This window comes from Gastrolobium bilobum, unplaced genomic scaffold, assembly GCF_033153095.1.
Source record: "Gastrolobium bilobum isolate Gb01-03AN ecotype WA unplaced genomic scaffold, APGP_CSIRO_Gbil_v1 utg12063, whole genome shotgun sequence".
NCBI lineage: Eukaryota > Viridiplantae > Streptophyta > Magnoliopsida > Fabales > Fabaceae > Gastrolobium > Gastrolobium bilobum.
The window spans coordinates 530,288-602,376 of record NW_026899021.1 but is presented as its reverse complement, the minus strand read 5'-3'; the positions used below and the strand labels follow the sequence as shown (position 1 = coordinate 602,376).

General features: G+C 33.6%; 3 protein-coding genes across 4 annotated transcripts; 2 read left to right on the top strand and 1 right to left on the bottom strand.

Annotated features, from left to right (window-relative positions):
- Positions 1–1,171: 1,171 nt before the first annotated feature.
- On the top strand, positions 1,172–5,947 carry LOC133286262 (CRS2-associated factor 1, mitochondrial). Of its 2 annotated transcripts, none has more exons than XM_061483656.1 (5): positions 1,172–1,737; positions 2,393–2,520; positions 2,680–2,905; positions 2,982–3,109; positions 5,014–5,947. In XM_061483656.1, exons 1-5 carry the CDS (start codon positions 1,182–1,184, stop codon positions 5,188–5,190), a joined length of 1,215 nt encoding a protein of 404 aa, XP_061339640.1. In that variant the 5' UTR covers positions 1,172–1,181; the 3' UTR covers positions 5,191–5,947. The 2 variants fall into 2 exon arrangements, with proteins under 2 accessions (XP_061339640.1, XP_061339639.1); XM_061483655.1 differs by having other exon boundaries at positions 2,393–2,521; positions 2,660–2,905.
- A 22,180-nt stretch (positions 5,948–28,127) lies between these two features.
- LOC133286253 (MADS-box protein SOC1-like) lies at positions 28,128–62,575 on the top strand. The gene is made up of 8 exons (XM_061483645.1): positions 28,128–28,396; positions 28,758–28,958; positions 55,978–56,059; positions 60,909–60,970; positions 61,085–61,184; positions 61,269–61,310; positions 61,861–61,902; positions 62,217–62,575. The coding sequence occupies exons 2-8, from the start codon at positions 28,777–28,779 to the stop codon at positions 62,334–62,336; spliced, it is 630 nt and encodes a 209-aa protein (XP_061339629.1). The 5' UTR covers positions 28,128–28,396; positions 28,758–28,776; the 3' UTR covers positions 62,337–62,575.
- A 1,332-nt stretch (positions 62,576–63,907) lies between these two features.
- On the bottom strand, positions 63,908–68,482 carry LOC133286274 (probable fructokinase-7). The gene is made up of 7 exons (XM_061483667.1): positions 68,479–68,482; positions 67,083–67,294; positions 65,829–66,041; positions 65,350–65,547; positions 64,986–65,126; positions 64,638–64,754; positions 63,908–64,045 (listed from the first exon to the last, which is right to left on the bottom strand). The coding sequence occupies exons 1-7, from the start codon at positions 68,480–68,482 to the stop codon at positions 63,908–63,910; spliced, it is 1,023 nt and encodes a 340-aa protein (XP_061339651.1).
- Between the last annotated feature and the right edge of the window lie 3,607 nt (positions 68,483–72,089).

Below are 72,089 nucleotides of genomic sequence, written 5' to 3'. Positions count from 1 at the left end.
TATCTCAACATGAAACACATGTTGAGATTAAAATGTGGTCCCTTCGGGGATATCCGATAAAATTGGAATGAAATTAAAATGTGTAATACCCGTACATAAATCAAGTGATTAAAGGTTGTTCTAGTTCAATTAGTAATCTCGAGTTCAGGTTCTTCGGAATGCAATTGTGTTAAAAACTTATTAGGAATGTTATCAAAAAAAAAAAAAAAAACTTATTAGGAAGAGCTCTGTCACCTTATTTCCTATATAGTTTTACCGTGCTCAAATCAGACTAATTGAATAATTAATAAATCGATGAATAATATAAAAATAAAAAAATTATGTGTTATTGTCCTTCAATATTGTCTTATTATGCATTAGTAATACGAGGGAATTGAAAGAGAATTCTCCTATAGACATATTTATGTACTTAATCATCAAGCCCATTTGGCTACGTAATATTTGTATGTAGTTCAAAACATTTGTTGTAAAAATCCAGTAATTCAAGTAAAATCCATAAAACCCTAATTTAACTACCTATTTGATCAGAATGAAAGATTTAGCCATCTTACAATAAAATTCAGTGATTCAAGTAAAATCTTTCACCAATATCTCTGCATCCTTTAGGAATCAGATTAATTTTAATCGAAAAATTGAGGCTGTTCTCACATGCATACTATTACTTATTCACATATTCCAAACTTGCATTTTAAAAATCTCTCAATTATTTGACTCGAAATTTATTTACCCAGGTGATTCACAACTTAATGGTTATTAAATCAAATGTTTTGACCTGAGTAAATATTAATTTTTTGACAAGTAATTATACTTATTACTTATTTTTCTTATTACCTGTTACGACCAAATCTTAATCGTTGATTTCTGTCAATTTAACAGTTGTAATTTATGGAATCATACTTAATAATTAATTATTCATTTACAATAAATTATAATTGTTAAATTAATGGAAATCAACAATTAAGATTTGATAATAACAGATAGTAAGAAAAATAGGTAATAAATATAATTTTTCTCAAAAAATTTATAATTTCTTAATTTTTCATCTGTCCCTTATTTTTTTTATTAGAACTCGCATTGATCTCACAATTATAATTAAAAGTTAAATTATATTTTTTTTTTTCAGTATTTGAGGAAAAAAAGTTTGATGGCACTGCCCAAACATTATGCAACCTTAAACCCTAATGTACCTCTTCTTCCGTATCACCCGCCAAAATTCACCCACCGCCACGCTCCTCACGCGCCACCTATCCTCCTCCACCGCCACCGCCGCCTCCAAACTGCACGACCGTTACACTTTCAAACCACCATCTTCCCTCTCCACCGAACCCCAAAACCCCAATGACACACCCACCAAACCCAACAAAAAAAAATCGAAGCCCAAGTACCGGCCACCTTCCTCGCTGGACCGGACCGGCCGGAAACCGGTCCGTTCCGAGTTGCCGTTCGATTTCCGGTTCAGCTACACGGAGAGCAGCCAGACGGTGAGGCCGATCGGGCTGAGAGAACCCAAGTACTCGCCGTTTGGACCGGGGCGGCTGGACCGGCCATGGACCGGGGTTTGTGCTCCGGCGGTGGACCCGAAGGTGAAGTGTTTGGAGGGAGAGGAAGACCCGAAGTTGGAGGAGAAGAGGAAGAAGAAGAAGGTGTGGATTCAAGGGGAACCTCTTACTAATGCTGAGAGAAAAGCACTGGTTTTGCAGTGTGAGAGGCGCAAATCTAAGAGGCAAATCAATTTGGGTATCAACATTCATAAAGCTTGTTCCTTTTTTCAATTGGGTGTTCTTAGTTTCTGTTTGAGATTAAGGGTTCTTAGAAACATTTGTTGGGATGAGGCTTGTAGGAAAAAATTTATGAGAATAGAAAATTTTATTTTTAAATTTTTTTTACCCCCAAAATTTATGAATGCTAGTGTTAATATGTTGATTATTTTTTGTGGAAATGGTTAGAGACTATTAGATACATGCTGCTAGCTTGTATCCTATAATTTTTCATTTTATTTTTTTTCATTTTCATTTTGGTTTTATTGAGAAATGAAAAGACTATTGATTCAGAGAGCAATTTGCTTTGCAATTATTGGGGAAATGTATTAGAAGAGTACTTTGAGGAGGCGAATGACTCCATTTTCTAACTTATATTTTAAACATGATTGAAATGTTGTTTTCCTTGTACTTCTGGCAGATAAATATTTGAATAAAAATTCTTGTTCCAGTTTTTGTGAGTTTGATCTTGCCCTCCCTCTTACAGTTGAATTTCAGCTTTCTCAAGTGTTCACAATAATTTTATTGTAGAAAAAGGCTCTCAACAAATCAACCAACACTTTGCCTTTTAACTTGCTTCTTTGATCTCTATAGTCTTATCTGCTAATGAGGGACTCTGTTTGTTTTGGTTGCAGGGAGGGATGGTTTAACTCACAATATGCTGAATGAAATTCATAATCATTGGAAATTTTCTGAAGCGGTTAGGATCAAATGCATGGGTGTTCCTACTGTTGACATGAAAAATGTTTCCACCCAACTTGAGGTTTATGCCTTTCACTTCTTTTCATCTAACTATCTTGCCTTCTGAAATGAAGCTTTCTATTATGATGTTGGTTGAACCGGAGGTTGGATTATGTGTCATTCTAATGTCTAAACTTATTGGAAAATACAAGCATAAGCAATTCTCATGTTCTTGTTGCAGGACAAAACATTTGGAAAGGTCATTTTTAGACACGGGGGTACACTTGTATTATTCAGAGGCAGGAATTATAATCCAAAAAACAGGCCTATAATTCCTGTCATGTTGTGGAAACCCCATGAACCTGTATATCCCAGACTGATTAAGACAACAATTGATGGCTTAAGTATTGAGGAAACAAAAGAATTGAGGAAGAGAGGACTAGCTGTTCCTGCTTTAACAAAACTTGGTATGCTCATGATATTTTCTAATTTCAGTTGCCAGTATGTTTTTGCAAACGTTATTGACTCTGAAGTGAATTGCAGCAAAAAATGGCTACTATGCTTATTTGGTACCCATGGTCAGAGATGCTTTTCTCTCCTGTGAATTGGTTCGGATAGACTGCCAGGGTCTTGAGAGGAGTGATTACAAGAAAATCGGCTGCAAACTTAGGGTAAAGACAAGACTCTTTCTCTTTTCTAATTAAGTTGTTGTAATGCTATCTATGTAATATGATCATATTATCATGTGTTGCATAACTAAAATGCATAATGCCTTTTTCAGCTTGGACAATTAAGTACCTTCATAGAAATTTAATTTTAAAATTGAGTTTGTTTAGGTATTGTAAAGTAGAATCACTTTTCAAATGTGATTTGGGGGACTCTTTTTTTTTAAAAAAAAAATTTACTGGATCCCACTTGTTAAAATTGAATTTCTAATCAATTTGACAACCTATTAATTTTTGAGATTTTATTTTGAATAACTACTCAAAGAAGTTGGATTATTGTTAGAATAATTTCTTGAGGACCAGTTGGGATTATAGACCCTCCTGAATACAAAAAAACCGGCTAAGTACTTTATCTGTGTGATGTGAGTTGATATATCTTCAGGCTTGGCTAGAATATTTTTTATTTGACTGGAAATGTGTGCAAAATGGTGCTTTCGATTGGTTATGCTGCTGCTGCTTCTTCTTTTTATTGGTCCTTGACATTTCATCAATATAGCATATTGTTCTGCATTATATGGTTATCATCTTACTCTGTATGGATAGTTAGAGGTAGCCTGACCACCATCATCACATTTTCTTGTAATTATGAGGGAGAATCGGGTGGAAGATTTAAGTTAAAAAATTTCCTTTGGATTGTGAGTTATATATTTTCAGTTTATTATATTTTAGAGTACTGAATGATCTGGTTATTATAATAAGGGTAAATTACACTTTACCCTCCTGTGGTGTGGTTTACTCTATTATATCATCGCCACATTGTGATATTTTCCATCTATTTTTTTACGGAATATACATATTAAAATTGCCAAAAGTATTAAAAAAATTCTCTCTAAAACTTAATTCACATTCATTTTCTTCATCACCCGAACAAAATGGGAAACTACCGTAGCAAAAACAAAAATTAGCACCAGTCAAGCACTTTGTGCTCTTGCTGTTCCATGCAAGATAGATCTCGTTGACATGACTGAGATCTCTATCTGCTTCGGAAAAAAACATAACAGAATCAATGATTCACCATGAAATGTTGAAGTCTGTGCCCCTTGATGATAGCATCAACATGCTGTTTCCAGAGAAGGAAGTTCTTCTCATCCAAATGCACCGAAATTGTACTGGCATAGATTCGAGGAGTTGTGGCTGGAGGCAGCATCCAAATTGAGAGGAATTTCAGAACTCTGAAAGGGATTTTGGGGGGAAGCTTGGATAATTAAGCTTTGGATACCATGTTAGAATTCAATAAGCAAAGAGAAAGTTAGGAAAAGTTTACGGTAGAAGAATTGAGGGAGGGAAAGAGAGAGAGAGAAAGAGATCCTGGAATTGATTCTGTAACTGTATTCTGAAGAGATCTGAATCTGTTACAATATATAGAGTGTAACTTTAACTGGCTATACTTATACTGATAAATGTCAGTTTAGAGATCTAACCGAAAACACAGGCTGAGCTGAGACACATGCTCTACCTAAGAGTCTGATACAAACCAACTACTCCAATTGTGGCTATGTTACAACAGTAAAAAACCATTTCAATTTAAAAGATTAAGCTGTTGGGTGAGGCATGTCTCTAACAGTAACAAAGCAAATCACAGGAGGATAAGGTGTCAAATTTTATAACACAGGAACACAAAGTGTTTTTGTGTCAAACCAAGGGGGGTGAATTGTAATATTTGCCCTTATAATAATGCAACTATATGGTAAATAATAATAATGGTAATGGTAATCGAGTAACATTAGCACTCTGTTCTACCTTTCAAACCTTCTTGCAGTTAAGACATGATTTTTTGTTTTTCATGTTGTGTTCACCTGGGATTGGTGCTTTAAGTTGCTCCTTTTCAACTATCTCATGTATTGATGCAGGACCTGGTCCCTTGTATTCTGGTGACATTTGACAAAGAACAGATTGTAGTTTGGAGGGGGAAGGATTATAAGCCCTCGAAGGATGGATACTTTGTTAAAGACCGAGAAACATTTGATGATGGTGGTGACTTTTATGCAGGCGAAGAGGAACAAGCTGAGCTTTATGACAGCAGCTAATGAAACTAATACTGCAGTCAGCTTACTTTGTGCAAATTGCTGCCATGAATCTGAAGTTCCTTTAAGATTGGAATGTTGTGTTCTGTGTAAATGGAATCGAAGAGAGAGGAACATTTGAGATAATGTACTGCCTAGGTTGATGCTGCAATTTGGATATAAGAAGATATCTCCAAACTGTTCTTTTCCCATGACTCATTTTGGACTTAAGAGTTGTTAGAACTTAGAAGCAATCTGAAAGATGTGGAATGAGTATTTAATTATATACTGGTTATTCACAGTGCAGAGCTGAAGATATTTTATGGTGGGATTTCAATTCTGTATGATCTGCAAATGGTGCACACAGATTTTCTATTTGGAATCAGATTGAAATTGTTTATCAAGAGTTTTCGTCCATTGTCTTGTCACAAATTCACAATAGCCAATTCAGAATCAATTTATGTTTCACTGGCATAGCTAAGCTTGGAAGAGTTTTGAGTGAAAGGTTAGATGGGCTTTGGTTTTTCATAAAGGGACAAATCTCAATGCACAAGGTTTCCCGATTGTATGTAACTTTACCCTTATGATTTTTTTGTCAAGAAATTATTTCTGAAACTCGAACCCAGAGACTTACCTAGACTACACTCAAATACATGACAATTTTTTGCACTTTGTTATTTCATACTGGGAAAATCCTAGGCTGGATTTGAATGGTTTGCAGATCAGAGTCTCATAGTACCAGGGTAAACTTGCTCTTAAGTTCAGTACTCAAGTTTGATACGAGTTGTTAAATTTCTGTATAATGTACAAATTATTCTTAGATTATATACAGTGCATGTTTGGATTGGTTTAGTTTTTAAGCAAAAAATTGCTTATTTTTTGAAAAGCTTTCTTAACAAGATTTTTATTTTGTTATTTTAAACACAAAATAAACTTATTTAAACACCAATATAGAATGATACTCATGATATTAAATCATGGTTTTCTTTTCTATTAATCCAATTGTTTTTTCAAGTAATCAGTTCGGTGCTTTACTATCAAAATAGATGTTAAAATGTGAGTGAGTGATTGTTATGCATTGTGGTTTTTATTTTTTATTTTTGGCTAATTACAGTACTATTAGAAAGAAACATTTTTGTTCGAGAATTACTTTTTTTTTATTTGTACTTTAAGTAACTTTTATATTTTGGACGAACTCTTCAAAAAAAAAATAATGTTGTTTATTTATTAATATAATTTCTTATTACTTTCACAATAAGGATAACCAAACTTTAAAAAATAAATAATGTGATACTCAATGGAATAGAAAAAAAAGAAACTCAACATTATTAATAATATTTACTATTGTATTTAGAAGGGGATACAATAGAAGTAATATGTATGTATAAAGGAAAGTTCCATTGATGATTAGTTGAAGATATTTATATTTAAAAAAAAAACCTATTTCAACTACCTGGTTGGAGGACCTTTTGGAGTTTATTTTTTTTTGAAATATTTCAATCGGTTCATTGCTTTGCAATTAATCCGATTCGGGGCGGGTCCAGGATTAAGGCTTTAAACCCTTCCTAAAAGTGGTACTAGAGAGATTCGAACACATATTCTCACCCCACCTGCTTAGCTTCCATGCGCCAACTGAGCTATCACCATTTGATTTTTTGGAGTTTATTTTGTCTCTTCTTTCAGCTAGTATTTTATAAATTTAGTTTTTATATAAAAAATATTTACCACCACATATTAAAGTTGGTAAGATTAAATTTTTTGGGATTGTAACTTTATTAACATCATAAAAAATGGGTGCTAATTCGGGTTATTTGAGCCCATTTGTTTTATTTTCACCGCCGTGGCCTGCACCTGGGGAATCTTGGTCATGGAGAATTGGAGATGACAACTGTTAAAGGTACTTTCATTTTTTTCCTCAATATATGCAAGCTTTTTCAATTTATTCCTTCCATTCTTATCAGTTGAACCATCTCTTAATAATAATAATAAGAAGAAGAAAAATAATTTTTTTATGTGGTAAGAAAAGAGTTATCTCATATAATAAAAATAAAAATTACAAGTAAGACTCACAGAGTAAGAGGAGAGAAAAAAAAGAGCGGATCCACCCCTCTTTTGTACATATAGAAAATTTGTTTTTTCATATAAAATGAGATAAATATAACCCTAATAATAATAGGGAGAAATATTTCTAAAACCAAAAATATTAAACCCGTAATAATAATAATAATAATAATAACATTTGGATTAAATCATCGAGGCTCTATAAGATAATATAATATAGGGATATATTTTTCTTATGTTGTAGGAAAAGAATTACCTCATGTTGTAGAAATAAAAGTATAAGTGGGACCCACATGTAAGAGGAGAGAGAAAAAAAAAGTGGTGGGACCCAACTCTTTTTGTGTGTGTAGGAGAGATGTTTATATCATGTAAAATGAGATAAACATAACCCTATAATATAAGTGAATTAAAACGGTACTATTATTAGCCTAACTGAAGAGGTCATTTAGATGAATTTTTTTTTTCTTCTTCAGAAGCTTTTTTTTTTAAGGAAAAAATAATAATTCTTCAAAAAATTTGTTTAAATGTTTGCTTTTAAAACAAGCAGAAGTCATAAAAAAAGTCATAAATTTGCTTTTTTGGAAGCTAAAAATTTTAGCTTTTAAAAAAAAAATAAGTCAAAAGTCAAATATTTTATAAAAATTTAAATAACTTTAACTTTTGTTTAAAATAAGAAAGACATAAAAATGAGTTTTTTTGGGAAGCAATCCAAACGAGCTTTCAAAAAATGTTTTTTAAGCCTTGCTTATTTTAGAAGTACTATTTATGAAAAAAAAAATAGTGATTTATTTATAGTGATTTAATCATGTGACAATTGTAATAAAAATAAGACTAAATAGGCTCTCATGTGAGAAAATATTAAAATTCTCCTGTCATATACCCATTCACATGATGGCAGCATCTTTTAATAATAAAAAAACCCTGATGTGAGGGCAAAAGGAGATGAATTTCTCCAACAATAAGAGAAAATCATCTCCCTAATAGTAATAATAACAAGGTATTAGCGTGAATGCAAGATAAAATAAAATCATGAAATTTTTTTAATAAAAATCATTATAAGTTATTTTACTTAAAATATATGTTTATTCAAAGGAATTAGTGTTTGTACTTTTAAATGATATAAATTTATTTTATTTTAGTTAAATTTACTGTGTTTTATGATGAGGAAAACAGTTACATAATATAAATTATAATGAAAGAAAGTGGAAGATTTTTTTAAAAATTTAAATATTAAATACAAAATATTATTAACTAAAATGACTGTTTTTTAAAAATACAAATATTTTTCTCATTTTAAATATTAGTACTTGTTGAACCTCACGTCATAATTTGATTCATGAAATAACTCCAGGTCAGGTTTGTTTGTTGACTTGTTTTTTTATATATACAAGTAGGAATTAAATACATAACCTAATTCAACCTATCTAAATCCCTCATCATTATGAGCGAATATTTAGTGAACCCGATTCACGTGAACCGGATAAAGAGACAGAAGTAAAGAGAGGAAAGAGATAGGAAGAAGAGAGAGAGATGAACCATCCAATTAATTTTTCATCATTACATCACTTAACAAAAATTTAAAATGCTTCAGCCCACTAAAAAATTGGGTGGTCCCTCTCAAAAAATGAATTTTTTTTTTCTTCCTTTCTTATTCATATTTTTTTTTTCCTTTTTCTCTCTCCATTTGTGAAATTTTTTGTGCTCCCGGAGCGACCAAATTTCTCTCCCTTCTAACTTAGTTCTTCCAAAACATTATACAAATGGCTACAGTACAACTTAACCACCAACTCTAATATGATATATTCCAACTTCCAAGCATGAATGTGTCTAATCCAAATGAATGATTCAAAGTTAAGTAAATCCAAAAACATATATTAAAATGAAAATGGTTGCGAGGATAATGTTTGAGTGCTTTCTGTCTTTATCAATCCTTCTAACAAGACGACAACTATAGTCAATATCATGAATAGTATTAATCACATAAATTTTGATTATTCGGCTAGTCCAATTAAGCTGGATAAAATTATAAGGATGATAAAATTTTCTTTATAAAATTTTTAACACAGTTGTGTACTAGAATTATAAAATTATATATATTTTCCATCAAATAGAATAGAATATTTTATAAATTAAATATTTAAATTTTTTAAAAAGCAAAATTACATTCATTAATATTAAATTTGACAAAAGCAACAGTTACAAAATTTAAAATGAAAATACATATCTTGTTGTGCTAAACATAAGTACATACATAAATGAGATTGACTGAGAAAGAAACAGTGTTGGATCCTTTTGATAACTTGTGATGTCAGACATATAAATTTTTAGTAAGGTAGAATTTTGTACACCAGTATAAATGATGTCTTGTTTTCCTTTTTCAAAAGCTCAAGTAGATAGGTATGTGTTAAATATCGGTTCTATATTATTATTATTTTATACCAATTTTAATTATTTCTTTGAAGTGAAAGGTTTCTCTGAGTATTTTCATAAACTTTACATCTTTGAGTCGATTATAGGACTAATCTCGAGTGCAGGCGAGTCAAAGATTAAGGTTTTATACCCCTCCCTAATATGGCATTGAACCGAGGTCTTTTTCTACCCACTCAGTTTTCTTGCACCAACTAAGCTGCCATTATTGAGTATCAGTTCTATATATATTTCTAACATGGTTCTTAGTTAAATTTTTTTTATTTGAAGTATAAATAATATAAATATTTATTTTATTTTATATTACACTTTATTGTTTTAGAAGAAGAAAGATAATTGTTAGGATATTCAAATGAGATTGAGTCTTATATTGATTGGTAATAGACTAAATGAAGTTTATATAAGTAAGAGAATCTACGAAGACATACCTTAAAGTTTTGAGTTAAGATATGCTCTCGGATTCAGTTGTTACATTTGATATAACTTTACCCATTTGTGATGATTTTTCATCATGGGCTCCTCCTGACTTGCCTAACAGTGATATTAGAGCTGGATTCAATATTACGATTGGTTGTTAGCAAGAGAATGGTAATGTTGTTAGTTAAAAAATGATTGTTAGTCTGTTAGTGGTTCAAGTAGGTAGTTGAGGAGACAGAATAGAAGATAACAATATATATGGATGTATAAATATAAGAAGTTGCACGTAACTAAGTCATTCAGAATAATAAACTCAAGTTTTCTTCATTTTCTTTCTCTCGATAGGTGTCTGCCTAGCATTGGTGTTCTGAATAAGTTAACTACATACAACTTCTTCTAATTATACATCCATACCTGTTGTTATCTTCTATTCTCTCTCCTCGACTAGCTACTTGAACTACTAACAAACTAACAACCCTTTTCTAACTAAGAGCATTACCCTTCTCTTTCTAATAGCCAATCGTAACATTCAGTTTGGGCTAGTCTGTTAATTGGCTAGAATTTGATAATGGTCCAACTGCCATAAACTCCTCTGACCCACTCATAATAATAAGACCTTGCTATTTTTGGTTGACAGATATGGTATTATCCTAAATAAAAATTAGAGTAAAGTATTTTTTAGTCCTCAATAAATATCGCAAAGCTCAATTTAATTTTTTTAAAAAAAAAGTCGACTCGTGATCCCTCTAAAATTTAAAATAAACTCTTGTTAGTCCCTTTGAGAGACTATTGTGGTCTTCTTTGAATTTCAGAAAAACTATAATTTCGACTAAATGAATTTGTTTTAAATTTCAAAAAAATCATAAGTCAATTTTTTTTAAAGTATTAAAATGGACTCCATTATTGAAGATAGAAAAGATATTTACTTTAAAAATTATCATATCTGGTTGACCAAGACGTTTTTATAAGTTGACTATGTTACCTTTCGCATCAATTTGTAAAGGAGGTGTTATTGGAATTTAGCAAACTAACGGCGTGGACGATTTTCGTGCCAATCGTACATTAATAGCAACGTGTCAGTTTTACGCGAATGACAATAGTTAACGGTGGCCAGCATAAGCTGGGAAATGATGTTGTAATAATTTAATAAACGAATGGTATGCATTTTAGACATTTCAATTGCAATCCCACCAACTTAAACGAAATTCAATTGTTGAAATATTTGATAAAAATTATTCTTAGGAATCAGTTTTTAGATTTTAATACACTTTCTTTCTTTCTTTCTTTCATTCTTTGTTTTTCTAAATGACGAGCCTAATAACATGGGAATGACAACTTCTTCATTTGAGGGTTTCAAGGAATAAAATTATTCAAAGAACCCAATGTTGTATAACAGTTTAATTTTAAGGGTTTTATAAGAGTTATGTTGTAGGAAAAGTGACTCTGTAATGTTATAGAGATTCGTTTTGCGTGCCGTAATTTTTTGTTTTTTTTTTTTTGTTTCAAAAAGTGTAGACTCCACAAAATATTGTGTGTGTAAAAGATTTTGTTATGTCATGTTAAATGATAAATGCAAACTCTTAATATTAATTCACTATTAAGATTACAATATGGAAACACTGATGTTGAAATCCAATAAGCCGGGCATTACATTACATCATCCCACTGATCCCAGTATTTTCTTAATAATAATTTTAGAAAAACAAAAATTAAACACCGATTTCAGTAATCCCCTATATAATAATTATCTTTATTAAGATATGAGTCATATGAGCTTAACAGGTACCAATGTTGGTTCTCGTAGGGTCTCACAAGTTGACCAAGTAAATCTATCCTCATCATTCTACGCATAGGGACTTTTTCTTGAGATACACTTTATTTCTTTTTCGAAATTAGTCACTTTCTGATCTAAACCATTGGACTATTTTTCTTTGTTTGGCAGGTTCTAACTTTGGAAGCTTCGTCAAATAAGTTTTGAGAGAGAAAAAAAATCTTCATTGAACAAAACTAATATCGATTTAGTTCATAAGTTGGGCATTAGTGACAAACATTGAATGATTACGTTACCCACGATAAGAGCAACAAATTTAAACTTTTGAGTACTAAAACTAAACTTATATTTTTTAGAATTACAATTATTTTATATTAATGTAAGTTATACTCTTAATATTGATCGTTGATTTCATTTGTATTTAATTATTATTATTTATTAATTATGTGAGTTATTTGATATAAGTGGATTAATATCTAAGAATGAATATAAGACTTCTTATCAATCCAACACCAATTAGGCTGAGCCTAATCACACACGGCTGAAGATAGAGGATGTTGATGAAGGAAATAATAGAAAAATGTGTTGAAGCCAAGATGCTGGGTGTTTGTCGAGATGGTGTGTTAAGTTGCAAGATGGTTGGGTGGCGCTTTTGCTTTTCTGGGCTGTTTGAGAGTGACTGAGGGATACCTACAAATAGGGTTGGCAAAAACGAGCCAACACGTCGGGTTGGCTCGTAACCTGCCAAAAATGAGCCGAGTTGGGTTGGCAAAAATGAGCTGCCAACCCGGCTCGTTTCAACCCGTGAAAAAATGAGCCAACCCGCGGGTCAAACGAGTCAGCTCGCAGGTTGAGTTTTTTTTATATAAAAAATACAAAATATAATATACAAAAATAGACAAAACTCACACATGTTGTCGTCATTTTTCTTCCTTCTCTAAACCTAAGTCCCTAATCTTCTCACATCCTGCAGTTTTTATATTGTTAGACTGTGCTGACTCTGTTTGGTTCAAATATCTTACCCACTTGGTAGCAAGTGGTTTTGATTGTTTCTGGATGTTGATGCAAATTTGTTGTGAAGAAAATTCGAAACTAAAATATTTTGCTTTTATTTCTCATTTTGTAACCCTTTGTTTAAGCTAATGGAAGCCACATAGCTGGTGTATTAATACTACAGGGTCATTTAAATATGCTTAAAACGAGTCAACTCGCGAGCAATTTTCGAGCCAACCTGCGAGCCAAATTTTAAGCCAACTCGCGAGCTATTTTTTCAAGTCAACCCACGAGCCATATTTTTGAGCCAACCCGCGAGCCAACCCTAACCCGACTCGTTTTTTTGGGTTGAATGCGGGTTGGGTCGGGTCGAGTCGGGTTGACCCATTTTGCCAACCCTACCTACAAAAGCACTATAACGCTCAAGTCAGTTTAATATCCAAAGAGGTTCAAGTATTCAAAGAGAGATATTATATATGGGCCAATGGCCTCTATATTTATAGTGCTTGAACGTCGTGTTTATCATTGTCCTTCATGAGGCGGTGTTCTTGTTCATTGGTGGAGAGGGGTGACCTCCCTCATACTATTCATTAGTGGGTAAGCCTGTGTTCATAGTAGATTATGTAGATATGTGGCAAGCAGTAGTTGTCATCCTTTCACTGATTCCTGGTAGTGGCCAACTTGCCTGATTTGTTAACCTCGACAATGATGGTTCCTTTCAGGTTAAGTTTTTATAGGTCGGGTGGCCAAGTACTTTTGCGATATTCATGCCTCTTCGGTGAGATGGTCTTCCTTTTAGACTATGTCATAGGGGTCTTTTAGGCCTTTAATAATTGGGCCTCTATCTTGCATGTAGTAAGTTCAGATCAACTTCCATTCCATCCGAAAGGATTGTGGTTGATGTTGGATCCGCGTGTGAGTAATCAACTATAAAAGAGATTATCACATATGATAAATCTTTTGATACAAGAATGCAATGGCTTGTAACCACACAAAGGGTGGTATGTGTGCAGTTAGGGCTGGCAATATGGGCCAGCCCGCCCCGGCCCGCCCCGGCCCGCCACTAGCCCGCCCCGGCCCGTTTTGACAAAATGGGTTGAATTGAGTAACCCGGCCCGTTTTATGAGTGGGCTGGCGGGCTACGGGCCAGCCCGCCTAAAATAAAAAAATAAAATAAAAAAATTAAATTCTGCATAAAATCACATAAAAAAATCTGCATAAAAGCATACAAAAATCTGCATAAAATCCTAATATGCTTATAAAACCAAGAATATCAGTGTTTAATAATCTGCATATAAATATGCATCTTTCAATCCAAAAATAATAATAAAAAAATAAAATCATATCAGGATAAAATAGAGTAATAAAACAAGTAACAAAGTGTTGTATGAGCAGTCCACAACAATTCAAAAAAGCCACTTACATGCAGAGAAATCTAAGATACAGAGCTACATAACAATTGGGTAACCTAAAAAAAAAAAAAAAAAAAGGACTTGGCGGGCTAGCCCGCCCCGTGGCGGGCTGACCCATATGGGCTGGCGGGTTTGGCGGGGCGGGTTTGGCGGGCTGGTGGGTTGAAAAACTCAACCCAGCCCGCCCCATTTGACAGGCGGGGCAGGCCAGCCCGACGGGCTCAACCCATTTTGCCGGCCCTATGTGCAGTATGAGTATGAAGTGTTAGCGTTTCATAAGTGTGTACATAAAGAATGCACATATGTATTTATAGAGAGGATTATCTCAATGTTTGACTTGGGTGAAGGTCTTCCTTTATTGAGATTGGGCACCTGAAGAATGAGAATCAATCCAAAATTCTTTTAAATATCTTGATCCATATATCTTAGTTGGATCTGAACCAAATAAGAATCGGATCCAAAATAATTTCTTACTTTTACACAAGTACAAAAATAATTTATCCTTTTTCAAAGATCAAATATTAATTACAAAAACTTTTCAAAGGGCTTGAAAGATTTAAAAATTTCGAAAGTAGGGTTTTGAGTCCTCCATTAAAATCGTAAGAAGCATCATAATTCTTCTCATGTGTGTCAGTCAATGCAAAACTTTATTTCATGCAACTAAATTTGAAGCCAAATTTACCTATGCAAAAATTATGTGGAATTGATATTGTTCCTTTATTTATACTTATCATATATTTATTAATTTGAATTTAAATAAAACTTTGAAAATTAACAAAGATAACTAGTCACCAATAAATATTGGACAAGTCATTATCAACATCAATATTTGTTGAAAAATAAGTACAAGATTAATCAGGATCACAAAATATTCGATGTTCCTTTTATCAAATATAATAAAAAGTAATATTTTTATATTATTCTTATCTTTATATTTATTTCTACTATATCCCATATTTTTCTATTTTTAGCCAAGGAACACATAAAATTCTCTCCCCATTCATATTATTTATGAATTTAACTTTGATGCATTATTAATAAAATGTAAAAAATATGCCGTATGCACAATTTATGGGAAATGACGTCTGCACAGAAAGAGATCAAACAACTCCAAGTGTTCCTTTTTCAGCCGTTGGATCTGAATCTGTTCATTGGATACACGAGAGGGAGCATCGCACGCCTGTAGTCCCCTCCGCGCCAAACAGTTCATTCTTTTCGAAGCAAGTGTACTGTAATAATTAATAAATGCGGGCTGCTTCTCCATAAACCATTTTTAAATGCTAAAGTGTATTTCATTTTTAATCAGTGCTTGGGTTGGGACTTGGGACTAGAGCTCTCTCAAAGTGGACGGCCTATCTCTTCTGTCATTGACCCGTCAAAAAATGAGTTAATCTGTTCTGTCTCGTTTTTAAAAGTGGACTGAAAAATTCAGTCCGTCCCGCCTTGTTTGGCGGGTTGGCCGGCCAGCTCGAGCTTATTTTACACTGACCCGCCTCGGCCCTCTTATGTCAGCCATCAACCCGCCAAAAAATGAACCTGTCCCGCCCTGCCTCGCCCCGCTTTTGAGATGGGTTGAAAAACTCAGTCCACCCCGCTTCATTTGGCGAGTTGGGCGGGCCAACCGAGCCTATTTGACCGACTCTACTTAGGACCCATTCTTCATCAAAAGGAACGAATATTCCATTATGCTTCCAGCATGTTCACAACATTTTCTAATACAAAATAAATAAATTATTTTATCAATCTTTGTCTATTATTTTTTATACTGTTAAAATGAGAATTTCAACTAATTTTTATAATTTATTTATTCTCTTAAAATCTAACAGTGTTAAAAAATGATAAGCAAAGATAGATAAAAAAATAGATAGATAAAATAATATATTCCTTAAAAAAGAGCAAATGTATTTTACTTATATATGATTAATTTTTCTGGCCATACTTTATATATTTTTAAATTGTACAAAAGCAGAACTTTCGATTGAGATTTTATGCCCACTTCTTTAAAAAAATATTTAAATTATACAGATAAAATTTAAATATTATTGTAGTATATATTTCCTTCACTTAAATTAAAAACACTTAACTCATTTAATTACATTTACTTCATCCATTTCTTTATTTTTAATGTCATGTGAGTCCATGAAAAATAATAGTGTAATATTATTGAAAACTTATTCCTAATTACATTATTCTCTCATTTTTTTTAAAAAAAAAATTATATTCTCTCTGCATGATTATATTTTACACTTCAAATCACTTTAATGTGTAAATTAGGGGCAAATTTTTTATGACTCTCAACATCGTTGGTAGCTATTTTTGAACCCCCAATATCGACTTTTGACTTTTGAATCCCTAGTGTGGACTTCGGAATCTAAAAGATAAAATGAATAATTTGGATGAATTTTTAGAATCGATAATAGATATCTTCAAAACTTTATTTCGTCATCTAAAATGAATAAGTATATAACGAGTATCGGATACCAGAGTTTACAACAAGTATTAAAAATTAACTACCATATCAGTGAAAGTTGCGAACAGATAAGAAATACATTTGGGGTCGTTTATAATTGTTCATGATTCATGAATGTAAAGAGAAATTTTTATATTCAAATAAAATAAAGTGCAACACATTTTAATTTCATTAGGAAGGAAAATGTAACTTTTTAAAATAAAAAAGTAGACAATATAATTTGAATAATCCTTTACAAATATAATTATAATTTTTTTTAATAAATGTATCCCTCAGGTGGACTTAATGTATGTAAATGTCTTTCTTAAATGTTTTAAGGTTTAAACCAAATAATAATGATGGATAAATGTAGCTACACTTGTGCCTAATATTCCTTTTAGTTTGTAATCTCCATAAAATAAAACAAATTACTACTAGCATAATTAATAAGGAGACTTTAATTATTATTGACAACGATTGAATAATATGTGCATGTGTTTCAGTAAATAGAATTTAACGCCTACTGCGCCAAAATTAAAAAAGGACAACTCATTATAATGCAAGACTATGCGAGACAATACAGCATACACACTCGACTGAAATGGGTGGTCTTCACGCTCCAATAATGCAATTATTAAATATATTTTTTTTCTGGGAATTGCTTAACACTTTTTTTTTTCCTTTTTTAGGTTCTTTGGATTTTTATTTCTGGGAGTTTTTTTTTTTTTTTTTTTTATAACCTGGAGGTATCCTTGTTCAACCTCTTTAGAACAGCGGGTGCATTGAGTTTAGTGGTGCATTGAGTTTAGTGATCAGAGAAAGAATGAGACTGATCCTTCATTCAAGAAGAGAGACACATCTTCTTACCCCTAAAGATTTTCCAAGAATTTGTTTGAGGTAAGATTTGAACCCCTAAATCAAGCAAACCCTTAGAAACTTAGTTGCCGACTAAGCTACCTTTAGGGTTTCTTTCTGGGAGTTTTACTAATGAAAGATTGTTACAGACTCGGTTAGTTTTTTGGTGTTTGACAAATATCTTTTTATAAAAAAATATATACTATTTGACCACCTCAAAAAAATTGCCCAAATCCGCCGCTACGGCTAATAAAATTCGTTTAAGGAGGTATTTGGTATCCAGATTCTTTTTATTTTCCTTGAAAAGCTGCGTGTGGAGAATTTGAAGTCGACGTTTGGTAGCAAAAAGGAAACAATTTTCCATCTAACACTTTTGTCCGTAATTCAAAGTTAACGTGTAAAAGATGATGCAGACTTTCTGCAAATTTCTCCATCGATAAGTTGGTATAATATTTTAATCGGGAAGTGAAAAAAAGTACCAAAATATTATAGACAAAAGTAACCACGCTTTTAGATGTACTATATGTAAACAAAAGGTAAAGTAGGGGTTATTTTGATAAAATAACATCACATTTCTACTAATATTTAACAATCAATCAAACACACACTTAATAATATTAACCATAAATTTCCGGGTAAATTTGGTCATACCAAACACATTTTACTAACATTCCAGTAAAAATATATTTCCTACTACATTTCGGTAATAATTATTTTTAGGATAAATAAAAAAATTTCTTCTACCAAACGTCCCCTAAGGGAAAAATATGTGTCATTTTAACAGATGTAAAGTTATGTCATTTTAAGTAAGAGAAAGAGATAGATCATGGAAGAGAAAGTGGACAAAAAAAAAAATAAAGGTGTGAGTCTCACCTCTTTGTGAGAGTAAAATGACACAAATTATGACATAAATTACATCATTTAAAAGGATAAGCAATTTTTCTTTTGTTTAATTTATAGATAGATATTAAAACCTGAAGTTAGTTTTAACTTTTAAATGATATCACAACACTGGATGATATGAAATTGCTAAAGGAATTTCTACTTAACGTTTCTTTGTTTGTTTTTTCTTAAAATAATTGTAAGTTCACTATTGCAAACATAATCTATCAGATAACAGTACAAATAATTATTCAATTTTTATTTTATCTTATATTGACCCATAAATTTATTGTTTTAATAATTAATTTCATAGACATTTGAATGGATGATAATTATTGAAGAATTTGTTTAAACATGGGTGGGGGGCGTAAAAAAGTGACTGGATTTTGAAATACATACAAAATATTGAATTATTATTAGGGAAAAAGAAGTATTATTTTAAAGGACATAAGCTTGTGTTCTTTTAGGTGATTTACACAACGTATGATTGGTCATATTTTGTGAAAATCTGAATAGTTATTTTTTTCTTTCTCCCCAGTCACATCGCTGATGTGTAAAGTAAAAAAATAATTTTTCAGATTTACATAAAGTATGACCGGTCATACTTTCCACAAGTCACTAAAAAGATATAACTTGTGTCCTTTTAAATGACACACACTAAACCGTTATTATTATTATAGGTTTAATGTTTCTGAGTTTGCAAGTGAGTGAGTCGAGTAATTTTTTTTTCTCTCTTTACAATTGGACTCACTCCCTTTTATATAAGTATGATAGAAAAAAAATTACAATAAAAATAGAAAAATTAAACTCCTATTATTATTTGAATACGACTACAAGTTATTTTCACATGCTTTAAACATGACGTTAGTTTCTCTTCACTTGTTAGGTTGACCCTCTTATCATTCATTTTCTATTTTAGTTTCAATGGTTTTCTGACCCCTTTCAGGGTTGAAAAAGTTATGCTGGCAAATAAATCTTGTTAGACTAAAATAGATTTGAAATCATTGGTATTTTGTAAAGTAAACGAAATTGTACCTCTCTCGAGAATTATTAATCCAAAATCGAATTAGTTGGACGATTAAAATTGCGGATATTAATTGATATCTAAATTAAAAATAAATAAATTGTACCTCAGTAACATATCTTTAGAAATATACGTTTTGTCGTATTTATGATCGGATGCAATCAATCTAAGTTTCAACGGTTGCGTTTGAGTGCTTATTGACTCTCTTTATATATATATATATATATATATATATATATATATATATATATATATATTGACATCAAACCTAACAATGATTTATATATATTTTTTGGTTTTGCTGACAGTACGTCCCTGTTAAAGAATTAAAAATTAAAAAATTTAAATAAAAATTAAGTATATATATATATATATATTTATATTAAGATTTAAAAAAATATTTAGTAACTTGTTGTCTTTGATTTTTTATCAAATATTTTAAAATACTTGCTAGCAAGTAGCAAGTTATTTTAATTTATTTGTTTGAAGTTGGTTTGTTTCAAGTTTTGAGGGTTAGAGATATGCTATCAAGCAATTTTCAGTTAATATTGAGAAAAATTAATTTCTTGATCCTTTTCTCTGTCTTTCTTCTTCCTCTCTCCTACTTCTTCTCTTTGGGTGGCCCACATGAGCTGGTCCATTGTATATTTGCTTGATTTTGAGGCTCTTGGACAACTCTAGAAATTAGTTATAATACCCAATGGGTGCAGCTCAGTTGGTTCTTTGGCGCTGAGTTAGTGGGGTTGGACATGTGTTCGATTCCCGCTGAATGCATTCTTGGGGAGGGGGCTGAACCTTTAGCCATCACTGACCCCCGCACTCCGGATTAGTCTCATAGCCAGCTCAAAGAGTCGAAGCTTGTGGGGATACCAGAGGGAGCAAACTCGCCTCAAAGAGGTAATTAGGGTTGGGTAACTCCAAAAAAAAAAAAAATAGTTATAATAATAAGAGTTCAAATGTTATATACCTAGGACTTGCTTGTTTCCACTACTTTGAGCAATGAAAAATAAAATAAAAAAATCAGACTTCGATTATTTTTCTAACGAAGTCATGTTTAGCAATTATTATTAAAAATGATAATTTTATTTTAAACCTTTTTTATAGAGGTTTTAATTAAAAAAGTAAACAAAAAATAAATGGATTTATATAGGTACAAAATATTACACATACAATATGTTTTAATGATAATAAAGAAACAATAACAAAAAAAAATAATCAAGAGCGAAAAAATATCAATCGTGCGTAAAGATTGAAGATATATGATTAGGGGTGGCAAATAAATTTAAATATGATTCGAACACAACACGGATTTTTTTGTGTTCATGTTAATCCACATTCGAATTTGTATCATATTCGTGTTGATCAAAAAATGACTGAAAAAATCGTGCCATGTTCATGTTTTTCGTGTTCGTGTTGACCTGTTTAAATTAAATAGTTATATAATTTCACATTTACCCCACTTTTATTTGTTAATTTGAGATTATTTAAGTAATTTTTATTCAAAAAGTAAAATCAACTGTTATTCGTGTCATCAAACTTTGTAGTGAACGGGTGTATTCGTGTCGAATGTTATCACATGAATACCTATTCGTGTTCGTATTAAGGGTATTCATGTTTGTGTTGACCTAAAGACAAATCATCAACCCAAATTGCTACCCTTATTAATATGATAAAGCATATAAGAATAATAATTACATATCAAATTGGCAAGAACATGGATAAACTTTGAAAAAAATTAGCCATAAATCAAGAGCAATTGACCAAGAGTAACAAGGAGGAATTCAAATATCAAAAACAATATCAAAAACAAGAAATCATGGACAACATTAAGAATGTTTAGGAATATAGCTTCCATACTCAAGATGAGGAGGATTTAGTATAACAAATTTTTCGCAAATGTTACCTTCTTGTTTTAAAATTACTATTTCATGCAAACTTTGAAATATGACATGTTCACCAATATATTCAAGTAATTAATACTAGCACATACAATATACCAAATAATAACTAAAGTGCTAGAAATAAAAAGTTAAGAGTTAAGAAGAATGCAAACTTAATTTATCCTAGTTTAGTCACCCCCACTTGTGACCTATGTCCAGACTGCAACCTCTCGAGATTTTCTCCACTATAGGTCAAGTTTCACAGGTCCTTGACAAACTTTTACAACCTCAAAGCTTCCAGTTGCTTGAAAACCTTGTAATCCATTAAGTTTCATAGGTGCTTAGCAACCTTACAACCTCTAAGCTTCATATGTGCTTATGAACCTTTATACTTTTGGGGCCTTACTACCGTCAATCAGAAAAATCAATGAAAGAAGTGTTTGAATAAGGATTTACCCTATCAAAGTGTGGATAATACAAATTAAAGCTCTATGAGTATATGATCTTTCATAAAGAAATGAGCTTAAAGACTTTAAATGATCAAAACGAGTTATGCAATTGTAGGAGCAATAAAATCTTTAAAAGAAGGTTCAAAAAATGACTCAATTGTGTCCAAGATTGTTTAGAGCCATTTGGGGTGAATATTTATAAGTATCCAACAAAGTATAGCCTTTAATAGTCGTTGGAACACTTTCTTAAAAATTCATATCCAGATATATTATCCCCTTATATCCGAATATATGACAAGGTCGTATTCGGATATACACTCATGATATATGATTTCATATATTCAGATATATCATGACAACAGACCTATCTTACTTTAAAAATGTATTCCTTGACCCTTGGAAACATATATGTAAGTTCAAAATATGTTAAACAATTTTCCATCTATTTTTTGAAAGATTTATCAAAGGATTTCAAACCCTTTGAAAATATGTCATTTGAAAAACACTTTGAGCTCATGTAATGCAATTTACCCTTTTATTAAATCTGAATCTCAAAACTATAATCAAATAGGGACAAGAACTTAGCTTTATGCATTGATATTTGGGTCTTGAATCTTCTTTTGAACTTGATGCTCGACTTGTTGAATTTGACAATGCTTTGATACTTTATTGGACTTGATATATACACTCTTTTATCATGGCTTATGACATTAAGCTTATCTTTAATATTGTCTATGGTTTGTTGTATATGATTTTATTTTTGCTCTTCTTATTTTTTCTTATTGCTCTTGATCCATTACTGACTCTCTTCATATAGCTCATCCATGTTTTTGCCACTTTAATAGCTCATCCATGTTCTTGCCACTTTAATAGCTCAATACTCTTTTTATGTGGCTATGTTATGTATCTTCAATCTCCACACATGCTTGATGTTTTTTGCTCTTGAAAAATTCTCTTGTCTTTTTATTGTTGTCTCTTTGTTATCATCAAAACATTTCTTGTATCTACAAAAAAGAAGAAGATAAATGTCATAAATTATGGTAAAAAAGGATTAAATTCAATATATTCAACAAGTAAAATATCAAAGTCAAGAGAGAAACAAAGATCCAAGTCTCTACACATAAAACTAAGTCCAAAACCATAATTAGATTACATTTTTTTAGGACTTACAGTTGATTGTAAGGTTATATGAGATTTCATTTTATGAGCTCAAAATGATTTTTAATTGCATTTTTGAAAATGCATGAAATCATTAGATAAATCCTTTCAAGATAGATGAAAAATATTTTTAACATGTTTTAATTTTATAAATATCTTTCCAATAGACTATCACATGGTCCTAGAATCTTATGAACCATTTAAAGGGAGTGAGAAAAATTCCTAATTTGCAACTTCAAAAAGAACATGAAATTATTGGTTTGATTTGTAAAAAATGGATGGAAAGAGCTTTAATATGTTTTGAACTCATAGATATTCATTAATATTTTAATTACACGTGTTTACAATGTTAGAATTTGATTTGGATTGAAATGAATAATGATTTGCTTATCATATTGAGAAAATGAGTATTTACTCGAGTGAGCCATTTACCTGAGTAAATGACTCAAGAATAATTTACTAGAGTAACTTTTTATATTTACTCGAGTTAATGATTTTCAAAAGAATTTCAGCGATTATAAACATCTATATTTTGTTAAGTGATTCCACTGCATCTAACACTTTCATCTAACACTTTCCTTCTCATTCTCAATCATTTAAAGTCTGAGCTTGTTTATTGTAAAAATCATACACCCATAATGTTTCAACTTATAATACTCACACTTTGTAAGTGTATATTATTTCCTAAAAATGTTCCAAATTGCATTTTCATGATTTTGATGGTCGAGAAACCCAAAGGTAATGTATGTTTTCCAAATACTTGAAAATTTGATGGATTGTAGCGGTTTGTTCAAGCACTCCTTGAAGCTTGACAATTAGTGAAAAAATTATGGGTGATTTGTTCAAGGATTGAACGTAGGTCACAAGTTATGGTAATCAAAATGTGATAAATAGATTTTGCAATATTCTCAACCCCTACTCTATAATTTTCAACAATTTAACCATTTATTGAATATCTTATTTGTACTTGTATAAAATATATACTTGTATTGGTTGTTATGTTATGAGTGTCATATTTATTAAATAAACATGTCATGTATGCAAGTTTACATTAAATTATAATTTGTACTTAAAAAGGAGGCCTTGTGAAAATTGTTTAGACACTCAATTTATACTCTCTTAAGTATAAAAACTAAAATCTTTATTACTTTGAATGAAGTTGGAAAAATTATATGCTTATGACACAAGTAACAAAAAAATACAACCAATGGTAATTAGTTTGATTTCTAAGAGTTTGCAACTCCCGAAAATGGTGAACAAACTCAAATCTAAAATTGGTCCAGTTAGGATTTCAGATATCAGTTGATATCTAAAAATAATAATATGACCATTTCTTTGTAAAACTTACCTAAAAATTTAGTACAAGCCTAATTATTAGGGATATATATATATATAGTCATTATTATTTTACACCGGTGTAAGTTATACTTTTAATCTTGATCGTTGATCTTATATATATTGAACGATTATGATTTGTTAGATACTTGAGTTGTTAGATATAAACAAATCAATAATCAATATTTGTGTAAGACTTCTTATTTTTACACCGATGTAAGAATATCATGTCATATATATATATGGGCATGTTCTTTTTACACCAATGTAAGACTAACAAATCTTACACCACATTTCAACCGTTGATGGACGAAAATCATCGGTTGGTATTTTTAGTGTAATTAATGATTAATTCATATAATTTCCTAAATTATAACCATTGGATATACGGAAATCAACGGTTCAGATGTGATATAAGACTTATTAGTAGGGTGGTGTATTGGATTATGATTTTAAAAGATTTTTTTGAGATAAAAAAATCCTACATATTTTAAAAGACATTTTAAAATTGGAGAGACTTTATAGACTTTTTTAAAAGACTTTTTTTACAATCAAAATTTCATAGGATTGAATTTTAAAGGATTTTAATAGAATTCATAAGATTTGAAAGGACAATACGGATTTATAAGATTTTAAAAAATTATATGAATTTTTAGCAAATATTCAAAATTACAAGAGTCAATAAAAACAAATAACAAAGAAATGCAATGATATTAATATAAAAAAGTAAACTTAACAATGCGTTGAAAATTATCTCAAAAATTACTAAGCAACAACTCTCTACATATCAATAAAATCTAATATAATTTTCTCAATGAGTTTGAGTTTGAGTTTGATTTGCGAAAATAATAACCATATATCAACGGTTAACTTCCAAGTTAAATATTAATTAATGAGTTTGATTTGTGAAAATAATAACCATTGATTGACGGAAATCAACGGTTAAAATATGGTTGTAAACAAAAATAGGTTGTAAGTATAATATTCCCCATAAAAAAATAACAAAGAAATGCAATGAAATTAATAAAAAAAAGTAAATCTAATATAATTTTCTCAATCAGTAAAACATCATATAATTTTTAACAAACATTCAAAATTACTAAACAACAACTTTTCACATATCTAATGGGATGAAAATTATCTTCTTCATTTGGTATCAAAGTTATGCATATATGATTATAAGACCCAATTTTTTTAATTATAAAAATAATTCTAAATTTGCATATAGAACCTAAAGTTCATGATAAAATTTTATTTGCAATTTTTTGCAATTGATCTTGAAAATCTTGGACTTTTTGTTTTACGTGATGAGAGTTTTTTTAACCATATATCATAAGTATATTTTCATTGAATATTCTAAGAAAATTTTGAATCTGAAATTTTAGGTTTAATTACATGAAAGTTTAGAAAACTTCTCAATTTTTTTTGAGTCGATACATTGAAACCTTAAGTTGCTTTGGTGCTTTTGAGAAACAAATTTTTAGTTATCTATTGAAACAAAAATTGTTTGAAATCGTTTCCTTTAGTGAAGGAATTTCGTTCATGAATGTATTGTTACGAAATATAGTATTCATATTATGAAAGTTTCAATCTTTCTTTAAATTGATATTGCTTCATTGATGTAAAACGAAAATTGGTTTGAGGGTTTTAGTTTCCCTGTTATTTCTTCACTGTGTTATGTTGTTTTTAATACAAAAATCACACGTTTTTGTGCCAAGAAAAACCGCGACCCATAGCTTGAATAATCACTTTTGAGATAGATTATGTTATTTTTGTGCCAAAATTCTCAAAAATAGCTCAAAAATATGTTATTTTTAAGATAGATTATATTAAAATCTCGTTGGTTTGTTGTTTCTGGGTTGTTTTGTGATGAAAATCGCTCAAAAATATGTTTTTTCTTGTTTTGACGAAACTTCCATGGCGGAAACCAATTTCGAGCGTCAACCTGCCAAAGAAAGAAGAAAACACTGCAACAAAAGAATCTCAAGAAATCATAGGGCTTGGGGGTGAGATTGTGAGAGAGACATTCTATTTATATTTTTCACTAAAAAGTCTCACGAAATCCACACCAATAGAAAATCCATTAAAATCGTCGGATTTTTGAATACCACGATATTGTGATTCCATTGTTTAAAATCCTGATTGAATACCAACGGATTTGGACGGATTTTAAAATAATCCTTTAAAATCATAATCGAATACCATCGGATTTTTTGTTCCAAAAACAATCCATTAAAATCTTTTGAAATCTCAATCCAATACACTCTTTTACACCGGTGTAAAATGATCCTGATATATATATATATATATATATATATATATATATATATATATATATATATATATATATATATAAAGAGCGAGAGAGAAGTCAAATTTTTTTATCTGTTTTTTGTGTCCTTTTTTCTTTCTGTAGATGAATAAATAAAGTTAGAAATTCTAAGTAAGTTAAAACTCTGATTAGCTGCACAAATCAATTTAACTACGATGATAATGTTCGAACCACAAAGAATCTCACCATGGAACCCATACTCAGGATTTTGTGCATCAATTAGGTATAAGTCATCATCAACCACAAAAGAGTAGATTCTTTTAAGTGACTACATAAAGACTATTATTCTAGATTGTTTGTTTGGATTAAATTTTATAAACATTATTTCAAATGAATTTATTTTTATTAACTTAATTTCATTTAATTATAAGTAAGTTATTAAAAATTGATATTATATAATATATTATTATTTAAATAACGTTGATCAAAATCATTTTAAATATATAATAATAAATAATAAAAATTTCATACTGCTTTATCTAAACTATCCAGCTATTTATTTTTTCACCATACATTAACGAATAAATGTTGTTATAGGAGTTTTTCACGTTTTCAACAATTTTATTTTTTCAATACATATCTCCTCATGTTCCAAGAATTAAGTACACATTATAACACTGTAAAAATAATAATTTCCACCTATAAAATCATAATGATAAATATGCAAATCACGAAATTAAAATTGAAATATATTATTATAGGAAAAAATGTGTATCATTTTAAATGATCAAGTTGTGTCATTTCATAAACACAAAAAAATATGAGTCTTACTAAAAAAATATAAAGTTATAAGTCTTATTTTTTGTGTTTATGAAATGATGCAACTTACGTCGACATACACTTTTTCTATTATTATATCAAATATGGATTTGATTTTTTTAATGTTATAAAAAATAAAACTATCTTTTATTTTTTACGGGCATATAAAAATACTGAGGTTAATGTGAAAAGAAAAGAAAAATTAAACATTATATATTTTTACATGTGTAATAGATAATTTTATTTAAGATGATAGATAATAAACCCATCAAATAATGGGTATCGTGACATGTCAATGCGTTTTCGATTCCTGATTGGCTCCTCGTATACATCATTGTACGGACGAGGTTGATGTGTTTCTAACATTGTACTATTTCTTCAGTTTTTAACTGTGCTTGGGCCCCACAGTTCGTGCAATCGTGCTACTGCAACCTCACTTTTTTTCTCTCTCGGTCCCCATGCTGGAGCAGTGGCGAAAAGGGGTATAATAATATATAAATATTATTTTACTAAAGTTTTCATTCTCCTTTAAATTTTTTTGTTTATTTATTTTTGATTGGATCATTTGCATCATCATTTTATAATATTTCCAAAATCTATTCCTTTTAACTAAACGTTTCTTTTTTGGGGCCCATATAGTTGAGTCTTTTTACCAAAACAAGAAAAGGATGAGGTTTCAATTTTCTATTACCATAAATCTTTTGTTTCTTAATATGGTGGGGCTCTTAAAACCAATGGGGATAGGTGGATGAATAAGGAAAGTTTTTTCTGTGGCTATATACTTCACTTTTTCTGGGTTTCTCTGCAGTTTGCTCTCTTTTGGGTGCTTCCTTTCCTTTTTATTCTCAACTCTTATTTCTTCCCTTTTTCGATGCATAATAAGCCTTTATTCCTTCTTCATTGGTCAAAAGATTTCTGGGATTTTTCCAATTTCGTGTAAATCTTATTCCTTTTGACAAAACACAAACCCCTTCTCTTTCGCTTATTGAGGATTACTTGAAGTTGAAGTTGCTTTTCTACCTGCAGGTAAGTATCAATCCAATCATTTATATATGAAAAAAATATATATTTGTTTCCATTTGTTTAGATCCTTTTTTTGGAAAGGATATTGGGTTTCTTTCCATAGAAATCTACATATCTAGGCTCTCTCTGCTTTAAAAACTTTTTTGGGTTTTAATGGTTACCCTTTGATGAGTTATGAGTTATTCTAATCTGTTGGAATCTTCCATGTGTTGCATCTTTCTGAAAAGGTTCAATTTTGTTGGAAATTTCTTACTTCATGTAGTGTGTGTACTTGTTTCAATTTACTATTAGACAAGCATTTTCTGAATTTCATATACCTTTAATTTCTCTGTGTGGTGGGTTGGACTTGGATTCACAACAACAGATCAAGAAGTAGAGTATAGATGGTGAGAGGAAAGACTCAGATGAGGCGCATAGAGAACGCCACAAGCAGACAAGTCACTTTCTCAAAGCGGCGTAATGGGTTGCTGAAGAAGGCTTTTGAACTATCTGTTCTTTGTGATGCTGAGGTAGCTCTTATCATCTTCTCTCCAAGAGGAAAACTTTACGAATTTGCAAGCTCCAGGTATGGATCGATCCTCAACATTTATTACAAATTTGTTTGTGTTAAGAGTTCGTTTAATCTTGTCGGCTAGTAAATTTCATGCATACTTATATATGTATTTACTTTTACACCATATAATATATACGAGACTCAACTAGTCAAGATTCTCATTATAGCCACAGAAGTACAATGGTGGATTAGAATTTAGATAGGAGATAAGGAATTTTATTTGATATTATTATTATTATTTTTATTTTTTATAACCTCATGAGTACGGTGGTACAGGGAATTATATGGATAGAGGCTAGAGCATTTAAGGATTATATTTGACGTTATGTTTTTTCTTTTTTTCTTTTTCTTTTTTGGGGCTACGTGGAGCTCATCAGGAGTTTTACATTTATGATATATGTCGGTTTAAATGATTAGGGGAAGCCTTGAATATTTGATGAGTTTTACATATACATTGAAGCTAATTCTATAGCTCAGCAAACAAAACAAGTAAATAATCTAATCTGAAAGTGATACACATAACTATACTTAAGTACTTGGCTTTTGGATTTGAGTACTATTTGTTTAAAACTTCACAATTCTTAATACATTTATGGGTGGAGTAAACTGTGTTGGAATTGAATCAAAGGGTCATGAGCTTACCTAAGTGTAAAACTTTTGGGTTAATAAACCAGCAGTACCCCACTTCCCCACCCCAACATAACAAAAGAGGAAAAATGCTTAAATTAATTGTACTTGTCCTTCAGTAATATGAATGAGGTATCCCATGTAGGTTATAGTGCTGTATCATATGTACTAAAACACTGACATCCAATTTTCATGAGAGAGACACAGTGGAGAGAAAGGGTTCTTATAAGTTATAATGACATGCACCGCATAACTATGATTATATGCCTCCTGCAATACCTTTAAAGAATAAAGGTCAGGACTCACACTTCTGTTATCATCAAAGAAAGTGAGTTAACTTTGTTCAAATGATATAATTTGTCAAAAAGAAAAGAAAAACATAAACTCCACCAGCGAGGAGCTTGTGGAGTTCCATGAAATAATGTGCAGTGATAATGTGATATCACCACAGTTTTCAATACAACTAGAGGCACACTGACGAAAAAATATAATATACTACCATAATACTTACGTCCCACTTATAGGAGCATAATACATTTGTTGACATGTTTATTGAGGAGAGAAAAAAAAAAAAACATAAATACATAATTTATAATTTCATTTTGAATGGAAGTCGTATTGAGTGCGACGGTAATATCAAAGATATTCTCCACACTAACCTGGTTACGAGGCTGCTTATATTTTCATTATTATAATCATATAATAATAATAATAAGAACTTCTTAATTATGGTTTCAAAAGTGCAACCTTTTATTTAATTTGGGTCTTAACTATTTATTTAATAATCAAAGTTCTAGTCAATATTATTGTGTGATGTGAGAGTGTTTAGCTTTAATTACTTTCAAAAATTTTGAAGACAACAATTGTGTAACATATACATTACACTGTTAGAATACGACTTCTGTCCTTCCTATTACTTTTTTTTGGCTTAGAATTGATTAATGTTTTGAATCTTAATATGTACTTGCATGTCTTTATGTGCATCATTAACACAACAAAACAAAAATAATAATAATCAAACTTCTACAGGTAAAACGCTACAATATATATATATATATATATATATATATATATATATATATATATCTTCCTTCTATAGTTTCTTTTCTTTTCTTTTTTTAGTATACCGAACCTAATTTCCTCTTTGAGGCGAGTCGACTCCCCGGATATTCTTACAAACTTCAACTCTTTAAATCGGTTATGTAACTAATCCTAAATCAAAGCTTATAGTCACAGTTTGCTTTCTTTGATTCGTTGTAGTGGTGAATCAACTTTCTTATGGTCCTCCACACAAGTTGAAATAAGAATAATTATTAATATGAAGAATTCGATATGAATTGTGCGGGAGGAGCAACCTTAGTACTTCAAGTGAGAATTAGGTTGGATTATCGAATAAATTGACATGCTGACATCCCTTTAATTATATATATATAAAATAATATACATAATAAAAATTATCATAAAACAAGTATCAAAATTAACTGAAAATTATCTAGTAAGGGAATGCTTCATTGAGGCAAGATAAAAAAACCTTGGGGAAAAAATATAGGTATATAAAGCCCACGATGAAGCTTATTGCACCTACATAGTCATTATAGTTGGCCGTTAGTCGAATCAAATCTTACTTAGGCTTTGCTTAATCATCATAATATACACAGTACATGCTTTAATTCAATTAGAGAGTAAGCCCATTTTCTTTGTTTGAAGTTTGTGAATAGCTCAAACTTGATGAGTCACGCTTGAATTCTCTTCTCATTGAGCCTTTCAAGTTTAAAGATGTTATAATTGTTGGTATAGAATTACTAAGAATCCAGCCCAAAGATAGAAGATACACAAGAGAAAACGTAAAGACCAGAGACGCCAGAATTTACTTGATTCAAAAACTCAGAGTGAGTGAGTTTCCTACGTCCAAGAGACCTAAGAGGGTTAAATTTCCTCTAATATGCACTTTTATTCAATAACATAACTAGGTACAAGATTGTTTAACAGTCTTAAGCATATAACTCTACACATATAGCATATACAAACTATATAACAGAGAAATAACAACAATATTACAAAGATACGTCACATGTACACTAACTACAGTACATATAACATCAATTTTCAAACAAAACCGAGATAGGAGAAGGAAAAATTTCACCAATCTTGCATTCAGCTCCACCAAACCAGTGGGTCACTTCATGTAAACTCACAATCTCTTCTCCTCCAAAGAGAACTCCACCATCCACCACCTTCTCTCAGCCTTTTGGATGAAACTCTAGAAAGCAAACCGATCAATCGATGTATTTCAAGCTAAGAAACAACTTTCTCAACAAACCTGAAATGAGAATCTTAGGTTATCACCCTCAAATCAGCCTCACAAGCTCTCGAAAGAAAAAACCCTATCAGAGGTAATTTGGGAACACCAGAGAGAGAAGAGAGTATGGAAGATTCAAGAGATACGCCACATGTGTAAGGGGCTCCCAATATGCAACTGGTAATGGTATATTAGCCTTCACAACATGTAACGATAGCGTTTTAGCTATGTTGCTAAAAATACCACAGTACGAATAAAATGGAGTTGGGCCTCAGAAAGTGGCACTAAAATCACTGGCCTACAAAACATAATATAAGTATATACATACAAGGTAAAACAATTGCAGTGATTTTAATAACATGTATAGAGGCCTAAATGTTTAGGAAATAATAAACAACAAATCTCCACCTATTTACTAAACATACAACAAAACAAAGTGCACACCAAAGTTTTTCTGGCATTTAACCCAAGGTCCATATGCAATGCAAGCAAATAAGGTGATTTTATTTTTAGGAAATTCAAAGCATCCCTAAATTTACTAGCACAAATAGTTTTTGTTAAAACATCAGCAGGATTAATTGCAGTAGAAATTTTAATTATAATTACCTGAACATCACCAATTATTTCCCTAATAAAATGCAACTAACATTATGAAATGCTGAGTTTTTTGACAAATGAATAGCTGATTGAGAATCACACATTACCTTAGGTGGGTGCTTGCCTAAACCCAACCCATAGACAATCTCATGTAGCCACATTGCCTCCTCGACAGCTTTGGTAATGGCTACATATTCTGCTTCAGTTGTGGAGAGGGCCACAATGTTCTTTAGGCTTGACTTCCAGCTCATCTCATTTTCTCCCACAGCAAAAATAAACCCAGTTAGTGATTTTCTTTTATCTAAGTCAGCATCATAATTAGAGTCACAATAACTTGTAATTTCAAAATTATTAAAATTTTCAATCGAATAATTCAAACAACAGATAATTGATCCACTGAGATATCTCAACAACATTTCACAACATTCCAATGTTCCTTAGATGGTTCACTCATGTATCTACTCGTTACACTAACTCTATATGCAATATCTGGCCTAGATCCTATCATGACATATATTAAACATCCAACAACATTTGAATAAAGTATATTGCACAAATATTCAGCCTCATCAAAGGCCAACTCACCATCAACAACCTTTAATCTGAAGTGACCACCTCAAAGAACACTTACGGGTTTAGCTACGTACATATGAAAGTTCTTCAAGACCTTTTTCACATATTCAGATTGGAAGAGAGTAAGTTTCCTCTTCTCTCTTATCCTTGTAATGTCCATGCCAAGTATTCTCTTGGCTGGACCAAGGAATTTCATCTAAAATTCCTTTTTCAGCAAGATTTTCAATTTATTTATCTCACCTAAATTCTTTGATGCAATGAGCATATGATCAGCATATATCAACAAGTTTAACAATCATCATGCAAATGTTTATAATATAGACAATGGTTTAAGCTACTATTAAATCCTTTAGACAAATCAAAGTCATCAAACCTCCTATACCACTGTGAAAGGGCTTATTTTAACCTATAAATAGACCTTTTCAAAAGGAAGAATTTATTTTTTGTCCCTTTTTCAATGAATCCTTCGAGTTGCTCCTTGAAAATTTGCTCTTTGAGGCTGGCATGAAGGAAGACAGTTTTGATATCCAACTGCTCCAATTCTAAGTTATGAATGACAACAACTAAAGTATAAGCCTCATTGAGACATATTTCACAACAGGGAAATATATTTCATTATAGTCTAGCCCCTCAACTTGTGAAAAACTCTTTGCAACAACCCTAGCCTTAAGCCCAACCGCTTCAACCCCTGGGATTTCTGGCTTTCTCTTAAAAATCCACTTGCATCCAATGAAATTTTTGTCCTTTGGATGCTCCACCAAAAACTAAGTTTTATTTTTTTTCAAGATACTTCATCTCCTTTTTCATGGCTTTCTACCAATGAACTTTAGAGTCCAGCCTCATAGCTTCTTTGTTTGAGTTGGGTTCATTATACTCAAGCACATCTCCAACTTGGAGTGCAAATGCAATCACATCTGTATGTGCAAACTTGCTAGGAGATCTAATATTCCTCTTAGCCCTATCTCTTGATAGCGAATAATCATCAAGATTATATCTATCCTCTCCAACTTCATGCTCCTCAATTTAAAAATCATTCCTATCATCTTGATCTTCGGAAACAGGGTGTTGTTGATCATTATCATCATTTTCAGCTTGCTCCCAGTGTTATTGGGATGCTCCACCTCCAACTCAATCGTCCCAGTAGGCTCTTCCTCCTTATTAACTTTGTTAATGTCTTTTCTTCGAAAATGACATCTCTACTATGACACTTCCTTTCAACTTTAAGCCATAGCTTATATCCCTTAACATCTAAAGGATATCTAATGAAAACGTACTTGAGGGCTCTAGGATTCAACTTATCTTGTTTAACATGCATTTATGCAAGACAACCAAATGGTCTGAAGTGTCTTAGACTTGGTGACTTTCCAAACCAAAGCTCCATTAGGGTTTAAAGGCCTATGGTAGTGGAGGGGCTTCTATTTATAACATAGCAAGTTGTGGAAACAACCTCAGCTCAGAAGGTTTTGCCCAAACCTGACTCAGCTAGCATACACCTAACCTTTTTCAGGATAGTTCTGTTTATTCTTTCAGCCAACCCGTTTGTTCGGGTGTAATGCCGAAGCAGTAACCAATTGGCTAAATAGAAAGAAAGAATGAACGCAAGGATTGCGAGAAAATACTATTTCTCTTTTTGAATTTTATTAACCAAAAATAACCAACTAATAATAGGGTTTTTCAAGCCTTAAATGGGCAAAACAAAATAAAATAAAAATAAAATCAAAAGAAATCATGCATAATCAAAGGAGATAGAACAATCAGTGCACACTCAAATATAATCTAAGAAATAAAAAAGGTAAATAACTAACAATTATTGAAAAGCCCTAAACTATAGAAAAGTCCAAAAATATTGACGCCCATGGCAAAGCTATAGGTCTTGCTCAGAAGTCCATTTTGAAGCCTAATCCCCCAGGTGCATCATCCTCCCCTGCCAAAAGAAGATTTGTCCTTGAATCTAACGGGCCTTCGTAGTTACTCTTGCCCCTTTTGTTTTTAATTTGTTTTACTGTTCACTGTCGCTTTTGTAAGCCGACCTTAAGAAGGCCGGGCTGAAGACTGTTAGGCTGCGAGAACAGTGGTATAAGAGCTCTTAGATCAAGGGCTGTGTGAGGTCAAAGATGGAGGGTGTCGTAGCGCATGATGGCGACATGTTCAAACTCACAGTGGAGAACTACTCATATTGGAAATCCATGATGGGGGATCATCTTTATTATAAGGATTTATATGAGCCCATTCTGAGCGCGGACAAGCCAGAAGGGAAAAGCGATAAAGAGTGAAATCTCCTCAATCAGAAGACAGTCGCTACAATTTGCAAATACATTGACAAGAGCTTGTTTGAGCATGTGTCGACCTACACAAACACTCACAAGTTATGGACGAAGCTAGAATCCTTAATCCAGAAGAAGATGCCACGCAACAAAGCACATTTGGTGCGCCGACTTCTGAAGCTAGACTACAAGGACGGACAAAGCATTATTGAGCACTTGAATACATACAAGGGGATCGTCAATCAGCTGACAAAGATTGACATGAAGATTGATGATGAGTTGCAAGCCCTCTTGCTACTCAACTCGTTTCCTGAGAGCTGGGATACTTTGGCGGTGATGCTCAGCAACTCGACCCTAGAAGGAAAGATGACACTGGACTTAGTTGCAGACAACCTGTTGAATGCTAGAGGAAAGAACGAGGTATAACTCAACAAAATGAAGCAAATGTTGTTGAAAATCATGGAAGAACGGCATGCTGAGGTCAAAGTAAAAGTCGTGGTCGTGACAAGTCTAGAGGTCGATTAAAGTCGAGGCCGGATCTCACATGTTTTTACTATGGAAAACTGGGTCACTGGACATCGGAATGCCGGACTTTGAAGAAAGGTCAAAGGACAGGCAATGTCAAGCCGGATGTCATAGATCCAAAGAAGAAAAAAGAGCAGAGAACCACGGCTATAGCAGACAAGGCCGAGGTCGATGTCTTCCTGATTGGTGAAGACAACTTCTTGAATGTAGCCTATGACGACTGTTCATGGGTTGTGGACTTAGGAGCATCCTTCTATGTCACACCCCACAAGGAGTTCTTCTCATCATATCAAGGCGGCGGCTTTGGTATCGTGAAGATGGGTAACCAGGTTCCCAACAAGATAGTGGGAGTTGGAGAAGTCACAATGATGGCCGACATGGGTTGTAGATTGCTTTTGAAGGAGGTCAGACATGTTCTTGATATACGACTCAATCTCATCTCGGCCGGAAAGGTTGATGAAGTCAAGCTGGTAAACTATTTTGGTGGAGGAAGATGGAAACTCGCCAAAGATAGCTTGGTGGTAGCCTGAGGTAAGAAATAAGGATCTCTATATATTATGCAAGGGAAGGTCGGCAATGGAGAGACCAATGCGGTGCAAGATGAATAGAGTTTGGAGCTCTGGCACAGGAGACTCCTAACACGAGTGAGAAAGGTCTGCAAATCCTCACCAAAAAGGAATTGTTGCCGAACTTGAGAGGTTGACTCTTGAAGACATGCGCACATTGTTTAGTCGGCAAGCAATGCCAAGTTTCATTTAGGAGATCGGACCAGCCTAGAAGAAGAAGGTATGAACTTGATCTTGTTCATACTGACATGTGTTCTATGTCAAAGAAATCTCTAGGTGGTGCATATTACTTTGTCACATTCATTGATGATCACACTAGAAGAGTGTGGGTGTCCTTGCTTATTTCGAAAGACCAAGTACTCCAATCATTCAAGGAGTTCCATGCAAGGGTTGAAAGGGAGACTGACAGGAAGCTGAAGGTCCGAGCTGGCAACGATGGAGTATACTGAGGTCCATTTGAGATGTATTGCAGGGCAGTGGGTATAAAGCTAGAGAAGACACCTCAGCTGAATGGTGTAGCCGAAAAGATGAACCGGACCATTGAAGATCTAGTCTGAAGTATACTGTCACATCCAAGCTTCCAAAGGCGTTCTTGGGAGAAGCCGTTAAGACTGCAGTCGAATTGATCAATCTATCACCCTCAAGTCCTCTAGAGGGAGATATCCCATAAGAAGTCTGAACGGGCAGAAAAACAAAGTATGAGCATCTGAAGATATTCGGATGTCAGTCATTTGTGCACATTCCCAAGGATGAACGAGCAAAGCTGGATGCCAAGACCAAGGAGTATGTTTTTCTCGGCTCATCAAATGACGAGTTTGGATATTGTTTTTGGGACCCCATCAACAGGAAGGTAGTGAGGAGTCGAGATGTAGTGTTTTTGGAGAATCAGATCATTGAGGACATCCAGAGGTCCAAAGTTCGAAATTTTGTTTGTCATGAAGACTTTGTCTGTAACACCCCGTATATATCCGGTATGTTATCATATCATCGTATTAAGCTGCGCTTAATTAAAAATGCGGAAATCTTTTTCTTTTCAATTATGATGTCATTAATCATTACCAACTTGCTTACTTAATCATTTAATAAAACATTGCCTGTATGTAAATTGCAAAAGACAACTAACTGAAATACCTCATTAAACTAAACAACATAAATATGTCTCTAGTCACGGTACTACAACACGTAGACCGGACAACCCTGATAGTTTATACAACTCAGTTAAATTAAAACATAACAGAAAACAAAGTGGCATGGACAAACCCCATGCTCACCCAAATAAGGCATATCCGGATATTCATATCCGGATATCTCCAAGCCCATATCCGGATATCAATATCTGGATATCATATCCGGATATTTCGCGACAGAATGCAGTTTCTGCATTTCGCGAGATATCACTCCCAAGGTTCCATTTTATTAAAACTGAAGTTGTAATTCTTTACCAAAAATTCTGAGATTTTAATATGTTAAACTAGACATCACAAGTTTCCAACGACATATCTTATGTCTCAATCGGAGTTGTATAACTCCGGTTATGATTTTCGCAAAGTGACTGCTGTCAACTGAATTTCCAGCAACCAAGACGCGACTTTAAACTAACACTGAGATCAAAACACTTATCCAATGGCTACGAAATTTTACAAGGTTGTATCCCTATGTGTTAGCTACACATAGGTCAAAACGGCACTCGATTTGGAGCTCTGTAGCTCAAGATATCGAATTTTTACCAAAACAGGTTCGTTGCTGTCATCCGGATATGCCATATCCGGATATCATATCCGGATATTTCACGACAGAGGCCACAAACAACAGCCTAGCACGAAAATATCCATTTAAAATTCCATCTTTCACCTAGATACAACTATCCCATCGACTTAGCATGCATTTTAACACTTAGGTTCATCAACCAACGTTCAAATTATCAAAATTCATAGTTTCACATCTTCAAATCATGTTATATTCATGAAAACACAAAGGGAAGTACCTATAGAAGCTGGTCAGCCTCCCTTCTCACGTAAGAATGCAAGTGCCTAGGGTTTTGTGCTTAACAAGAGTTTATATAGGCCACTTAAGGATTAAACGCACAATATTAGCAAAAATAGCTACGCTTAGCATTTTAATCCCAAATTTAGGATTCTTAACCTACTCAATTTTACAAGAATTATCATATTTTTCTTATATTTTTCAGAGCACCTTTCCGGTACGCGCTTTTCATAGCCAGTATCAGTTTCTGGCACCAGTTCTCATTATTTTGATCTGAAACTCGTTTTACAAGTCCTATATATTATTCTAGTAATATTGATGGACTTATTATAATTTTCCGGGATACTTTTTTGGTACGCATTTATACCGACTAGCATAACCGGTATCTGCACTTTTCTTCCGAAAAGCTACTTTCAGCATTCTTAATCACTTATAATAATTATTAATGCCTCTTAATAATTATTAGGATCAATTATAGAATTATTTCCTATTTTCACATAATTAATTAGTTAATTACCTTAATTAACAGTGCGGGTTCTTACATTGTCTCCCTTGTCCGAGCTGAATCAAGGGGAGAATCCAATCAGCAGAACACCGAGGAGAGTGGACAACAGGAAAAAACACCAACTGAAGGTGAGACTTAATCAGAACATTCGAAAGTCCGAGTTGAAATAGATGAACCGAGTTTCGAGGAGCAACCACAAACTCAGCAATTCATCCGAGTTAGACTCACTTCCACCAGATATCTTGCAGACGAGTACACAGTCATTGCATAAGATGGAGAGCCTCAGAGTTATGAAGATGCAGTGGCCAGTGCTGAAAAGGAAGAATGAGAGAAAGCTATGCAAGACGTGATGAATTCTTTGTATGAGAACCACACATTTGACCTGTTCGAGCTACCAAAGTTGCAGACGAGCTTTGAAGAACAAATGAGTATACAAACTCAAGGTGGAAGAGAACAATCCAAAGCCGAGGTATAAAGCCCGGATTGTGGTGAAATGGTGCAACCAAAAGAAAGGCATAAACTTTGAGGAGATATTCTCCCAAGTGGAGTAGGTGACATCAATCTGAACAGTTTTAGGCATAGCGACCACTCAAGACTTAGCAGTCGAACAACTTGATATGAAGAGGTATTTTCTTCATGGAGACTTAGAAGAAGAAATTACATAGAGCGGGCCGAAGGTTTTGAAATTTCGTGTAAAGAACATCTAGCATGCCGACTTAAAAAAGGCCTGTATGGCCTGAAGCAAGCATCTCGGTAGTGGTATAAAAAATTTGTGTCCTTCATGACTCAACACGACTTTAAGAAGACTTAAGTAGATCATTGTGTTTTTATCAAGAGGTATGATGTGGACTTCATCATTCTCTTGCTATACGTAGATTATATGCTAATAGTGGGGAAAAACATGAGGAAGATTAATGCCTTTAAGAAAGCCTTGAGTAAGTCGTTTGCTATGGAATATCTCAGCCCAACAAGACAGATTCTAGGGATGAAGATTGTTAGGGATCACTCAAAGAAGCTGTTGTGGCTATCTCAGGAAAAGTACTTAGAGAAAAGCTTGAAGAGGTTTAATATGGACCAATCAAAGACGGTCAGTACTACTCTGGATGGACAAGTTGAGTCAAAAGCAGGGCCTAACTATTGATGAAGAAAGAGACGAGAAGTCAAAGTTCCACATAACTGTCAGCTGTAGGCAGTCTTGTGTATGTCATGATATGCACAAGGCCCAACCTTGCTTATGCAGTCGAAGTTGTAAGCCGATTTTTGTCGAACCCAAGAAAGGAACATTGGGAGTCAGATGGATATTTATATATCTCAAAGGCATAGTAAGCAGGTGTTTGTGCTTTGGGAGAGAAAAACCTGAGTTAGAAGCCTACCTGAGTGGAGATGATGACTCGAGGAAGTCGACCACAGGTTACCTGACTATCTTTGCAGGGGGAGCTATTTCTTGGCAGTCCAAACTCCACAAGTGTGTCGCCCTGTCCACTACTGGGACCGAGTACATTGCTGCAACTGAGGCATGCAAGAAGCTAGTGTGGATGAAGAGTTTTCTACAGGAGCTCGGACACAGTCAGGAGAAGTATGTTCTAAAGTGTGATAACCGGATTGCTATACACTTAGCGAAGAACTCAACATTCCATGCACGGTCAAAGCACATAGACATTGCTATATTTGATAGATCTTTCACTTTCCTATGTGGATCTGGTATAGAATTCAAGAGGACCAAATTTGGTGGTCCTCTAAGACATTAGCCCTAACATTATCCAGATCTAGGGTGAGTTTATTAAACTCATCCAGGTTGTCCTCTAGACACTTAGAAGGGTCCATCTTGAAGGAAATGAATCTTTCCTTCAAGAACATCTTATTGGGCATATTTGGTCTGGTATAGAGCCTCAAGTTTCTCCCAAATTTCTTTAGGATTAGTTATTGTATAAACCTTCCTAAGAGCATTGTTTGACTAGTTCACCACTATCAAAGTATGAGCTAAAGCCAACAAATCTCTTTTCTCCTTAGGTGTCAAAGACTCAGGAAGGTCCTTCTCAACTCCAAGAGCATCTTCACATTTCTATTGAACAAGAAGAACCCTCATTTTAATCTTCCACGTGTAGAAGTCCCTTTTTCCATCAAATTTCTCCACCACAACTTTTGTGATGCCTTCATGTGAAGCTTCCAACAACAATAGGCACGGGGACCAGAAGGTAAAATAAAAGACAAGAAATATAGAGTGACAAAAAAGAGAGAGGTAACAAGAACCTAAGCTCTTGATACCACTTGTTAGAATTTTTGGTATAGAATTACCAAGAATCCAACAGAAAGATCGAAGATACATAAGAGAAAACATAAAGATCAGAGACATCGGAATTTACTTGGTTTAGAAACTCAGGGTGAGCGAGTTTCCTACGTCTTAGGGACCTAAGAGGGTTTAACGCCCTTTGATATGCACTTTATTCAATAACATAAACAGGTACAAGATTATTTACCAGTTCTAAGCGTATAACTCTACACATACAACATATACAAACCATATAACAGAGAAAAAACAACAATATTACAGAGATACATCACATGTACACTAACTACAATACATAAAAAATCAAGAATCTAACAAAACCAAGATAAGTGAAGGAAATATTTCACCAATCTTGTGTCCAGCTCCACCAAACCAGTGGGTCACTTCATGTGGACTCACGATCTCTTCTCGTCCAAAGAGAACTCCACCATGGATCACCTTCTCTTAGCCTTTTTGATGAAACTCCGAAAAGTAAATCGTACAATCGATGTATCCGAAGCTAAAGAACAACTTTCTCAATAGACCAAAGATGAGAATCTCAAGTTATCACCCTAAATCAGCCTCACAAGCTCTCGAAAGAAAAAACCCTAACGAAGGTAATTTGGGAACACCAAAGAGAGAAGATAGAGAGAATCTGGAAGATTCGAGATATATGCCACGTGTATAAGGTGCTCCTAATATGAAACCGGTATGTTAGCCTTCACAGCACAAAATGCTAGCGTTTTGGTTGTGTTGCTAAAAATAGCATAGTGTGAATAAAATGGAGTTGGGCCTCAGAGAGTGGCACTATAATCACTGGCCCACAAAACATAATACAAGTTTATTCATACAAGGTAAAACAACAGTAGTGGTTTTAATAACAGGTATACAGGCCCAAATGTTTAGGAAATAATAAACAACAAAAGAACTAGGATGATGAGTCAAACTCAAATGATGTACCAAAGTCACCAACTTTAATTAGTAAAATCATACTTGTATCAACCTGATAGTTGTCATACATTTGGAAAGCGGGTTGTTGACGTAAACCGTCGAACTCTCGTGAAGTTACCAGGTTATAAGGATTTGTAGTAGAGGCCACAACCCGAATCGTCTCTCTCAAGGAATCTGCGATGAACTTAATCAATCAATTAAATATAGAGAGTAAAGGGGGGGTTTATGTGATTAAAAACGGAAAGTAAATCAAGATTGTAAAACGGAAATTATCAATTCAAAAGCAACCAACCCAAGAATTAGGATTCCAAGAACATCCATCATAGGACAAATAATTATCTAAAATCGTGGTTGATCCTAAACAAATTGGAACTCCTGCATTCATTTAGGAACCTCTCTCTAGACAATCGCCTAGCGTTTGATCGAATACGGCGCGTCTACCCGCACAATCGCAGATTATGAACCCGTTCGACTTAAGATCATCTGGTTAATCAACCTAAACGTTAAATCTAAAGTTTAATCCCTTACTTAGAGTGCAATCGCAGATCTTAGATTCAACACCCATAATCGCGTGATGTTCAATCTAAGTTAAGGGAAGAGAGACGAATTGAATGAAAGGAGGCACAGGTCCTCCGAATTCAACCATGGAATCATTAATCCTTGAATTGATTAAAGGATGCTTAGTCTTGCATGACTAAGTAGAAAACAAAAATTGAAGAAGGAAAACGAAGAACATGTGAAGAACAGAAGACAGAAAAATGAAAATTGTATTAATCTTGAAAACTGTAAAACACAAATTCAAACGAAAACGAAAAATGAACTACAAGGATTCCTAAACATGACTTTATATAGGCTTCACAAGTCTGACTGGAAATAAAAGGAAACAAAACACAATGGATTTGGGCCTTATAGACATTGGGTTTCCAATTATAAACTTAAGCCCAATTAATTAACTAAAATTCCAGCATCTCGCTTCTGACTTCAGCTCCAACTTTGACCATATTCTTGTCTGAATTTGGCTTTTATGTCTTCATAAATTTGTAGCTTTATGAGTTATCTGCAAAATGGGACAAGAATGAGATTAATTGGATACCTAGAACAAAAGTTATGCTTAAAATACTACAACAGTGTAAATCTGAAATTTTAATACCAAAAACAAATTAAACTCTATTAAAAACCCATTATCTAATTCTTCCCAAAAGACCATTATTAACACACTAAACAATTCTAAAATTATCAATCAAGAGTAACAAATAAGTATAATAAATATCAATTATCACTTGCGTCCAAGGAGTGACTATTAAGGTTGAAAGGTCTCCGGTTTGATTCTTAGCTGAAACAACTTGGGTCTAGTGGCAAAAATCTTTGTGTTTTATGCCACCAAGGTGTTTAGTCTCATCCAAATGCATATATATACCAAGTTTTTTTTCTTATTTTTGTTGGAGATTTCTTTACCGGTTCATCGATTAATCGACTAATCCGATTGAGCTGGACATAACCATAAGATCGGCAAAGTTTTTTCTATCAAGTTTTCTTAAAGATAAAATAAATTTAACATCTGAAAGTCGAAGTTAGTCCCATTTAATGAATGAACCAGAATTTTTATCTCAAATTCAGGTAATAGTACATTAATCTTAATTGTTAAGAAATCTACTAAGAAAGAGCTCGAACTACACTCATTGCCACCCCTAATGACCTATACTTAAAGCATAGCTAAGTCAAGAACTTGGTCTTTAGGCTTTTCCCTTATTTAAGAAGGAAATTACTTTATTTAGGAAAAATTATTACAATTAATAATAACAACCATTGCTTATTTATACCAAGAGAATTCGGATATATGATTCTAATGCGCCTTTGTATTGGATCCTGCATTATAGATTCACGAAGTTTTATGTCCTTATTAACAGTCTTACCCGTGAAACAATTTAAAGTTTGAACTTAAATCAATATGGTAAAATTAAAAAAAAAAATAAAAAAAAAATGTATGGAAGCATAACCTTACCTTGAATCAACTTTTAAGTCTCGGTAATTTTAAGCCTAGGAAAGCTTTTTCAATTAATCAATTCTTCGACACTATGACTTTAAGCTAATGGTGAATTACTTTGGAAGTAGTAATAAGAAAGAACTAGGTAAAATTCTGGTACTAAAATAGTACCAAAATTATAGCAGCTTTTTGGTTGGCTCATGGCTGCTTGCAACAAGTGCTTGGTTATGAATGAAAGCAAGAAAACTTAGATAATAAAACCTTAACATGTAACTTGTAACTAGGGTGAAATTATATTGAAGCTGTGGCCCAAAAGTTTTGATTTGAAGACAAATAACTTGAACATGAAATTAGTAGAGTTATATCAAGGCTTCGCTTGTGATTATATGGCCCTTAGGAGTACTTCAACCATGGTTGATGATAAGCTAGGGTTTTGACTGTCACTAGCTTTCCTACTCCTTAAGGCACAAGGCAATTGTTGCAAGTTTTTTTCTTCTTGCAATTCACATGCATTTTGTTGTTATTACATTATTCTAGGATTGTTGAATCCAGTATTGATGCATTCCGACAAGTTACACAACTTAGTTGTAAGGTCTTAATCTAGATAAAGTTCTTTAGGTGGTTGCGGTGTTGATCTCCAATGAAAACATTACATTACGTGTGTATTAATTTTAACCTCTTAATTGGAAGAATTATTGTAATATTTTTCTGTTTTTACTGAGAAAATTTACTTACGTCATTTTATTTATCTTTCAAAGTGAATAATTATGCGTATATTATGAAGAAATAAGGAGGGTTTTTTCACCCTTTTGCCCCTTATTAATTAATTAATAACCATTTTGTTCCTGATTTGAAACTATCTATCAATCTGCCCCTCTTTAATTGACTACCTTGCATTTTTAATCGACTAAATGGCCAAAACAGACAAAAAATGGCTGTTGGGAGATTTAGTCGACTAAATCTCCCTAATTAGTCGACTAAATCTCCATATTTGACAAAAAAAAAAAAACAAGTCAGTATGATTTTAATCGATTAAGTAGGGAGATTTAGTCGATTAAATCTCCCAACAACCATTTAGTCGATTAAACATGCAAAGTAGTCGATTAAAGAGGGGCAGATTGATAGATAGTTTCGAACAGGGGCAAAATGGTTATTAATTAATTAATGAGGGGCAAAATGGTCAAATAGCCAAATAAGGAGCATAAATCATAAAAATATATATATATATATATATATATATATATATATATATATATACGGATTGATGTAACTATTATTCAAGCAGGCCATATTCTGTAACAATAAATTAATCAACATAAGGTATCATATGAAATAAGATTATTTCCTATGGGGTAATATACCACATGCACGTTAAAAATAAATATAACATAGCTGAAGAAAACATCTTTCAATTACATGGCTCTGTAACTGATTACTATGATATCTAGATAATTGATTCTGAAACTTCTGTCCTATATGCAAAACTCAGATATGCTCAACAATTAATCAAATTTCAGCCTTTGATTTATGAAAACATAGATTTATGAGATATTGATCTCATTGAACATTAAAAGAGATTTGGCAAAAATATAGTGTTTCTACCCATAATTTCAATGGTTTAATCAAATGAAATAAATGAATCATGATAAATTCGTAATTCTTTGAAAATTTTAAAATATATCATAGTAATCACAAATTATATTTCCACCATCACCTAAAACATATTATTCCTGGAGCTTTTCAAAAGCATAAACAAAGGGTGTTCCCATGCCTCATTATTATCTAAGGAACCATTCCCACACTTTAAGAATTAATGTCAAAAACACATAGAAAATAGGCTAAACAAATAACTTGAGACTTGATAGGAAAGAACCTTATTATCAAAAATAATAATCAATACTCAAAATTCAAGAACTATAATAGGAGTCCTAGATACCCTTTTCATATAACGGTAAAATGCCTAAAAAGAAAAAGGAGAGTTTAAAGATAGTTAACATTAACATTCACAAAAGGAAAAGAATTTCCATAAATAAAGACAACAGATTACAAACCAATCAACAATAAAATGTTTACCAAAAAAAAAAAATTAAAATTAAGAAACAATTAAAATAAGAATGCAAAATTATAATATTGCCACAAAAAATAAAAATAAGCCTAACCCCTCCAAACTACGCACATTTTCAGATTGTCTCCTAGAGGAACCCTATTGATTCTTTTAGGTAGAAAAACCCTCCTAAAGAATTTCATCAATTTTTATAAATAGAGATATTATCAAAAGTTCATAATATGTGAGACTTCTTAGAAGATCCCATCAATTTTAGTCAAATATAGGGATATTATCAACACTTAATAATACGTCATCCAAACCATTAATTTGTATATTATAATAAGTTATTTATAATATAATAAACTTAAAAATATATTAAATAGATATAAAAACATGCAAAATTATAAATAATGAAAATAAGACTAAGAATAATTATTAAAGTAAGGTAAATAATTTATATATGAAGGTTCATTTATAGAGCTTACCTTGATGAAGAGTTTTAGGAAGTCATTTATGTTTTACTCCTGGTCTAGCAATGGGTTAGAATTCAAGTCTTAAGAGTCTAGAGTAATTTTTCATACATGCAAAGGTAATTTTAACGTAGAATATTTCATCATTTATATGTAATAGTATTGAGAAAAGTGATGCAAAGTATTTTAGTAAAATTAATGATACAAGAGGAAAGTAAAATTTTCAAAATATCTTGAGGTTGCAGAGTTACAAGAGAAACATTTTTCCCTATTATTAATATAATTTTAAGGTTCCTCCATGGATAGCTCCAAATGTCTTAGCATGGGTATATATAGTTCAAAGTCATAATTGCATAATAATCATATAAATTAAAGTTATATTAAAATTGTTGAAAATGATACAAAAAATTTAAAGTATGTAGTCCTTTGCAAAATGAAAAGAAACAAATTATTTCAAAAGAAGATGTGTCGCAAGATAAGAAAAATCACCTTTTAGGGGTTTATGTTTGAAACGAAAGTTGTCTTCAGTGAGAGAATGTCTGAAAGAAGAGAGAGAGAGAGAGAGACAAAGGGAGAACTATCCCTGGAAGAAGAAGATCTTATTGCTAGGAGCATAAAAAATCCAAAAGGAACTGGAATAGAAAATGATGCTATGGATGATGTCATGCCAGATAAAACATTGGCTGAGGATAATTTTGAGGAGGTTGCACCAACTTCCGAAAACTCTAAGCCAATAAAGGGAGGTGCTATCAAAAGGAGAATTGTATCATATAGGGACAAGCTGCTTCAGCTTAATGGCAATGGGAATATCTCCAACAGTGAGGATGAGGATTGGGTTACTCGTCAAAGAAGGGAGGAAGATGATAATGTGGAGATACCTGAAGAGGAGGAAGACCCTCTTTGCCTAGCTTATCACTTCTCCAAGGCTGAACACAAAGAAGAATGCGAGAGATAGAGGTCATCTCTGATCATCAAACTACTCCGAAAGAGATTAAGGACGAGATTCTTGATGACCAGACTCCTGAATATGTGGAATTCACTAGGAACATATGAGCTCATTGATTTGGATAATGGTTACTTGCTAATCAAGTTTCATGACCATCGTGACTACAACCATGTTCTTTATGAAGGCCCATGGATAGTTGTTGGGCATTATGTTACTGTCCAAAGATGGAGGCCCTTCTTTGACCCCTACGATGATGTTATTAAACGTCTTGCTGTATAGGTGAGAGTGTCGAGTCTCCCAATTGAAGTTTACTCTTCTTATCACTTGTGGAGAATTGAGAATCTATTTGGAAGAACCCTCAAGGCGGACCGCAACTCCATACAGAATTGTGAAGGAAGGGAGGAAGAGATAACAGATAAAGAGAGATTTGTGTCGAGATTGATATGAGGAAAAGTCTTGTTTCGAAGTTTAAGATTGGTGGAAGAGTCCTATTGCATATGAAGGGCTTCATCTCGTTTACTTTTCTTGTGGCCAATATGATCAGAGAAAAGACCAATGCAATGGAGGTACTAGTGCTCTTCAACCTCAAGTGAATGATCCTAGACCTGAAGCAAAGAAAAATTCCAGCTATCAAGCCCCGTCTTGCATTTGTGTCGAGATTGATCTGAGGAAAAGTCTCGTTTCGAAGTTTAAGATTGGTGGAAGAGTCCCACAAGTTGCATATGAAGGGCTTCATCTCATTTGGTTTTCTTTTGGCCAATATGGTAATAGGAAAGACCAATGCAGTGGAGGTATTACTGCTCTTCAACCTCAAGTGAATGTCCCTAATGATCCCAGACCCGAAGCAAAGAAAAATCCCAGCTATCAAGCCCTGTCCAAGGACAATGATGATGCCTTTGGGTATTGGATGGTGGTTCAATGCCATGGTAGGGGAAGAAAACCAATGGCAGTGCTGGCGAAACCAGGAAACAAGGACGGTGAAGGTCGTGCAGCAACTCCAATGACAGAGGCTTCTAGCCAATCTTTGGTCAATGTCTCGCCTGACCCTAAAGATGGAGATGTGTCGATGATGCCTAAGGCAAGTGAAAATCTTGAGGGGAAGAAGCTTTCTAGGGAGCATGCAATAAATCCATCTTTGGCTAAAGATAATACAAAAGAGCCAAAGTCAACCCCGAGGATCCACATAAATGGGAAAAATGAGAATGTCCCAATGTTGGAAAGTGTATCACATGGAAAAGAGATGGTTGACAGTAGGAAAAATAAAAATGGCAAACATGGCAGTCCCATGCAAAATGGCAATTCTCGTATCACTAGAGGAGATAGTGACAAAAGGCTATTGTTTCTCAGCCTACTCCTTAGCAGGGTCCTGTTCAAGCTATACCAGAAAAGTCTGCAGCAATGGATCCTCGGTCTTCGAGTGGGGACAAAATCGTTATCGTAGCCAAGGAAAGGGAGGCTGAGATGTTGGCCATGATCCACTATGCCTCTCAGGAGCTAAAAGAGGTTGCGCTCAACCAAATGTTGTCAGTATTAGGGTTGCTTAAAACCCCTTATTCTTTTACTAATAGCTGCACCTTCTGGTGCCTAGGGTTCTTTACCCTCATTGATGGTCTAATTTGTTTAATGGATAGCTTTATGATGATGTGGATCATCTTTATATATTGTCATTTAAATGTCCATCATAAACGCCTGCTCATGGAATTTTCGTGGGGCCAACAAAAAATGCCTCTCTTTACTTGAAAGGGATATTACAAATGAGAATAAAATTAAGATTTTTTCCCTTCTTGAAACCCGGATTAGTGGGAGGAAAGAAACAAACAAAAAAGTTTTGGTTTTCATAGTCACTTTAGACAAGACCCAGTGGCTTTTTTGGTGGGTTTTGACTTATGTGCAACCAGACCAATTCATCTATACTAAGGTTTCTTGGCTGGAGTCTAGTAAAGAGGATGATATCACCTTTGTTTACGGAAGCCCTAGAAGGATGGGTCGCAGGCTTCTTTGGGAGGAAATCTTACGGCTTACTAATACCATCTCTCTACCTTGGATGTTAATTGGGGACTTGAATACTTATCTAGCAATTTTGGAGAAGAAAGGTGGTGGTTCCCCTTACTTTAGATCTATCAGAGACTTTAGTGATTGTGTTCGTCAGGCCAACATCTCAGACCTTGGATTTTATGGGCCTAGTTTTACGTGGAAAAACGGCCACCTCTTAGAGAGATTGGACCGTGCAATGGCTAATTTCAATTGGTTAAGGATGTTCCCTACCAGAATTGTGAAGCATTTACCATTTTTCAGCTCTGATCATCGTCGTATAGGAAACCTTTTCGATTCCTAGTGCAATGCCCGGCCGCTTCAAGAATCAATGACTGTCCTACAAACTAACACGAGACTTTTCAGCGTGCTTTGTCCTCACTCATACACTTCTTAGGATAACTTCCCAGGAGGTCACCGATCCCAGAATTGCTCCAAGTTAAGCACGCTTAACTATGGAGTTCTTCCGTTTTGCGCTACCAAAAAGTACATGCATCTTGTTAGTCTACTAATTAATTCTTATAAGCTATCCTCAACTGGAGAGTCCTATTTGTGTACAATATTTGGAATCCCTTTCTTTCGGATGTGTATTCGATTCATTCATGTACCCTTCCGCTGGAAGCCTGCCAGGAACCGCTCTTTGTCCGTGCCTCTTTGCACCGGTGATCACTCCCTGCTGTCGTCAGCCACCGGAATGTTACATGCCCACAAGCTTTTGCCAGGTTCGTCCTCGAACCACACCATACTGGGAGAGAGGCCCTGCTCTGATATCACTTGCAACGCCCGGTCGCTTCAAGAATCTATGACTGTCCTCACAAAGTAACACGAGATTTTTCGGCGTGCTTTGTCTTCACTCACACACTTCTTGGAAAAACTTCCTAGGAGGTCACTCAGCCCGGAATTACTCCAAGTTAAGCACGCTTAACCAGTGGCGGACTCAGGAAATTTTATTTATGTATGAACATTTAGAGGTGCTAAATTTTTTTTTAATTTTTTTTAAATGCATTAAATAACAAAAAAAAAATATATAAACAATAAAAGAAAAGAAAACTTTAACTTAATATAAAAAAATAATAATCAAGAGTCAACTAAGCTATCATAATTTCAAGCAATGATTATTTGTTAAGATTTTTATTTGTATAGCGATGCAAAATAATCTTGTCCTATTTTTTATTATTATTTTAATATTAAATATAATTATATATCATAAGTGAGGGTAAAAATTTTTACATTATGAGTTGTACAACATTTCACAGAAACTCCAATAAGTTTCAATATTTTTGGTTGTAAAGCCCACTTTATACCTAAAAGGTGCATGGCTAGACATTTCCAACAGCACACTAGCCAACAACCAAACGTGCACTCCTTACTTTTCCACGTGTCCTTAACACTAATTTTAGCCTTGGCATATTTTACATTATGAGCTGTTCAAATCACCCTTTAATCTTTCGCAAAAAAATCCCCCCTCCCCAAAAATACTTGTGTCTGCAAGTGCCCACACTTGCAATAGTGTGGGTCCGCCGATGCGCTTAACTATAGAGTTCTCCCATTCTAGGCTACTGAAAGGTAGATGCATTTTGTTAGTATAGGTAGTATTTGTACAGTATTTGGAATCCCTTTCTTTCGGGTGTGTATTCGATTCATTCATGTGCTCTTTCATTGGAAACCTGTCAAGAGCCGCACTTTGTCTGTGTCTCTTTGCTCCGACGATCACTTCTCGCCCTCTACAGCCACCGGGATGTTACATGTAGCATCTTGGCTTACCTGTGAGAGTTTCAGTGAGGTGGTCAACCAATGCTGGAAAAACTCCGCCAGTGATCCTCGGGTTGCCATGCTTTTAGAGAAGCTACTTCTAAGTAGCATTGCAATACGTTCAGGGCCCATTTGAAGAACAAATATGGACAGACTGCGCAACAAACTGTAGGACGGTCTGAACCTAATCTATCTCCAGGAATAACTCAATTGGTACCAAAGGTCTAGGTGCAATTGGTTGGTGTTTGGTGAGAGGAACACAAGATTTTACCTTGCAGCAACGGTCATAAGGCGTAGGGCTAACAGAATTAATTCTCTCCAAGATGAATAAGGTAACTGGGTATCTGATTCGGATAAACTTAAAGGCATGGTTGTGGCTTACTTTGAGAAACTCTACACCAATGGATGTACTCCTAGCATCTGGCTCCCTTTGGTGATGAAAATTTTCCCTAGGGTTGAGAAGGCTTCCTTCCTTCGGTTAGGAGCCATACCCACTAATAAGGAGATTCAGGACAGAGTGTTTGGTATGCACCCTTATAAATCCTCTGGTCCTGACAGCCTTCACGCCATCTTTTAGAGCCAATGGAAGAAAATTGAAACCTCAGTTTACTCCTTGATTCGTGAGATCCTTGCCTCTCCTGAGAAGATCAAGTCCATTAATCATACCCATATATGCCTTATTCCTAAGGTTGAGAATCCTTCTTCCTTGAAGAGCTTTTGACCTATCAGTTTATGTAACGTTATTTACAAGGTGGTAACAAAACTCATCTCTAACCTGCTGAAACCTCATATGGACTCCTTGATTCTTTTTAACCAATGCAGTTTCATCAAGGGCAGACATAGCACAGACAATATTTTTATTGCACAGGAAAATTTTCATTCTTTGAGAATCAAGACGGGGAAGAAATCTTGGATGGAGATCAAGGTAGATTCAGAGAAAGCGTATGATCGGGTAAACTGGAATTTCCTTCGGTCAAACTCTATCTGAAGCTGGGTTCCCTTCGAAGGCCACTGAGCTTATCATGGAATGTGTGTGAATCAACATCATGAATGTATGGAATTACAATGCTACCAGGGACTTCCAACCCTCGAATGTTATAAGACAAAGGGACCCCCTTTCCCTTTACCTCTTTGTTCTTTGCATTGAGAGGTTTGCCCACATCATCAACGAAGCAGCCAATATGAAGCTCTGAAAACTGGTTGTTCTTAGAAAGAATGGCCCTCCAATATCACACATCTTCTTTGCACGTGACGTGCTACTCTTTGCATAAGCCTTTATGGAGCAAGCTCAACTCTTAACCAAGATTATGGACTGTTTTTGTGCTGCTTCCTGTCAGCAAATTAACAGGGAGAAGACGCAGGTTCTCTTTTCTAGGAGCATTAATCACTTTCGGGCAACTGAGATTGCTCATACTTTGGGCTTCTCTGCAACTGCTATTATGAGGAATACTTGGGTATTCCGCTGATGCAAGGAAGAGTCAAGGCCTCTGTGTTCTCTCATATTCTCAATCAGATAGACAAGCGGTTAAGTTCATAGCAAAGATCGTCCCTTTCTTTAGCTAGCAGAACCACGCTCACTCATTCAGTTTTGTTTGCTATACCCTTGTATTTGATGCTTACTTGCCCTCTTCCAGTGCAGGTATGTCAAGATATTGACAAAAGAGCTCGTGACTTTGTCTGGGAATCTCCTAACAATGATCGAAATATTCATGTTGTCGCGTGGGATATTGTATGTAGAGATAAGAACCATGAGGGTCTTGGCTTGCGTCAAGCAAGGCACCTCAACCAGGATGCTCTGATGAAACTAAGACATGGGATCATGACTCAGAGGGACTCTCTCTGGGTCTAAGTCCTCATAAACAAATATAAGGTGGGAGAGAAGTTGTTGCCTATCTGTGAAGGTTTGCTTCGTAATGAGATGGGGCAGTGGATTAGGGTTAAGAGCTGAACTTTTGGGGTTCTTGAATGAAGTTGAACTTGCTTGGAATGCTGGATATAAACAGGTGTAGATTGAAGGGGACTCCTTGACAACAATTCAACTTATCCATGCTGATTGTTGTGACCAACATCCTCTTGCTCCTCTGGTTAAGAAGATCAGAAGTTTTTTGAGCAGACCTTGGACGACCAAAGTTTCCCATACCTTCGGGGTAGGGAACATGGTTGCCAATTAGCTAGCAATGTTCAACCAAAGTCAAGAAGATTGGAACTTGTGTGTTTTGGCTAATCCTCGTGAAGGGTGTAGATCTCTCCTTCTAGTAGACCAAGATTTTGTAACTAGTTTCTTTTAATTCCCTCGATTTCCATATATATATATATATATGGGGTTTGATTTTCTCATGTTGCATGAGAATTGAATTCTCATGTTGTGACTCAACTAGTGGTGGACCCCACATTTATTAAAAAGAGAAAAAGAAAAGAAAATTTTGCACGCAAATCGAATGGTCACAACATGAGAATTGAATTCTCATGCAACATGAGAAAATGTTTTCCATATAATATATATATATATATATATATCTTCATTTTTTGTTTTCTAAAGATCCTCCTTTTAGAGGTTAATTCTTCTCCTTTTATCATTTTCAACATGCAAAACTTCCTCTTGAATATTTGTGTCTTTATGATAATAAATTATTTTCATAGTTAGAAACACTATTAAGATAAAATAATATAAATTTCCATTAAATGTGACGATTTGAGATATTTATGCTTTTCTATTGGTGTCAAGTTCTAAATTTTAATTCTTGTATAGGTTGACCTATTATTTTTTAAAAAATTTATGCATAGAATATATTTTTAGTTATTCACCAATTATATGAAAAGTAAATATTATTTTATTTTATTTTATTTATTATTTATTATTTATGCATAATCTAATTGAGCTACAACTATTAAAGGAAGCATAAGAACTTTAAAATAAAGATGAGATGGCTAAATATAATACATGTTGTATTTTTTTTATAAGAAAATGGCAACTCAAATATAGAAAGAATTTTATCAGTTTTGTCCTGGTGAGAGGTTAGATTTATCGGGTAACGGTTGTAGTAATAAAGATAGGGGTGAGGCCTCTAATATTGGAGGGTAAAGAAAAGAAGATTAGAGCTAAAAGGAAGTCTTCTTTTATAGTGTTGGCGAAACGGGTCAACCCGACTCGACCCGGCCTAACCTGCATGCAACCCGAAAGAAACGAGCCGGGTTAGAGTTGGCTCGAAAAAAAAAACGAGCTAGAAAATCCAACCCAACCCGACCCGAGTCGGGTTAGGGTTGGCTCAAAAATATGGCTCGTGGGTTGGCTTGACAAAATAGCTCGCGAGTTGGCTCGAAAATTGGCTCGAGGGTTGGCTCGAAAATTGCTTGCGGGTTGGCTCGTTTTCAGCTTATTTAAATGAACCTGTAGTATTAATACACCAGCTATGTGGCTTCCATCAGCTTAAACAAAGGGTTACAAAATGAGAAATAAAAGCAAAATATTAGAGTTTCGAATTTTCTTCACAACAAATTTGCACCAACATCAAGAAACAATCAGAACCACTTGCTACCAAGTGGGTAAGATGTTTGAACCAAACAGAGCCAACACAACCTAACAATATAAAAATGGCAGGGATGTGAGAAGATTAGGAACTTAGGTTTAGAGAAGGAAGAAAGATGATGACAGCATGTGTGAGTGTTGTCCATTTTTGTATATTATATTTTTTGTAAAAAAAAAAAAAAAAAACTGAACCCGCGAGCTGACTCTTTTGACCCGCGGGTTGGCTCGTTTTTTCATGAGCTGGCTCGGGTTGGCAGCTCATTTTTGCCAACCCAATCCGACTTATTTTTGGCGAGTGACGGGTTGACTCGTTTTTGCCAACCCTATTCTTTTCTTATATATGTATGTTGATCAAGTTTTGAAATTCTAGGAAATGCAAATTATGCAAATCAAGAAAGGTGTTCATTTTATTTTATTCTTTTTTTATTTTAATTGTCAAAAATATTATATTATTTTAATTTTCATTAAATTTTGTAAATAAATGATAAAAATAAATAAGTATTCTTTTTACCATTTCTTCATAAATGTTGAAAACATGAAACCACATAAAAATAAAAAAGGTTTGATGTTTTTCATGTTGTACGAGATAATTTTATCTCTTATACTGTTATACATACATAAAAGTGTGTGGGGCCCATGTGAGATCATATGAAAAGAAGAGAGAGAAAGAGAAAATATTGATCCCACACTTTTATTTGTGTGTAGGAGATAAAATTATCTTTGTCTCCTACAACATGAGAAACATTAATCTCAAATAAAAAAGTCTTTATGATTATAAATAATAACATAAACTAAAGATGATAACAGAAACAAACTCAACACCCATTAAATTTGAAGTGCAAGTCAAGAAGTCCACATTGACAATGAATGAACAAAGTAAGAATTATATAACTGAAAAATATATCCAGACTTAATACTTTAAAGTGTTTGGTAAAGATGTCATGTAAAATGCACAAGTAGAATATGATCTAGTTAACATGAGTGCCTTTAAGAAATAATAATTGGTGATCATGGACTCCCCTGACCTATCCTTCTCATTTTTAAGCAAGTGCAGGTTATTTACTTATTATTTTTACCATGAATCATGTGAGACTAGTAATATTGGATTTTATGAAACAGCATGCAGGAGACAATTGAACGCTACCGCAGGCATAACAGGAGTTCTCAAACAGCACACAAACCGGATGAACAAAATAATCAGGTTAATATACCTTTCTTTTTTTTCTTTATCAGTTTCTATTCATTATCTTTTGTAATATGAAAGCAAACAGGCTGATGAAAATTGAATATGCCTATGCTTTTTCTTTCCTCATAATTGTTTTTTGTTTTCCTTGTATGTTTGTTTGGGAAGAAAACCAAATTTCATGTGCCTCTTATTGTTCCTTTCAAGACTAGTCCAAACTAACTAATTATTCTTCATTTCCGTAATTGATTATTTAACCAACTTTGCCATTGTTTTGGATTCCAAATGTAAAATAATAAGAGACGAGAGGAATATTGAATAAATCTGTATATTGAATTGATTCAGGTGAGTATAATATATAAAGAAATACTAATGAGCTTAGCCCAGATCTGACCTAAATCCTAATGAAATAAGGAAATAGATCTTTACAAATAATAAAGATATCCTAAAGATATTCTTTCCAACACTCCCCCTCAAGCTGAAGCGTATAGATCATAAGAAACAAGCTTGAACTAAAAAGACTAAGAAACATAACATCAAAATAAACGAGTGGGGGTTGTAACAACTCTACAACTCACCCTAAAAAAAAATAACAAACATAATAAACTAAAATAAAATATTATCTATATCTCGAATACTCCCCCTCGAGATGGAGGGACACTTCATCTTGGAAAGAAAGAAAACTAAAACGAAGTTTCACGGAATATAAGTCGGAGAAATCGACAGCAAATCAATTGGAATGATTATCAGTTTGAAGAGCTAGTAAAGAGATGGTGCTGGAATAGACATCAGCAAAGGAAGAGTTAAGAAAAAGATAATGTTGCAACTGGAATACAAGCTGACGGAGCCAGTGTAACTGGAATAATTCGCGGACGAGGCAACAATGGAGATAAATGCTGCCCCTGAATAGGAGGCCAAAATAAACCCAATAATGGCAAAAATAAATCAAATACAAGTCAAATCAGACTTGAATAACACCACAAACATATCTGGGAATAAAATAAAATTGGCCAAATACAAGCCATAAAACAAAATCAAAATAAAAAATAATAAATCACCAAAGAAGAAGAAAACACAGCGGGAAGAAACAAGATTCGCCCGAAGAAGAAAAGATGATGCGGCCGGAGGAAAGAGACGCGGCTTGAACGACGCTGAGCGCACGGGGAAGACGATCCGAACGATGGTGGTTGGTGGCCGTAAAGTCGTTGGACAAATTTCCGACGGTGGACTGTGGCAGTGACCGGATGAACAGGGACGACGAGAACTGTTGCTGTGCAGAGGCAATGATGGTTCTGGCCGGTGCTAGTTGTTTATGGTGGTTGGGTCTTCGATGGAAGACAAGAAAGAAAAGAAGAAACTAAGAGAAGCAGAGAGAGAAAGATAGAAAGGGAACAGACAGGAAAGCCAATCCCTTACGGAGGGTGATATCTCTCCACTACTATATTAAAATTATGAAAAAGAGTAAGGAAATGCAGACAAGGATTTCTCTCGTTAGACTCTGATACCATGTAAAATAACAAGAGACGAGAGGAACATTGAATAAATCTATATAATAAATTGATTCAGTAGAGTACAATACATAAAGAAATGCTAATGGGCTTAGCCCAGATGTAACCTAAATCCTAATGAAATAAGGAAATAGATCTTTATAAATAATAAAAATATCCTAAAGATATTCTTTCCAACACCAAATAATATTAAGCTTGTCAATTAGTGAAAAATGCGTTACCACTTACTAGGTCTGAAACACAACTCTATTGATCGTGACTAAGTAAATAGGCGTATGAGGTTAATATCTCAATAAAAGGTCTTGAGTTTGTACAGCTTACCGGGCTTATGATAACCATTGAAAATTCAAGTGAGTGGTAAGTTTTATATATTAGTTAGGAATAAACTTGGTAAGTACCATATAAATGAAATGATTCATAGACTCAATTATCTTTAGATGTTGAGTTAAGATATGATATTAAATCTAATTATTGTGGTTTGTCGCTTACCATGAAAGACAGAAGATAAAGATCAAGCCCTTTTATTGTTATGCTCTTTCTGCCTTCATATAATCATTTTGGTGGTTGAGCAAAGAGTAAGAAGGGCTAGTAGGCACAGTACTATATCTAAGACAATGTGCAATGTTCTGTTCATTTTGCTCTGGCCTTAGATTAATTTGATACGTTCCACGGGTTCGTAATTGTGTAATCACTGTAGGTAGCAACTCCATGTGTGATGGTTTGGATTTGGAATGGTAAAAATTAAAATGTATGATGGAGTGACCTGCGAAATTAGGGGAGACTATAGTTAACTTATCAAAAAGTAAAGTAGGAATGTAAATGGGGAGATGGCTTATTAGGGGTTTACAGCTTGACCTAAATTAGGCAAGTTTTGATTTATTATATTTAGTAAAATAGAACAGGTTTAAGTAGTAAAAAAAAACCTTTTTTAGTAAGTATGTGATAGGCGAAACTTTTACAAGACCCAGCCTATAAACTTGTATCATATTATTTATTTGGGAAAAGTGTTTGTCATTTTAAATGACATAACACTCTGTCCTTTTAAGAGAGAGACAGACACAGAAAAACAAATTTTATTTAAATTTTAAATTAAAAAAAAATCACTCACTTTCTCTCTCCCATGATTTCCATTTTTCTGTGTCTATCTCTCTCCTAAAATGACATAACTTATGTCATTTAAAATGACAAACACCAAACCCTTATTTATTTTAAATAAAATAAATAAAATTATTATTTTAATGATTTTGAACAATAAAGTAATATTATTTTAATTATTATTTTTTAATTATTGAATGTCTAATAGAGTTAAACATGCTAACAAGCCTAGGCCAAATTTTTTATTTTTTAAATATAGGTCAAGCTAGACTTATAATTTTGGCCTATACAAGACTAACAAATAAGGTCAGGCCTAAAGTATTTTAGGCAGGCCTCACCCAGCTCATTTACACCCATATGCCTAAGCGATAAACTCATAATAAGGGAGTCCAATACTATATCTTAACCCAAAATCATAAAATATTAAATTTATTGGTTCTTTTTGTAATATATACCGTACTTAGCTTATTCCTTCTCAATACAGGACTCTTTTTTTTATTACTCACCTTTGAGAATTTCCAACATAAGGGAATTAGCTAGTACGACTCCAAAAATTAGAGGAAATTATACGTTTATGCAATGTTGGCAAAAGGAAGTAATTGAGAAAAATTATTTGTTTGAACAAGAGTAGGTTACATATTCTATCAAGCTCTTGAATTAGAATAGGAAGTCGGGTACAAATGGTGGATATTGTCAAACGAGTCTAGAGGAGCCCATGGCGGGGACACCACCAATGGATTAAGCTAAACCAACCACATCAAGTGGATTCAACACCATGTCACAACCTAAAACCTTAAGGCATTGGGTTCGTGGATACTCCAAGTTATATACACTTCACCTAGCCCATTAACAGACAATACGAGACTCATCATACTTGAATATCCCAACAATCTTCCCCTTAAGTGTGAAACCCAACATTGATACACTTTCCCCTCGAGTACCCAAGTCCAAGTACTCATCCCGCCTTTAGCCAAACACTTGGCTAGCCTAAGTCCAACTCGGCTCTAATACCACTGTCAGGTGGGTCCAGGGGGAGCCGATGGCGGGGAACAACCACTAATGGGCTAAGCTAGCCCAACGCTAGCAAGTGGATTTGACACTTTGTCTCAACCCAAAACCTTAAGGCATTGAGTTCATGGATCCATCCACTTATATGGACTTCACTTAACCCATTACCAACCAATGCGGGACTCATCACACTTGTATAACCTAACAATCTCCTCTTCAAGTGTGAAACCCAACATTGATATGCTCCCCCTCAACCGAGTACCCCAAAGCCCAGGTACTCAACCCGCCTCCTAGAAAACTCTAGACTAGCTTGAGCTTAACCCGGATCTGATACCACTGTTAGGCGGGTCCAGGGAAGCCTGTGGCCGGGGATCACTACCAATGGATTAAGCTAAACCAACCACACCAAGTGGGTCTAACACCATGCCATAACCCAAAACCTTAAGGTACTGGGTTCATGGGTCCTCCTAATTATATACATTTCGCTTAGGCCATTACCACCCAATATGAGACTCATTACACTTGAATATCCCAACAATAACCCAACAATCTCCCCCTCAAAGGTGAAACCTAACATTGATATACTCCCCTTCAACTGAGTACCCCAAGCCCAAGTATTCAACCCGTCTCCTGGTCAAACACCGACTAGTCCAAGCTCAACCCGGCTCTGATACCACTGTTAGGCAGGTCCAGGGGAAGCCCGTGGCGAGAGAACACCACCAATGAACTAAGCTAAACTATCCACACTAAGTAGGTCCGACACCTCGTTACAACCCAATACTTGAATAACCCAACAGATATATGTACGAGTTCTCGTTTGCAATTGGTGCAGAGACAAGTATTATTGGCTTTCCGGGTGCAAAGAATTGCAAAAAAATCAGCATGCTTGTAGAACTTTTGCAAACTTATATTTTAATGATGTCATTGATAGTTTTTGTGCCAGATGTAGAGGTGAAGAGATGAAGCATATACCAATGATGACTATTAGCACTTGATTGATGATAAAAAGGTTTTTGCAGAACTACTTATATACCCTGAAAATTCTAAATACTAGAAAACTCTCACGCTTTGAACATTTCCAGGCAGGGTATTTCATCTTCATCTGCATAAACTTATACATGTTAGATGTGAATGTGGGTGAGAATTGGTTGGTTGACATTCGATTAATCTGTATTTGCTTGCTGAATTCTCTTATCATAGATACTCATTCAACTTAGAATCCTGAAGACTGAATGAAATTGCCTTATATATGGCAGCATTTGAAGCAAGAAGCAGCAAGCTTGATGAAGAAGATTGAGCTTCTTGAAGCTTCAAAACGGTTCAAGATCTTGAATTTCTATTCATCTTCACAAATTGTTCATATTCAATGTTAAATTAAATGCACTTACAACAAAAGAATAAATATGTCGCATGTGTGTTGTTCATTCCTCAGGAAACTCTTGGGAGAAGGATTGGGGTCATGCTCCATGGAAGAACTGCAACAGATTGAAAAACAGTTGGAAAAGAGTGTAAGCAATATTCGACAAAGAAAGGTTAGCTTAACAAACCTGTAGAATTTTGTACTTTTGATATTTTGAATTTGATAAATATTTGAATCCCATCTTTCTAATATCCAGACTCAGGTTTACAAGGAACAAATTGAGCACCTAAAAGAAAAGGTATGTTGTCCATGTAGTTGACAACAAGGTGGTTGAACTTGAATCCATGAATGTCATCTTTCAATGTGATAAGAAACTGGACTGCTAATGTAACCTAGTGGCACTCAACTTCTGTAAGAAGTATTTGATTCTGGTTTTGATCCATTGAGCCTCATTGTTCACATTTAGTTCAGTCTACCTTTTCTCATCTCTTCCATGTTAGGTTTTTTAACCTTTTTGTAAGCTAAAAAGTAACTGCAAGAAAGAGGAGAAAAATAAAGTTGGAACCCTTTCAAATTTATGCTACTTGCACCTTACCAACTGGGTTAGGTGTCTGCATCTCATTAAAGTTGGTTTAATTTCAACCATCTTTCTGTCAAATTTAGATGCAGACACCATACAGTTGTGACTAAATGTCATCTGAAACTCTTGCCTAATTAGCATTAGTTCATGATACAGGCCTAGAAAAATATGCTTCCATTTTTATTTTTATTTTATTTTGGGTAAAGAGAGTGAAGGTTCTTTTCTTTTCTTCATGATTTCTAACTACTTTGTTTTGAATACAATTCAGGAAAAATCCCTACTTGCTGAAAATGCTAGGCTCTCTGAGCAGGTGAAATTACACTACAGTTAATGCTGTCTAGAATTTTGTTTTCATATTTGTGTTGAATACTTGAAGGCGAGCTTTGGAATAGCGGTAAGGTTATTTTTTTGTGACCAGAAGGTCATGGGTTTGAGTTTGTAAATATTTCTTTTACAAAAATGCAAGGATAAAGCTAAGTACAATCGATCGTCACCTTTATCCTCCCAAGTCAGGGAGCTTTATATATCGGGATTTGCCTTTTTATCTGTGTCCAATACTTGTTTTAGCATTTGGAAATCCTTTAGTTAACTGAAAACCGAATACTAAGTGAAATTGCCATGCAGCATGATATCCAGCCAGAGCCAGCAACAAAGGATCAGAGAGAAAATCAACCCTATGAAGAAAGCAGTCCAAGTTCAGATGTGGAGACTGAATTGTTCATTGGATTACATAGGTCCAATTGAAGATAATTTAATCCTTGCTTATGAAAGTATAAAATAAGGGGAATCCCAACTTTCTCTAATGTATAATATCAGAGATGTTTGCTAATGTTCTCAGAGATGAATGATATTGCATCTTATATTTAGATTTTAAAGAACTTTCACCAAAAAAGAAGAAAAAAAGAACTTTCACTAGTTATATGAATAGGGTTTAATATGTATGTCTTCCCTTATTAGTTGGTGGAAATTTTGGCATGCTATGACTGGTGAAGTTAACAAGTAATTTCTATTTGATTTAATGTAAGTTATAATATTGTTTATCTATTCATACTCTTAAATAATCTTAATTACTCTTATTTTTTTAATACGTTAAAACTCTTAATTACTCTTGGAAAAAAAAAATCCAAATACAACGTGAAAGTTAAAAGCTCGAAGTACGAAATATATCCAAATATAATTGAATTACAAGTTTAGAAATACAAGGTCATCAAATAATTACTTTTGTGGATCTAGACTAGACCCAAATGTCTCGATTAATGAGAGGGTCATAACTCAGTTGACTTAACATTTTGATAAAATGCATAGATTTAGATATTATGCAGAATTGGATAATAAAATTTTAAAGAAAAAGGACTAAAGTTAAAGGATGTTGTATAGTATATGTTTCAAAATAAATTATTATCATTATTAACATGTATTATTTATCATTAATTATCGACATAATCATAGGTTTTAAAATATTGTGTGATAAGACAACTCGAAATGTGATTCGGTCTGGGCCTAAAAAAAAACGTCGAATTTCTAAAACTTGAACACATCATAACTAGCTTCAGGTTATTAAGAGTATCACAAAAGAAGATGATGGTATTGAACATCACTATGTAAATAAAGTAAGAGTAAATATTTTTTTCACTTCTCAGCAAATTTCATGATGTCCGCTTTAGTCCCTAACAAATAAAAAGTATATTCGTGGTCCCTAAAAAATTAAAAATGGACCCATTTTAGTCTTTTTGAGGGACTAATGTGAATCTTTTTTAAATTTGTGAGGGACCATAATTTCAACTAAATGAATCCATTTTGAATTTCTTAAGGATCACGAATAACCTTTTTATTTGCTAGGAACTAAAGCGGATATCGTGAAATTTATTAAGGATCAAAAATGATATTTACTCATGAAATAATTTTCTTTTAAAAATTTAATAGTAGTTGACCTGTATAAAATTACTAAAAATATATGTGAAAACAAATCATGGAAGTAAATTTGGTAGTGGTGGAGGCAATGGTAATAGCAAAACGGTGATGGGGTGGTAAAGGGGACAGTTTTTGGAGAAAAAAAGCCCATCCAAATAATCAAATTTCACAAAACAGATTAGTCACCTGATGGAATAAGCAAGTGCATATTAAGATGTTAGTAATAATAATTATATTACTAACAAAGTGTTGTACTCATATTTTTTCCTTTTTTGAAAAAAGTCTAATGGCGAAATAAAGTTATCACATTTCAAACATATTCCAGGCTTCAACTAGCTTGAATTGAATACAACACCTTTTAGTTGATCAATTCAGCTGCCATCACTGCCAAATGTTCTACTCATCTATGAATTGGAGAACATTAACAAAATTCTGAGAACCGCATCTTTTGTGGGGAGTGAAGGTATAGCCCCTCTCCCTGTCGCTGTAACAGCACCACAAGCATTTGCAAAATCAAGAGCCTCCCTTAACCTTTTCTCATCCTGAAAATAGCATGGAACACTGAAGTCACATAGCTTCAAGCCTTCAATTTCTCGGGGTATTACTACATAGATCATAAATGATAATTGGGATAAGAAAAGTTAGATGTATACAAAGTTTACATCCAAGGAACATCATGACATGGAATTCTCCAAACCATAAGCTTGGTAAATAGATCAGGATTCCTCATGTGAAATAAAATGCCTTTTTAAGTTTTCATGCAGGCCTTTTATTCATGCATGAATCTCAAGAAATCAGGCTCACTAAACGTAAGAGAAGGTAATAAAAAAAATCTCATCACAGATGGGTAATACTTGTATGGGTTATGTTTATCTCATTTTACATGAGATAAACAACTCTCTTACACACACAAAAAGTGTTGGGTCCCATCACTCTTTTTTCTCTCTCTTCTTACCTGTGGGTCCCACTTATACTTTTATTTCTACAACACGAGGTAATTTTTTTTCTACAACATAAGAAAAATATATCCCTACTTGTATTTAGGGGTATGCACTGTTTCGATTGATTCGGTTTTTTCATACCCCTGCTTGTATTCAACCCTCTTAGATAGCTAAATAAAATACTAAATGTCACCTGATAAATGTGTTTGTGTGCAGCCACAATGCTCAAGAGTCCACCTACAAAAGAATCACCTGCTCCAGTTGTGTCAACTGCTTCCACCTCAAAACCAGAAACCCTACCATTAAAGTCCTGTGCAATAATGAGGACATGTACAAGATTAAACATGAGCAACCCATTTTTGGATTAGCAAATAAGGGGAAAAAAAAAACCAGTCAGGCTCTATTTCATGTATCTAGAACAAAATGTTTACATTACACAACACATTTAGGATTTAGTCCCATTAACACTCATTCGTATAAGACAACATTATGCTTGTAGAAATTAATATAAATCATGCAAGTTTTTGTTTATTGATCAAACCTTTGTGTAGTATCTACAACCCCGAGCTCCTTCAGTGACCAGCAAAAGTTTGAGATTGTAGTGGTACAGCTTCTTCATGATCACTTTGTCGTCATAAGGATCATCACCTTCAATCAAGATTCGAATTTCTTCCACACTGACCTGTACTTAACAAAATGAGCCTAATGTTCAGTAAGCAGAAGCAGACTCAAATAATGTTGCAAATACTTCTAAACAGACCGTATAATAGAGTTAATAGTTAATACCCATTTTCATTGATGTCAAAAATGACATTAAAGGACCATTTTGAAATATTTATGATATAACACTTGTATACTTAGAGACTCACTTTCTCTTTCTCTATATCACACAAAAAAACATGTACCTTAATAATGTCAGCATAGTTCCAGATACTCATGATGCCTTCCTTAGCAGCCTCTGTGGATGGCCACAGTGGCAATGTCAAATTTGGGGCATAAGAAAGGATACTTCCAGACATATTTGCAACATTCATTGCTGCAAGGTGAGCTGACCTACAAGGCTCCTTAATTAAGCTATTTGAACCATAATGAAAAATTGTGGCCTGCATCGCATAAGATACTTAATGAAACCAACAAAACTAAAAAGTAGAGTTCTGTCAATTTATGAGGTTTGAAGCAACTTGTGGAACTGAAGATCATAGCATTTTAGTTTAAGATTGAAAAGTAGTATTTATTTCTGGAATCAATTTTTTATTTGAACTTATAGAAATTAAAATTTAAACCATAAATATATTTTATAATAATGTAGACGATTTCATGTTATTGGAGCACCAAGATGGATTTTCTTAGGTTTCATATACTTTTTTATACTAATTGGTATCACCTTCTTTATGAGGTTCACATCAATTTCTTCTGGATGAAGAAACATATCAGCACTTGGGTTTCGGTAAAACATGAATTGAGGCTCCCCATCACCCTTGAAAGAATAAAATGCCAATGCTGTCCTTGCATGTGGTTCAAAGAGCAGGCCAGAATTGTCAACACCATTTTGTTTCAGAATATCCGATAACATATAGCCAAATTCATCTTTTCCCACCTTCCATGCAAATATTAGAGACACTGTGGTCAGACAGATGGACTCAGGTATATATATATATAGGATCCATACGGTGTCCAGTTATTGGATATAAAATTTTGTCCAATCAACGCATTATAACTATGTACTCCGAGGAATACATAGCTATAAATATCAAAGTTGTACTTTTTTTCATTTTCCACATCAGCAGACAAGTTTATGAAGAGAGAGGAAAAATTACAACTTTGACATTATAACTGTGTATTCCTTGGAGTACATAGTTATAATACAGTGATTAGACAAAACCTTATATCCAGTGACTGGACACCCAATTTTCCCATATATATAAAGAAACATTCACATATAAAGATGTTGTTTATGCATGGAAATTTGTTTCCTTTAAGACAAAAATGCTGATTTTATGACATACACAATCCTAACCAAGTATTAGCTCCTCAAGTTGACATGAAACATTAAAAATAGGCTACGATGTTGTAATGTATTGGAAATTGCTTTAGTCTAGAATTATCAGGCGAACATAAACTATGAAAAAACAAAATGTCTGGTTGAGAAGCTACCAAGAAATTACATGTATCACTTTTAACAGACAGGGTCAAATTGTTTATGTGTAAAGACTGATTCAGACATTTGATGCAAAGTTACCAGTAGCACCAATAGGATTTTACATAAAGAATTCTTGCAAAAAGTGGTGGAGTTAGGGAGGGGCGATCGCCTCCCCTCAACTTCATGCAAATATTTGTCTAATACCTCAACTAGACTTAAGAAAAAATGTAGCATAAATTAACCCCCTCAAGCTCAGCCTTTGAGCTTTTATCCTCATATACGAAATAAAATTAGAGAGTTCTTCAAATTTAATTACATACTGAATCTTTTAAAATCTCAATCCAATACACCCCTCTTATACTACCTTCACCTCTTTTGAAAATTTTTTTTTTGACTCCGCCATTGTCTTCAAACGATGGTAATAATAATTAAAAAAAAAAAAAAAAACACTGCCAAAATATATAGTGAGCAGAGTGAAAATATTAAGGAGAATTTCACCTTGCCAATAAAAGCTGCTGAGCCTCCAAGTCTAGATATTGCAACAGCAACATTGGCAGTAGCTCCAGCAGGGGATTTCTTATAGGCTGGTGCATCTGCAAGGGACACTCCAGTTATTGTGGGAACAAAATTTATCATCATCTCCCCAAAGCAAACAACCACAGGTCCTCTATGACTCTCTCTTCTGGCATGTGCCCCACGTTTAGTTGAACCTACAAAGATGAATTGCAACTCATTACCAATTCATAAGAAAGAAGCAGAACTAAAAAATATAAAAATTATAAAATTAGACAGATTCATTGAAAATATTGGCAGTTTATCATGTTTAACTTCAACCAATTTAGCAGCTAACGAATTTCCTGAAGACAGAAATTTCTTTAGTTTAATATCTAATGTATTAAATTGTAAATTTTCATATAGAAAAATGATTGATGGGTGAAGACTTTAGGGATATTGAAAAGGTGTTATATGCATGCATAGACAAAAAGATGCATTTATGCTCCATTGAGACCACAAGGGGTTTTATGTACATACGAAATAAAGATAATTTCTCTCTTCATTTCACAGCCACTGTGATTTTTTTTTTGAAGATATTTGTTATAGCCGCTTCACATTTTTCCTTTCCATGAATATAACCCAGTCTCTAGTGTATTATATTTTGTACATGACTTAATAATGTTGTTAACTATTTTGAATGCAAATTGCAACAATTGTTACTAGAGCCAATTTAATCCTAATTGTGGTTGTAAATTAGGTGTTCTTGATATTGGAATCTATGTTAAGGTTGCAAATTGCATCAATTACTTGAGTAATCCGATTCAAATTGAATAGGACCACGTCAATGGCAAAACTCCACATACCAAGTTTTAAGCATAGCTGCATATGAAAACTCGAACTCCTAGTTTTATTCTTTGGGGAAAATGATCAAAACCCTAACCGTTTTGTTCAATATTTATTTAAAAAATTTGTTGAACAATTCTAAAAAAATTTAGAGGGATTTTGTACATATCTGAATTTCGAGTTTATTGACTCTAGAATCGCTTTTTTTTAAAAAAAATCCTGAATCCAACGACCCAACAATATCTCAAAATGAATATAAAACGAATGAGATATGGCTCCAGGTTAAAAGCAGGTTAAAAACAAGTAAAGAATATGAAATCGGAAATCCTACTCATTTTCACACCATTCACAGTTCTGCAGAGGTAATAATTAATTTCGTCAAGAATTATATTTGATAACTTTTTTGTCAAGAATTAGTAGTGATTAATTTTGTTAATATTTTTTTAAAAAAGCTCTAAGGTGGTGTTTGGTTCAGGAGTTTTGAGTGATTTCCTAGCAAACTAATCTTTGGATTCTCAATTCTCCACATTTGTTAGAAGAATTTCATGAATTTTACCCATCACTCTAAGTTGCCTAGCTATCTACAATTGCATGTTAAAAAGGGACAAAACCACGGTTCACGAAAGCAGCCTGCCTGGGACATGGTATTTTTCTGAAAACTGGAGAAGTGAATAAAGTGGTACAAGATTACCCTCACATGTCAGCAAACAACTTTTCACAAAACATCACTCGTCTATGTTCTGAAACCCAAAATTGGTGGTTCTGAAGAAACCCAAATAGAAGTTTGAGTGAAGAAAGCCAAATGGTTATGATGGGAGCTCAGGTAAACGAGAATGAAACTCGGTTATTTTTGCAGTTTTGAGTCCAGTTTATGTATATTCTCACATTTTGATGAAAATGGCTGGACCCGATTGTATGCGTTGTGGAGATATGTTAACTGACATGTGACCCTTTATTTGGTAGCTGGTTCCATTCTCGTAGCTAGTCGAAGAAGACGCCCGTGAACAGGATATACCGCGTCGGAGAAGTTACAAGGGTTATGTGGATATTTTTAAAAGGGTTTTTTTTGTAATTTCAATAAGTTTTTCCATCAATCTTTTATCTTCAATTAAACACAGATTCAGAAATTTCACTCAATTTTTCTGGTGAAATTTTGTCCAACCAAACAACTTTTTTCAAACTTTCTTATCTAACTCAGTTTTCCTACAAATCCATGGTAATAACATTTCCCTAGTAAAAAAAAATTTAACCTGAACCAAACACCCCCTCATGGATAAGACTAATCTAGTTTCAGGTTTGAGCCTCTCATTTTTTTCAAGAGTTGTGACTCTCTGAAATTGAATCATTACCCTTGAAGTAGGTATTCTTGGAGTATAGCTGGATCGTCACTAGACCTATAACTTTTTAATAATTTTATTAATATTTTATGTTGTTCCATAATTTTTTTACGTGTCTAGTTGTGAAAATTTAAGTTATAGGGCAAACCTTCAGGTAATGACAAAATGAAGTTATCCCTACAAATTTTGTTTCCAATATGATGTGTGATTTCAGTATTTGTATAACTGAGCTCACTTTTGGTACTCCTGGAGCACATGTTCCTTGTCCAAAAATGGGAGAGAAAAAAGATTGAAAGGAAATTATGAAAAAAGAAAGAGATTTAAATGGGAGGAAATTTTTTATTTTGGATAAATAATCACCCAATCATTAGTGGTCCGGTTAACTTTAAAAAAAAACCTAATGTTCATGCCAAATAGAAAATTAGATGAAAATCCTTGGGCTAGTATTAGTAATGTTTGAACCCAAAACCTCCCATTTCTCCGGACATGAAGGACTAGTATAGTTATCAATTCCTAAAATTCAGATTAATTGAATGTCAAATAATGTGGGGGTATCTATTGCGTTTTTAGTTCATATGTGATGATTATTTTTGTTATTGGGTTACAGTGAGCACTTAAACCCATGTATGCTGTGTTGGGTTTTTGGGCCTTTGTTATGAGTTTAATATGAGAAGTAGGTTCATTTTTATTGCTATCATTAGGAGATATTTTTATGGATTTTATGTTTGTTATATTTTATAACAGAATTTTGTTTTTTTACACTCACAATAAAGAAGAGAGAAAAAATGAAATGATGAAAAAAAGAGAGAAAAATATATGGTTTTCACTTCTTTGTTGTGTGTGTAGGAAGGTGGAATTATATTACGTAACATAACAAACATAAAACCATCTTTTTATTCTATTTTGATTACTTCACCGAAACAATTATAGTTTCTGTCCTCACCTCACACCCACTATTTGCGGTTGTTCTTTCAATAGTAGTTATGATTGCTTCATGTTTATCCTTTCCACGTAATCAAAAAGGCTATAACCCAAGCTTTAGTATATTATATTTTGTACATATCATGTTTGAGATTAAATGATTATAGAGAATTTTGATACCTTGTTAACTATTTTCAATCAAAATTCCAACATAATTGTCAATCTCGACTTAAATTTGGTCTTTGTAACTAGAACTTGAGATTATTGGCTCCAGAAACACACAGGGGAACCAATATAATGAATGAAGAATTACACCAAATTCAGAACAGAAACCAATGCAATCAACAAGCCTTATGATAGTTTTCATATACAACTTAGCTTAATAATCAAAATGGGCATCAAAAGAGCTAGGGAAAGGACCAACCAAAATTGTTTTCAAACCAAAAAATAACCAAAACCCAAAAAATGATCATAGTTAACATACAAGTCAACCCAAAAATAAAATAAAAAAGATGGGGTATGAATGAAATCAAAGAAAAGAGGGAGAAACAATACCGAAAGAGGAACTTCTAACAGGCCTGTAGCTGCCCCTGCTGCTGCGGGGCCTACCAAAGGTCACAGGGAAGCAACAGCCTTTCATTTTGGGGTTTGTCACAACCCTGCGGAGAGAGCTATCACCTATTCACCATGGATGGACATTGAGGGTTGCATATAACTACACAATGTGGTTTTATCATTGGCAAATAAAGAAGAGTCAGGGGAAATGGCAAGCATACATATCATTGTTACTATTTTTTTTTACCATTCCTCCGATTTTGCTGGAAATCTCAAAATCTGATTATCTTTTCCTATTTATATGACTGATTTTCATTTGCTCATTTTGGTGGGAATCTAATGCCATGCAATGCAATAGTATCTTGGCAATGTTATGTTGGATGGAAATTGATATTTTTTGTTTGTTTGGATAAAATAAAAATTAAACACATGACATAATATTTTATAAGAGTTATGTTGTAGGAAAAGTGATTGTGTAATGTTATAGAAATTCGTTTTGCGTACCATTTTTATTTTTATTTTTGCTTCAAAAAGTGCAGTCCCCACAAAATGTTGTGAGTGTAGAAATTTTGTGTGTGTCATGTGACATGTTATATGTAAGCCCCTAATACAAACTATCAAAGTCCTTCATCACTAGACCAAACCTAGTCTATGAAGTACCGACACTTCAAAAATCTTGACGTGTCGTGTCCGACACTATCTGACACTCCACGACACTCCAATGCGGGTTGTAGAAACTCAAAAAAAAGTTCAAAGGTTACGTTTCATTGCATTTTTAGTTCTAACTATTAGATTTGTTGGATTACTATTACTATTTTATTGAATTTAATATAAATATTTGTGATTTGTTATGTTTCTTTGCAAAATTAATAGGTATTATAAGTTTAGCTCTTTTTTTGTAAAATTATTTAATATTAAATATAATATACGCAACATAAATTAAAAATATTATTTAATATCATAACATGTCCTAACATGTCAAAATCTAATATTTTTTAAAATTAACGTGTCAGAGTATCGTGTCGTGTCATGTCCCGTATTCCGTGTCAGTATCGGTGCTACATACAACCTAGTGGCTTGAAATTGATATTTATTGATGGCTAAGTTCTGCCATAAACATTGGAACAAGGAAAAAAAAACAAAATTATTCATGTGTATTAGCACAAAATTTTTTAAGTGTTCTCTCACTAAATCACAATATATTATGTATCACTTAATTATTTTCTATATATGAGAAATTCTTTCCTGCTCTTAGGGGAAGGATTTTCTTCCTCTAAGGAAAATCATAATTTTTAATTTCAGGAGAACCCATTAAGTATGTAGGTCCTATCATTAATTTAATGGTACAATATCA

Coding starts and splice junctions, on each gene's coding strand:
- LOC133286262 (XM_061483655.1), top strand. CDS start 1,182: ATGTACCTCTTCTTCCGTATCACCCGCCAAAATTCACCCACCGCCACG. Junction 1,738..2,392: donor TAAGAGGCAAATCAATTTGG/GTATCAACATTC, acceptor TTTTGGTTGCAG/GGAGGGATGGTTTAACTCAC. Junction 2,522..2,659: donor TGTTTCCACCCAACTTGAGG/TTTATGCCTTTC, acceptor AAGCATAAGCAA/TTCTCATGTTCTTGTTGCAG.
- LOC133286253 (XM_061483645.1), top strand. CDS start 28,777: ATGGTGAGAGGAAAGACTCAGATGAGGCGCATAGAGAACGCCACAAGC. Junction 61,185..61,268: donor GCAATATTCGACAAAGAAAG/GTTAGCTTAACA, acceptor TCTAATATCCAG/ACTCAGGTTTACAAGGAACA. Junction 61,311..61,860: donor TTGAGCACCTAAAAGAAAAG/GTATGTTGTCCA, acceptor AATACAATTCAG/GAAAAATCCCTACTTGCTGA.
- LOC133286274 (XM_061483667.1), bottom strand. Junction 65,548..65,828: donor ATGTGAACCTCATAAAGAAG/GTGATACCAATT, acceptor TATGCGATGCAG/GCCACAATTTTTCATTATGG. Junction 65,127..65,349: donor ACTATGCTGACATTATTAAG/GTACATGTTTTT, acceptor TGTTAAGTACAG/GTCAGTGTGGAAGAAATTCG.